Source organism: Euphorbia lathyris, chromosome 4 (genome assembly GCF_963576675.1).
Source record: "Euphorbia lathyris chromosome 4, ddEupLath1.1, whole genome shotgun sequence".
NCBI classification, from domain to species: Eukaryota; Viridiplantae; Streptophyta; class Magnoliopsida; order Malpighiales; family Euphorbiaceae; genus Euphorbia; species Euphorbia lathyris.
In genome coordinates this window covers 5,321,288-5,393,376 of record NC_088913.1, presented here as the reverse complement: position 1 = coordinate 5,393,376, position 72,089 = coordinate 5,321,288, and the positions used below count along the sequence as shown (strand labels likewise).

General features: G+C 36.5%; 1 protein-coding gene across 2 annotated transcripts; it reads right to left on the bottom strand.

Moving 5' to 3' along the window:
• Positions 1 to 46,402: 46,402 nt before the first annotated feature.
• On the bottom strand, positions 46,403 to 64,368 carry LOC136226647 (uncharacterized). 2 transcript variants are annotated; one of them, XM_066015256.1, is made up of 14 exons: positions 63,592 to 64,368; positions 60,297 to 60,845; positions 57,541 to 58,707; positions 57,130 to 57,457; positions 56,427 to 56,682; positions 55,045 to 55,261; positions 54,590 to 54,939; positions 53,979 to 54,482; positions 52,418 to 53,621; positions 51,013 to 51,366; positions 50,696 to 50,933; positions 47,350 to 49,865; positions 47,124 to 47,266; positions 46,403 to 47,033 (listed from the first exon to the last, which is right to left on the bottom strand). In XM_066015256.1, the coding sequence occupies exons 1-14, from the start codon at positions 63,697 to 63,699 to the stop codon at positions 46,610 to 46,612; spliced, it is 8,358 nt and encodes a 2,785-aa protein (XP_065871328.1). In that variant the 5' UTR covers positions 63,700 to 64,368; the 3' UTR covers positions 46,403 to 46,609. The 2 variants fall into 2 exon arrangements, with proteins under 2 accessions (XP_065871328.1, XP_065871329.1); XM_066015257.1 differs by lacking the exon at positions 63,592 to 64,368 and having other exon boundaries at positions 57,541 to 58,765; positions 60,297 to 60,386.
• Between the last annotated feature and the right edge of the window lie 7,721 nt (positions 64,369 to 72,089).

The following is a 72,089-nucleotide window of genomic DNA, read 5'->3' as shown; positions in this document are numbered from 1 at the left end:
TTAGACCTAAAATATCATATTATTTGATCAATTAGACCTTATGGGTATTAATATTATAACTAAATTTATAACAAAAATAATAGTATATATTCAATAAAATTAAAATTTTTGCGTCCCTTTTAGCCTTGGGCCCTGGGCGGCCGCACCCAAGTCCTATGCCCAGGGCCGGACCTGGTTGCTCGGGACTGTACCACTGTTCGTCAAGGGTGTTCCGGAGGGTCGGGAGACCCTCCCCTAGCCCCTGGCTCCGCCCCTGATTAGTATGGAATTATATGTTCTTAAACTAGAATGTAGAAGAATTTAAGATTATGTATATATATACATACATTGCTTTCAACCATAGCCGGTAATTGGCGCTCATCGCCAATAAGAACAGCATGCCGAATACCACAAAGTTGAAGGGGTATCAGTGATTCACATTCTTTTAACTGCACTGCTTCATCAATTACCAGAAAGCTCAACGGCTCTATATCCATATAATGCAGCTTATACGAACTAGATGCGGTGCAGAAAATCAAAGAAGCTGTTTCGAAACAGAACTTCACTATTGAAGACTTGTTCACTGAACTTGGAAGCTGAAGTTTGTTGAGGGACTTATGTAGAGTTTTTAACAAATTAAGGCATTCTCTTCTGCTCGAGCACAACTTGACTCGTATATCTCCAAAACCGGTAGAAGAATCAGACACTAACTCTGGATGTGAGAAAAGGTCCTCCAATGCTATAGAGGTTACATCATCACGAAATAGCAAACTTTCAAAATCATCAAGTAGGCGAATAAGTGACACGACATTGGCTACATTTTGTTTCTGGATGTAACTTTCAGGAATATGAGTGCATAAACTAATGACACGTTTTTTCAGTTGCACTGCCGAAGACATGAATCTTTCTCTTGCGAACTCAAGAAAAGATTTGCTTTCATTGTGTTTTTCCTTGATCAATTCGTTTTCCACGAAAATATGATAGTTTGAAGCACAATCTTCAAAGAATCCTATTGTTGAAATGAAACAATTCTGCCACCCAGTCATCGGTGCAAAGCACTCTATAAGCCTTTGAACACGATAATCCAAATGTATTTCTCTAAATTCCGGATTCACTTTGAGTCTTTCCATATTCCCAAATAAGAGAATATCTCCAACTGAATAAACTGATGCACCAGTCGTGCCCGAATCCATTTCATTAGATTCTCTGACCAACTTCAGAACTCTTGTGGCTACTTCTGTAATTGCTACATTGGTTGGAGCACAAATCAAAGTCCTGCACCGCTTTCTTAAAAGGCTATACAGTAGAACACTAACGGTCTTCGTCTTGCCCGTCCCTGGAGGACCCCAAATGAGTTCCACATAAGGTTTCTTGTTGGAGTGCATTTTATGAATGCAGGCCAATACAGCTTCACTCTGGGATTCATTCAATGTTGACAATAAGCTCGTTATGTTTTCATCCCATATTTGGTTCCTCTCCGTATAATCCCGGACATAATTTTCTGTTACCTGTTATGAAGCACAAACTTCCAATCAGAAGCATATAATCCTTCACCTAAATGTAGTTAACACCTAGAATTGTATTTATGCAAGAAATTTGGCTAAATGGTATATGCAGTATGCTATGTTGCACGGACACTTGTCTGTGTCTGTGTGTGTCCGTTTCATGTCCATGTCCCTTTTCGTTTGAAAGTTATTTTATGAAAGTTCAGATGATCAGCAGTTTCTGATATCAGGTGTGATAGAAAAATTATGGCAAGTTCAATTTTACTGCAACAAGTCAAGGAACCCGAGTTTTTTTTATTATTATCTCTAACATACCTCCACACAGACCTATCTTACAACGTGCTGAATTCCATTACAAATGGAGTTGTTAGAATTTGAACTCTCGACTATATGTTCTAAGTGACTTTGATACTATATCAAGGAACCATGTGACCCAAAAAGTTCAAGTTTTTAAGCCAAGGAAAGTTCAAGTTTTTAAGCCAATTGGTTCCTTGACATGGTATCGGAGACTTCTATTCAATGTTGGGTCACTTGTGAATATTTGCTTCATGTTCTAGATGGTTTTGCGCGTGAGTGGTGTGTTAGTTGTCCTGCGTTGTTTAATATGGGAGCTGTATGGCTCTTTATATTTGTGAGGCGTTTATTCTCTTTTTACATAGAATACATCATAGAATGCCAATAGTAGTGTTCATAGTTGTTAAAGGCGCAAGGTGCTCGCCTGATGAATATGAAGGCGCATAAAATAAAAATATGTATATATACAAAATCTACATATAAATATTTGATATTAATGTCACCATGAACCGAAAAACGCACTTAATAACCACATAAACAAGACAAAACCACATAAAAGCATAATATTAAATTTCAAAAATTAATCTTGTCCCCTCTTCAAGATTAATCTTGTCCTCTCCAAAATCTCCACTATCATATTTTGATCTCCAATTTCCGCCCCTTCGTATTCTTGTTTTGTTTTACACTTTTACTTAGATTAGATCAAGGGTTAAAATTAAATTTACTTAGATTAGATAAGTCGTTGAGATTAATCAACCTTTAAAAAAAACCCTAATCAAAACACTAAATGTTAATGAGGCCTGCCTTGATGAGAGCCTCCGACACACAGGCGAGAATCTTCGAAACTGCGCCTCTCCTAGGGGAATTAAGGTCACTACCTTGAGCCTTGTGTATGGCACGTCTAATGTGCGATTTTAACAACTATGGTAGTGTTGACTCCACAAATTACTAATCCACAACAAGTATAACATTCAAATCCCTTACCGCAAACATAGGCCTTTGGGCTTGAAGCGTGTACAACACACACCGATCTTACATGTGTTGAAATTTCATTAGCAAATGAAGTTGTTTGGATTTGAACTCTCGACTACATGGTCTAAGAGACTCTCCTACTATATCAAGGAACCGTTTGACCCAAAAAGTTTAATCTTTTAAATCACTCGATCCCTTGACATAGTACGAGAGACTTGTATTCAATGTTGGGTCACCTATGAACATTTGCTTCCCGTTCTAGATAGTTTTGGGCGTCAGCGTTTTTAGATGTCATGCATTGTTTAATAATACAAGAGCTATATGGCTTTTTATAAATGTAGACAGTTCTCCTATCTACCATTACATAGAATCTAAGTTGCACGGAGACTTCTCTTTAGTAACATTTCTACGTTTCGTGTCCATGTACATGTCTGTTTTTGTTTGAAAGCTATTTTATGAAGATTATGTTTTAAAAACAACATTTCAGGTGTACGTGTTCGTGTCTGTATCCATTTCCATGTAACATAGCATAGAATACATCATAGAATGCAATAGTAGTGTGGAATCCACAAATTCATAATCCACAACAAGTAATACATTCGAAAATCTCTTACCTCGTAATTAGGCGACAGAACTTCCTCGACGACACGCAGATTTCTTTGCATATGCAACGCATTCCATATTCTCTTGTTAGTCGTTACATTCGTCAAAAAAACAACAAACAAAGATCTCCCCGTTCCATCATTAACTTCTACTTTCATAGAAGCCTCAACTTTAAACTGAGAAGAACTGGTAGAATCTTCATTCTCATCATCTGAGATTCTGCTAACCACCGCAAACGCCCATGTTCTTCCCGTTCTTTGTAAATCAGAGACGGTTTCCGGCTTAGCATCCGCTAAAATGAAGATATCTCCAGGCAATGTTTTGTAAGGCTCCTTTCCATGAGAACTTTTCCTGTTTCTCCATTGATCTACCTTAACATTATACACCAATCGTCCATCAGACTCGGACCCCGAGAAGGCTGTTACTTCAGCAAATGGTGCTCTGGAAATCACTTCCATGCTTGAACATAGTTGTGCTCTTGTTTCTTCCAATAATGGATCCATATATGAACCAAGATATTGCTCAACTGATTCAAAGGATTCCGGAATCTTGTCCACCTGCAAAAGGATCAGATATCAGTTTTTACTTCCCGGATAGAAGCGAAATCCCATGAATCAATAGAAGGAGCTCCAAACTTCTTCAACTAACAACTTATTGGTTTTTGAGACGATTTAACTCGATAGGGGCTCTAAAATAATGTCATAATCGTGTTATATAGTGTATATATTCCACGGGATTATATATGACAAAACAATAAATATAGTAGTTGTATCAAACAGATCGTGTTAAGTGAGTTTTCTTTGTAAATCGTGTTATCATGCCCTAGCTCGATATGAGAGTGCCTATAAATAAAAATATATCAATGGTCAAATTTATGATAAACAAGCTTTTAGAGACCTTGTTTAAGGCGAACGAGCTCCTAACTACTTCAACTAACAACTTATGGTTTTTTAGACAATTTAACTCGATAGGGGCGCTAAAATAATGTCATAATCGTGTTATATAGTGTATATATTCCACAGGATTATATATGATAAAACAATAAAAATAGTAGTTGTATCAAACAATTCATGTTAGGTGAGTTTTCTTTGTAAATCGTGTTATCATATCATGAATCCACTGCCCTAGATCGATATGAAAGTGCCTATAAACAAAAACATATCAATGGTCAAATTTATGCTACACAAGCTTTTAGAGACCTTGTTTAAGGGGAATTTCAACTAACAACTTATTGCTCTTAGAGACGATGATTCAGTACTTCTCGGATATCAGTTTTTACTTCTCGGATAGAAGCGAAATCCCATGAATCAATAGACTCGGATAAGCATATTGATGAAACATATCAATGGTCAAATTTATGGTACACAATCTTTTAGGGGAAGGAGCTTATAACTACTTCAACTAACAATGGTAGTCGTATCAAGCGGGTGGTCTTTTGTGAATCGTGTTATCCACCTACAAAAGGATCAGATATCAAATTTTACATCTAGGATAAAAGCGAAATCCCGTGAATCAATAGAAACTCACATAAGCATATTGATGAAACAAATCAATAGTCAAATTTTTGGTACACAAGCTTTTAGAGACCGTTGTTTAAGGGGAAGGAGCTCCTAACTACTTGAACTAACTTATTGGTTTTCGAGACGATGATTCAGTACTTCTATCTTTTAACTCAATTAGCTAGATATAAGGGTACTAAAACGGGTTATAGTATCATAATCGTATACATTTCACATGATTATATAAGATACAACATAGTAACGGTCAAATTTATGCTACACAAGCTCTTAGAGACAAGAGGTAATCCCCATTCACAAGACTCGGAACTTGACACCTTGTTTAAGGGTAAGGAGCTCCTAACTACTTCAAAATGGGTTGTCGTGTCACGATCATGTTATGTGGTGTATATATCACATAATCATATATGATAAAGCAATATGTCATGGAACCGTTTTAACCAACAGCTCAAGCTCATAGTTAAAAGTCCAACAACAACAACAACAACAAAGCCTTAGTCCCGAAATGATTCGGGGTCGGCTAACATGAACCATCATATAAAACCGTGAAAATCAAGTCGTGTCAGCGACACAGATTCGCTCCCTCCACTCCGTCCTATCCACTACCATATTTTCCTCAATTCCCAATAAACTCATATCACTCTCGATCACCCTCCTCCAAGTTTGCTTAGGTCTTCCCCTACCCCTCACCACTACATCCCTTTGCCACTCTTCGGTTCTCCTAAGCGGCGCATCAAGCGCTCTACGTCTCACATGGCCAAACCACCTTAGTCGGTTTTCTCTCATTTTATTCTCAATAGATGTGACCCCTACTTTTGTCCTAATTATTTCATTACGCACCCGGTCCTTTCTCGTGTGACCACACATCCATCTCAACATACGCATCTCCGCCACCGACATCTTATGGATGTGGCAGTGTTTCACTGCCCAACACTCCGTACCATATAACAATGCTGGTCTAATTGCCGTCCGGTAGAATTTTCCCTTCAATCTATTAGGCATGCCGGGATCACAAAGGAAACCCGTAGCACTCTTCCACTTCGACCAACCAGCTTTAATCCTATGAGCAACATCTCCATCTACTTCTCCATCCGTTTGGATAATAGATCCTAAATACCGGAAGCAATCCGAGGCCTGAACAACTCTCCCATCTAGGGTGATTGTCCCTACCTCCCTACTCCTACGGCCGCTAAACTTACACTCCAAATATTCTGTCTTACTTCGACTCAACTTAAAGCCTCTAGATTCTAGAGTTTGCCTCCATAGTTCCAACTTCATCTCCACTCCTTCTTTCGTCTCATCAACCAACACAATATCATCTGCAAACAGCATGCACCATGGTATACCATCTTGAAGTGAACTTGTTAGTTCATCCATAACGATGGCAAAAAGAAATGGGCTTAGTGCGGAACCTTGATGCACTCCAATCGTACTAGGAAACTCTTCAGTCTTCCCAACACTAGTACGTACACTCGTGCATACTCCCTCATACATGTCCTTTATGATGTCAATATATTTCCGCGAAATGCCTTTCCTTGTCAAGGCCCACCAAAGTACTTCCCTTGGTACCTTATCATATGCTTTCTCCAAGTCAATGAAAACCATATGCAAGTATCATAGTTAAAATGGACTTTTCATAGTTAAAAGTCCATTTCATATTAATATCTGATATACCCCGACACACGAATGCCCACTCGGCTTGAAGCGTATACAACACAGGCTCATATTACCATGTCCTGCAATTATATCAACGAATGGGGCTCCCAGGAATCTAACCTCAGACCACTTGGTCAAACTGACTCTGATACCATGTCATTGAACCGTTTGAACAAAAATAATCTGAAGTGCTTGAGCTTTTAGTGCTTGAGCTTTTACTTCAATTGATTTTATTACATTAAGCGGTCTAGGATTCGATTCCTATCAGTCCAATATTAATATGAAGTGGACCTTTAATTATCAGTTCGAGCTTTTAATTCAAACAGTTCCATGGTACAATAAAAATAAGAGACGTGTCAAACAGATAGTGTCAAGCGGATTGTCTTTTGTGAAATCGTGTTACCGTGTAAGAAATAGATGAATTTGAGTATATAATCCCTAAATTGCCTACAAAGTCAAAACTACAAGCTTCACCCGCTAAGGATGGCAATGAGTTGGTTATCCGCACATAATATAATTCCCGTACACTTTTCCATTTATTATTGAAACTATTCATATCGTCCTGTCCCATTACCTTAACAAGTATACACTCCCATCCCATATAATTCACGGGTAACTATCTCCGTTAAAAACAGAAATTAGGCAACAATTGAACCACAACTATGCCTCCTAATTTCATCATGACAAATGATCACATAGTTATCCATTTCAATTGCACGGACAGGGATTTGGAAACCGACACAAACACAAGAAACATGATTTCTAAAACATAAACTTTATAAAATAGGATTCACATTAAAACAGACACGAAAAAGAAAAGCAGAAACGGACACGAGAAACGTAATTTCTAAACATATCCTTCACAAAATAATCTACACACTAAAAAAGACACAAACACAAAAGGCGGACAAAGACATAGACACGAGAAATGTGATTTTTAAAACATAAAACATAGCCTTCCTAAAATAGCATTCACACTAAAACAGACACGAATAAGAAAAGCAGAAACAGACACGAGAAACGTAATTTCTAAACATAACCTTCATGAGGTAGCCTTCACACTAAAAAAGACACAAACACAAAAGGCAGACACAGACACGAGAAATGTGATTTTTAAAACATAAAACATAACCTTCCTAAACTAGCATTCACATTAAAACAAACACAATCACAAAAAGCAGAAACCGACACGAAAACAAACACAGACACGAGAAACGTGATTCCTAAACATAACCTACATAAAATAGCCTTCACATTAAAAAAGACACGAACACAAACGCGAGAAACATTATTTCTAAAACATAACCTTCCAAAAATAGCATCCACAAGAGAAATGTGATTTCTAAAAATAAAAGGGCGACCCAGTGTACTACGCGTTTCTGCTAAGCGAGGGTCCGGGGAGGGGTCCCACCACAAGGGTGTATCGGGGACAAGCCTTCCCCTGCCAATTTTTTTTTTTTGTTCGAACGCTTGACTTCTTGGTCACACAACAACAACTAAAAAGGACACAAAAACAAAAGGCGAACACAGACACGGACACGAAAAATGTGATTTCCAAAACATAACCTTACTAAAGTAGCATTCGCACTAACACAGACACGAACACAAAACGCTGTTAAACAGAAGTGTATATGGGACATTGTCCCCAAAAAGTCAAAACCACAAACTTACGCCAAGAATGAGACTTTATAATGTACAAAAACAAATAGCAGAGCATATCAAAGCAAAATGAAAAGGGCCGGGCCGGGCCGGGTTGGGTTGGGTCAGCTGAAGCCCAGCCCAAATTTGCAAAATGGAAACTGCAACTAAGAAAAAAAAATCAAGCGAAAATTACATAGAAATTCATCTTTTAAAAACTATTTACAACTATGTTAAGTCATAATTTTGGATTATGTCAAACTAGTAAAATTAATACTTTTAATATATTTTAAGGATTAGAATCTATAAATTAGAAGTTTAGAATATATTTTCTAAGGTTTATCATGATTTATGAATTGGACTCTAGATTTTTTAAATTATAATGTAAAATCATAATATATGAAAAATAATGACATATTAAGAATTAAGTTTGATGATATGACTTAGTTGTAATTTTGTAGTAAATTATGATATTAATGTATTTGACCCTATTGAAATATATAATTATATATGATAAAGGAATAAAAACTGTAGTTGTATCAAGCGGGTTGTCTTTTATGAATCATGCTACCGTGTCAGAATAACATAGTTTTCCATTTCAGTTGTCAAATTTGCTCAACAAAGCAATAAATGGAATTGAATTTGAGTATATAATGCCTAAATTGCCCACAAAGTAAAAACTACAAACTTCACCCGCTAGGGATGGCAACGAGTGGGTTATCCGCATATAATGCCATTCCCATACACTTACATGTTTATTATTGAAACTACTTGTTCCGTCCCATTATCCTAACGGGTATAAATTCTCATCCCTTATAATTGGCGGGTAATCATATCCGTTAAAATTAGGAAATAAATAATATATATATATATATATATATATATATATATACATGAAATTCACCAGTATCCGCTGGTAATCGCGGGTTAAACCCCCCAAAAAGGAGCCTTTAAGGGAATTATTCCCAACTCGATAATGGTTGGAAATTTATTCAATTGAAGGGGATGTTTTTAATTAAAACTAGTCATTACAGAGGCGCCAAAATGGTATTATGGCAGGTCCACCACCGTAAAAACACTGTTTTTAACCACACGGTTAAAAAAAGCCCCCGCAATGGAATTATTTCCCAACCATTACCAAGTGTCGAAAGATTCACTTAAAATGTCCTTTTTTGGGTTTAACCCAGTATTCTAATCCCATATCCAGCATGGGTATTTTTTTAAAAACGGAACTTTTTATATAGAGTTCGAGTAGTCCGACACTATCAAGGCCTGAAATCCTTATCCGGTATCATCCCTTGTCAAGAAGGGAACTTTATAATGTACACAAACAAATAGAGAATAGTATCACGGAGCAAAATGAAAACGGGCCGGGTCAGCAGAAGCCCAGCCCAACATTGCAATATGGAAATTGCAACTATAGAAGGAATCAAGCAACAACTACAAGATACATAATGGGTTTCTAAAACAGAAAAAGACACAAACACAAAAGGCGGACATGGAAACAGATACAGGAAACAAAAAAAGACACAAACACAAAAAGCGGATACAGAAACAGATACGATAAACATGATTTCTAAAACAAAACCTTCACACTAAAAAGGACAAGAACACAAAAAGCGGAAACGGACATGAAAATAAACACATGGACGAGAAACGTGTACGAACACAAAATTACATTAAAGAAGAAAGAAAAATCCCCACCAGACCCGGATGTGATTCGAACCCATGACATCCCAAGCCATAGGTAAGCTCTCAACCACTAGGCTAAGATCTTCACCACTCTAAACATAACCTTCATAAAATAGCCTTCACACTAAAAAAGACACGAACACAAAAGGCGGACACAGATACAGACACAAAAACAGACGCGAGAAACGTGGTTTTTAAAACAAAACCTTCGTAAAATAGCCTTGACACTAAAACAGACACGAACATAAAAAGCAAAAACGGACACGAAAATAAACACAGACACAAGAAACATGATTTTTAAACATAACCTTCATAAAATAGCCTTCACTAAAACAGACACAAACGCAAAAAGCGAAAACGGACACGAAAATAAACAGACACAAGAAATGTGATTTTTAAACATAACCTTCGTAAAATAGCCTTCACATGGAAAAAGACACCAACACAAAAGGTGGACACGGAAACAGACGTGAGAAATGTGATTTTGTAAAACATAACCTTAATAAAATAGCCTGCACATTAAAGAAACACGAACACAAACGGCAGACATATACACGAAAACAAACACGAGAAACTTGATTTCTAAAACATAACCTTCCGAAAATAACATTTTTTCTAAAACAGACACGAACAATAATGGAACTTTGGCCCTGTTTGGTAAAGAGAGTTTTGGGATAAAAATAGCGGTTTTGACCAACTTTAGAAGTTTGACCACTGAAACCGCTAATTGGAGTGTTTGGTGGAGAGAGGTTTGGGATGAAAACGCTAATTTATAAAAAGCTTAGGAGCTTTTTCAATTAGCGTTTTGCAATATTAAAATTAATGGACTTCTTTAACCCTAATAGATAGACTCCCTCTTCTCCTGCGCCAAAATTAATGCCCTTATTCGTCTTTTTGCACAAACCGCTATTATCAATCAGCTAATTTTTACCAAACAGGTCTACACAAACAGCTAGTCAAATCAGCTAACAGCTAATATAATCAGCTAACCGCTAATTTCCAAACATGGCCTTTATAATGTACAGAAACAAAATAGAAGAACATATTTAAGCAAAATGAAAAATGGCCGGGCCGGGCCAGCAGAAGCCCAGCCCAAATTTTCAAAATGGAAACAGCAACTACATAAACAATCGAACAACAACTCCAAGATAGGGTAAATTACAGTCATGACTACTGAACTTTACTCATTTTAATATTGTAGCTACTGAACTTTAATTTTTAACAATATGGCCATTGAACTTTGTGTTTTAAAAATATAGCCACTAAATTTTATACTTTTTAACACTAACGTCCTCTTAATTTTAACTAACTTCTCAAAATGACCATTAAAGACCTCAAAATAAAAATATTCAAGAATTAAAGTTGTTTAGACCCACATTTACCATGAAAATGCATTTTACATTTTCAAAAATCGTTTTTTATAGCGCTCTTTCTCAAAATTCATACTCTCCTGTATCCAAACAGCATCTAAATAAAAATTTTAAAAATTAAAGTCATATTAAAAAATGTGTAAAGTTCAGTGGCAGGTGTAATTTACCCCAACAACTAACTACAGGGTAAATTACATCTATGACCACTCAACTTTATCATTTTAGTAATATAATCACTAAACTTTATATTTTTTTTAATGCTAATGATCATTTCTCAAAATAACTGTTAACGATCTCAAATGAAAATATTCAAGAATTGAAGTTGTTCAGAAAGAAATAACGGGTTTTTGGTTCCAAGAAAGAAATAAACTAATTTCTTATTCATAGATCAAGATAGATAATCCAAAACCCATATAATAATTTAACAATAATCTAATCAAGAATTCAAAAAGAAACAATAAAGTATAAACCTTTAAAAGATCTTCATTGAAAATGTCTTCCAGTGACCATTTAAACACAATGTCAGATAAACCATTTGGAACTGATTTCTTCTCGCTTGATGAACTCTTCCCTTCCATTCTCCTAATTTCACCTAATTTCACACACTTTCAGTTCTTCTTTTTTCCCCAATCTCCCTTACAGAATACCCATTTATGAACTCTTCCCTTCCATTCTCCTAATTTCTCCTAATTTCACACACTCTCAGCTCTTCTTTTTTCCCCCAATCTCCCTTACAGCATACCCACTTATGAACTCTTCAATTCCCTTATACTAATTTCTCCTAATTTCACTCAATTTCAGTCACTTTCAGTTCTTATTTTCCCCAATCTCACTTACAGAATACCCATTTCAGTTGATGAAAAGGACGAAGATTTCTTAGCAAGAAAGGAAAGGAAAGGCAACAATGGAGTCTGAACAGTAGAAATCAGTGGAAAGTAAAGAAAAAGAACGTCTTTTTGGGGGTTTTTATTTGATCAGAGAATAGCTAGAATATAGTAGGTCCGTCCTTTGGTGTTCCAGTTATTTAGAAGGAATTTAATTTCGACTCTCTTTTTTTTATTTTCTTGCTTGTTTCCAACATCATCCAAAGTTTAAACCTTTATTTTCTTTTAATTTCCGAGAAATTAGCCCTCTTTTTTAGGGCACTTTCTCTAATGCAAATTCTCATGAAATCGCTCCATATTCCCATATTCTTTTCTCAACTCTTCCTCTGTCTAGAGGTTGAATCGGTTCGGTTTTAACCGAATACCGAACCGATTAACTTTGGTCCTGTTTGGGAATTAGTTGTTAGCTGTTAGCTATTAGCTGATTAGATTAGTTTTTTTTTTTTAATTTTTACGCACAATACGCTTACATTAAAGAAGAAAGAAAAATCTCCACCAAACCCGGATGTGATTCGAACCCATGACCTCCCAAGGCATAGGTAAGCTCTCAACCACTAGGCTAAGAGGTTCACCACAGCTGATTACATTAGTTGTTAGCTGATTACATTAGCTGATTTGACTAGCTGTTTGTGTAGACCTGTTTGGTAAAAATTAGCTGATTGATAATAGCGGTTTGTGAAAAAAAAAAACGAATAAGGACATTAATTTTGGCGCAGGAGAAGAGGAAGTCTATCTATTAGGGTTAAAAAAGTCTATTAATTTTAATATTGCAAAACGCTAATTGAAAAAGCTCATTTTAATAGCTTTTTCTAAATTAGCGTTTTCATCCCAAAACTCTCTTCCAAACCTCTCTCCACCAAACACTCCAATTAGCGGTTTCAGTGGTCAAACCTCTAAAGTTGGTCAAAACCGCTCTTTTTATCCCAAAATGCTCTTTACCAAACAGGGCCTTTGTCTTGACTATTCGGCAGTCGGAACCAGTGATAAATACTAGGGGTGCACACAAAAATCCGTAAAACCGAAAAACCAAACCGAAATCGAACCGAAAATGAGGTTAACCGAAACCAATGGACTAGTGTACGGTTTTTAATTTTAAAAATAGTGGTTAATGGTTACGGTTACGGTTTTTGTATTTAAAAAACCGTGGTTAACCGAAACCGACCGAATATTAATTAAATATAAAAAATATAAAAATTTTATTTTTATTTATATATATAATTACATATTACCCCACTTAGGATAAATAAAAGGTCAATAACAAACATTTAATAAGAAACACTAATTATTTTGGGTGATTAAGACTCAACTCATAATACCAATTTATCAAAAATTAGATAATTAGTGAAATTAGTATACCTAAAAAGGGTTTCGTTGGTAAAGCACGTAGGATAATAAGTTTAGTCCAAAATACAAACACAGTAAGTTGATGTTGCAAATTATTTTCCATTACTAAGAATCAACTCATAGTACCAATTTTTCAAAAATTAGCTTGAACAGCTCTGTTGTACTTGAAAAATCACATATAATGTAATGAAATTCTTTTGTTGTTTGAATACATAATAGTATGAATTCCAATAATTGTTGACTTTGCCCATTGATTATTTATGTATGAGTTCCAATAATTGTTTATTTATTAATGGTTAAAAACCGAAATAAAAGGTTAACCGACCGAATAATTGGTTAACCGATTAGTGGTTAACCGAATTTAATGGACTAGTGTATGGTTAGTATATTTCAAAAACCGAAAAAATGGTTAACCGACCGAATTAACCTTAATGGACTGGTTAACCGACCACGTGCACCCCTAATAAATACATCTCAACTCTTCCTCTATCTAGAGGTTGAATCGGTTCGGTTTTAACCGAATACCGAATCGATTAAATTTTTCTTTGATTATTCGACAGTCGGAACCAGTGACAAATATATGTGTTGCGGATTTCGTGAAAACTAAATAAATGGAAAAGCGAAACACAGATTTTACGTGGTTTACCAATGTTATGTTGGCTAATTTACGGACAGAATGAGAATAGCTTTTATTAGGAGGCGGAAAACAATTACATATTAGGGTTTACATAATTGAGTATTTATAGTACTCAATCTAACCTAAACCGACTTGGACCCCACGATGTCCCACATTGCTTCCTGTCGTACTGTGTAATACATATCCAAGGCATTATGACAACATGATTGGTTGGTTGGGGGCCGATTTTACACGTGCTTGTGTAAAAAAATTACTAAATCGAACTTGTTCAAAAATAATTGTATATGTTATAATCTGAGTGGTTAAGAACAAATTTTTAAGTACTAATGTAAAACTTTTCAAAATTAAGCTACATTGTTTTTAAGATTTTGTGTCTAATAGAAAAAATCGCATTTAGAGAGGCTTAATAGGTTAAAAAAAATTACAAATTTGGATTTAAGAATGGCCCAAAAAAAAAGTTTTAGAAATTTGATTTAAGGAGGGCATAACATGTCAAAAAAAAATGAGAGGGCCTAATAGGACATGAGCCGATTTTGGGGGTACTAATTCAACATCCCATCAAAATTTCTTGGAGAAAAGGTCGGAACTACAGCCTCAAATTTATTGGAGACATGAGGACTAAAACTATCCTAGGTCATGGTGATTTCGGCGACCAGAGGGGCTCGGGGGGGTCGCCCCTGGTCGGAACTATTCCTTTCATGGATGGTTTTAGCTCTACGGTTGTTGTATTCAGTATAATTTAGGGATTAAAAAATCTTTGTAATTGTATTTATTGAAGTAAACTATATAATTTTTTCGGTCCTTAAAAAAACCGAATCGTTCAATCTGGTTGTAGATTTTTTTTTTCGGATCTTTGGTCCGGTTCTAGAATCTCTAATATACTTACTCAATAATACTAACAATTTGAAAATCTCCGGAATTGTAACTAATTAAGTCAACAGTACAATTCAGTTCGGTCCTAAAGAAAAAATCAATGATTCAATCCAATTCTGGATCTTTTTATTCAGGTATTCGGTCCGGTTTAAGAATCTCCAAGATCCACGGTCAGCCCTAGTACTACCCTTATTACGGATGGTTTTGGCCTTTTTGTTTCTGATAAATTAAGGTTCGGGTGGTTAATTAACTCCTTAATTTTGTATTTAATTACAAAATTCAACTTTATTAATATATGATAGGCATAAATTTTCCTAAGTTTATTTAAAATAACCGAATCTTACTTTTATAGTCCAAATCTAGTTTAATTTTGAATTTTTTTATAGTGGTACATAAAAATTGGCTCTAAAGTACTTATGATAACATGTGTATATACGAAAAAAAATTGAGCAAATTCGATTTAGTATATATATATATATATATATATATATATATATATATATATATATATGCACGCACGCAAGTGTAAAATTGGTAAGTGGTCTCCCAACAGACCAATCTACAGTAAAACTTTCATAAATTAATACTCGATAAATTAATAACTTCTTTAAAGTAATAATTTTTTCTGGTCCCGACTTGGGCCAGATCACTAATTTTATACTCGATAAATTAATATCTCTATAAATTAATAAAATTTTATGCTCACAACATTATTAATTTAGGGAGGTTTTACCGTATGTAAACAAAGGTAAAGAGTCGTTTAACTTATATTAATATGTAAATGATAAAATTGGGTGACTTTCATATCAAATTTAAAGGATTAATACATCATTTACCCTGAACTTGTCCAAAAGTTTGATCGGTCCCTTAAACTTTCAAAGTGTCTTAATAGCCTTTTGGAATTGTATAAAATATTCAGTTAGCCCCCAAAACTTACGTAAAATGTACTCAATTAATCACTCAATTGCAAAAATAAATAAATTAAATGTGAAATATGTATGTGCACGTCTTAGTTTGTCTTCTCTAATATTAAAACCGTGTACTCTGACCTTGATCGTTTTACTTTTTTAAAGACGTACGCAATACATCTTCCGTATTTAACTAACTTTCTTTTGCAACTGAGTGATTAATTGATTGTATTTTACGCAAGTTCATGGGGCTAACTGAATATTTTCTTCAAGTTCAGGGGGCTATCGAGACATTTTTATAATTTAGAGAGTCAATCAATCTTTTTGGACAAATTCAAGAGGCAAATGATGTATTAAGCCAATTTTAAAATTGTATGGTCATAAGGTTAATAAAAGTAAAATTGAGAGGGCATTACCCTTTAACTTTTGTGACGTTGACAAAGAAATGAAATTTATCCTTGACCTTTAAGACGTGGACAAAGAATGATCGATAACCAACTTTGGTTTATTTGCAGGTTCGTGTGATGTTTACTGTTACGGTTTATTGTTGGAAAATGCTAAATTTCTAAAAAGTAGTGATTTCATACTTTTATAAATAGCTACTTTTCGCTTATAAAAAAAATAAATAGCTACTTTTCAACTACAAAAGACAAGCATAATGTATCTAACCAAATACCTAAAATTCTGTCTTTTAGGCCCCATTTGTTTGAGGGAAACAAATAGGAAAATAAAATGGAGTAACCAAACACCCCCTTTAATTTAGACTCAAAAAATTTAATTTTATCAATTTAATTAATCAAATTAAATCATATGTATCAAAGTTTGGGTACATCCGGAATTAATAAAATTTATAAAAAAAATATATTTTATTTTCATATACCTCCTAACTTGAGGTACACGTAGTCAGTTAACCAGTCCATTAAAGTTAATTTGATCGGTTAATCATTTGATCGATTTTTTAAAAACACTGATCCAGTAAATTCAGTTAATCACTAATTGGTTAACCAAATATTTCAGTCGTTTAATATTTTATTTCGACTATAAATAAATAAAAATAATTTCTAATTTTTTATTGTTAGTGAGATGGTCAATAACGAGTTCAAGACATTAACAGCGGATATGGAGATTTGCGTGCCTTGTGTCTGTGTGGAGTATGGATTGGACAGTGAAGGAGATAAAGAAGGGACGTCAGAAACTCGAAAGGATAAACTAAGTAAAAATAGGATTCAAAACAAATAAATGAAAAAATAATCTGTTGATGGATTGTACAAATAAAAAGTATTTATTTTTATTTATGAGGACAATATTAGATATTCAACTTATGTTTTAATTCGTATAAACAAATTTTAACACGAACTAAATCTTGTTTTTAGTTACTCAACAAATATATTGCCTTCCTAGAGCCAAAAGTGAGAAGAAAAATAAAATTATGTCTTTCCTAAGTAGGTAACTAATTACTAATTAGTATAGTTCGATAATATATAATTATATATATATATAAATATAAATAAATATATTTTTATATTCTTTGAATATTTAATTGACATTCGGTCGGTTTCGGTTAACCGTGGGTTTTGGAATTCCAAAATTGTAACCACAACCATTACTGTTTTTAAAATAAAAAACCGTACACTAGTCCATCGGTTTCGGTTACCTTTATTAGATTTGGTTTCAGTTTGGTTTTTTAGTTTTTCGGTTTTCTGGATTTTTTTTGTACACTCGTACTCATAACCTTGTAAAATAATTATAATATTAATAAAAAAAAATGGAAAGTACACAAATAAACAATGTGATTTCGGTCATTTTCAAATATAAACTATGTGGTTTAAAAGTTTGTAAGGGGGACTTTGAGGTTCATTCTGTTAGCAAAGACAGTGCAAACTGACTATCAGTGGTAATTTTTTGTTAAATAGACAAAGGGTATTTTTGAAGATACAGATTAAGAAAGAATGATGACGTGAATAGAGACTAATAAAATTGAAAGAGAGACAAGCATAAAATGTGCGAAACGAGAGAAATTTAAGATTACAAAATTACCCATCTTACTTTTTGACCAAAGCTGTCACGTCAACTCTTTTTAACGTGTCAGGATTTTTTATTGATTTTGCTAACAAAATGAAATACATGGTTGGTTAAAAAAAAAGTGAAATACATGGTTGGCCCAATTTCGAAGAAGGAAGGAAAGTTCAGAAGGTGTGAAAACTATGGAGACTTGGACAAAGCTTTCATGAGAGGCAATTTCTCTATGCTCAATACAGGGGCGGTGATACACAATGCTTCCTTCAATATGATGCAACTCTAGCAGCAAAAAATTTTAGACTAAGATGGTTAAAGCAGACAAGCACATAATGGCTTTCATGACAAAATGGAGTACATACTACTATGAAGTCATGGTGAAGCCGCCCATCGGTAAACAGTAATGACATTACCCATGACTTGTTTCACAAACAAGTAAAAGCGTATGTGGCTTGTATGATAGATTGTTGACCAGAGTGTAGCACCTCATTGATGTAGATGAGTCCTTGCTAGAAGAGGGAGGTGTGATTTATGCTTGGGTGTCTTAAGTATAACTATTGAGGAGATTTTGAGTCCTGTAATCAGTTTGAAAGGGGTATAGCTCGAACCTAAAAGAAATCGAAATGAATCAACGGGTACCATCTCCCAAGGCAGAGAACGAGGCCAGAGGTTTCCTATGCAGAACACTATATGTCGAACTCATGATGATATGTGCGCCTTTTTTCAAACTATTCAGAAGGAATCAACTAGTGGAAGGGGAAGAACAATGTCAAAATTGGTAGGGAGTCCTTTATCCATTCTCCAGCATTGCAGCCGCCAAGGTCAAGGAATCCCTTATTACTATCCAGCCGTTAAGAAAGAGTTTGTGGGGGCAACATTGCCCTAAGAAATAGAAGGGGCATGAAATGTGCAAAGTACTACCTTGATGGTGCAGTAGAAGCAACAAAGAAGAACATCAAGAGCATCCTCAAAAGGACAGATAAGTCTTACTAGATTTGCGAGAGCAACTGCCACTTTATGGATGTACATAAAAACAACAAGAACTCTTTTTTAGGGGCAATTCTATTTCCCGAGTCTATTAAGCAGAATGATGGTTTCCTATCAAAATGAAGAAGAGATCTCTTGAAAGTAGAATCACTAAAAAAGCAGTGGCTTCTAAACCAGCATGATCAGTTAGCCTGGATTGATGAAAAGCAAGTGATGATGCTTTACCACACCGTATTGTACCAGAAGAGGGTGACAAGAGTTTCTTAGAATAAAGTGGAAAAGCCTTATGGAAGTTAGAGACTTTATGCTGAAACTGGAAGGACAAACACCTACATACAAAAGTTAGCAAGTTCAGACCAAATTGAAAAGCTCAACTATTTGTGAAGAAGATTCTGATCGGGGAGCAGTTGAGTTAGAAACCATGAACAGTAACAAGTTTACAAAACTGACGAACCTAGACAAGCCCAATAAATAATTCTCATAAAAAAAAGGTAAAAACAAAAAAGAAAAAAAAAGAAAAGAAAAATCCTGATAGGTTGAAAACCCGTAAAGGGTGGCCTATGCAACATTTAGGGCCTTCCCAATGAGTGAAAACCCTAAAAGGGCACTCATTTGAAAATTCCGGGAATAAAAGTGAGGAAATAAAATAGCTAGAACGTGAAAACCTGAAAGGACACGTTTTAGTAACAATGATTAGGAATCTGAGCAATAAACAATTCAATGTATATTTGCCAAGTGTTTTGTTTGAGTTGGATAGTTAGAAGCTGTATATGCGATGGAATGTTTGAAGCAATAAATATCATATACAAAAAATACGCATAAAAGAGACTACTCCTTTTTCCCATGTTCCCTAGAGCTTGGTCTCTCTGCTCCTCTATTGTCCTCTCTAGAGTCGACTTTGACTGAAGCATTTTGCCTTTGAAATCGTCAATAGTAGTGAACTCTGGTCCAAACTAAGGAATATATCGAGCTATTCGCTCCTTATCGGTGTACACAGACTAGCTAGTATGGTGTGCAACAAGGGTTCACTCCCGATGGTGGTGTTCTATAACATAAGTGCATCTAGAGGCTTCACCTCAAAACATTTCAGGAGCGACCACTCACATGAACCTTTGGTTATCACCCAAGCTGAAATCTCCGACAAAGACACATCCACATGATCTAATCATCTGCCATCTTGTTCAAGAGGTTTCTCTATTGGTCAAGAGACTGAGCATCAATTCACATTCGATGCCTAGTATGGAAATCAACAATGAAATGGTTATCGAGTCCATGCACTAAAAAATACCCAATTTCTCTCACATCCATGAAAAAAAGAAATAAAAAAAGAGTTGGATTGAAAACCTCAAAAGAGGTGGTCCAGACAAAAGGAGAGATAGAGAAAAAACTATGAGAAGTTTAAAAGCTGAATGGAAAACCCTTAGGGGCAGTTCAGGCAAAAGGAGAGATCGAGAAGAATAGAGAGATCCCGTTGAGTTGAAAACCTGAAAAAGGCAACTCAGGCAAAAATTAGAGGGAAATATGAACAAGTCGACACCTCCTGACAAAAGATATGAGCCTCATCAAGCTAAAACCTTACCCCCCTGAGCTTCTCATGCCAGGCATGTTGATGCGTCTCCGTAGAAGACTCACTAAGGGATAAGTGTACCCCGTCGTTATCAAGTAATAAAATCTGGACAAGTCCAGGTATCGAATCCACATGATTTATTTACTACAAGTATTGAGCTACTCGGTTTCAGGTGTTATCTAGGCTGTGTGGGTTTTGAGTTTGTTTTGATGAAGTTAACCTACTCCTAGTTGAATTATTCTACTTCTAAGTTATACTAATTCGAACTAAGTTATTCTACTCCTAATTAAGTTAAACTACTCCTAGGTGATCTTTTACCAATGTAATTACCCGAAGGAACATGAGGGGATACGATGATAATGAAAATAGATTGTTTAGACAACGGAATTAAAACCTAATCTAAGTCACTTGTGTCTGAGGCGATTAACCCTACCTATCCTCCTGAGGTCCCTAGTTCGTGATTCCCTTGTAAGGCCGAAACTAGCTCTAAGGCTCAACAATTTGGGCTTAATCTTCTATAGGGTCGTCAATCCTATAGGCACTGACTAGGTCAGATTCAGCTTGCAATATGTGCCAACTTAATTTTGGGATTATCGAATGAGTTAAACCAATCAGACAAAGCGTAAGACAAAGATTAAAGCAATAAAGCAATTGAACAAACAAAACTATAATATATATCAAAGATGAAAAGTATTGTCACGAAGATACAATGAGCCTATGATTCATAACATGGAGCAGAGGCTAGACAGAATATAAAAGAAGAAAAATCCCTTTTAGGGAACATGTCTACCAATGCAGGCGTCTTCCTAGGACTTAAGGATGGAACTTGAGCAATCCTCGGTGAAAGGAGCTTCGAAGCTGTCTTCAATGGAGGTTGAAGGAGACGGAGGAGGTGGAGAGGATTTCTCAAGGTGGGAGCTTAGGTTTTTACAAAGATAAAAGATAATAATTTACAATTGGAAATTCTTATTTATAGACGCGGTTCGGGCCCTCTTTCTGACCTAATTCGTGTCCTTTTGCAGGTGGGAAGACGTGGGGCCGATCATGACTTCGTGGCAGGTCAGCTCGTCGAGCTAGGCGAGCCAGCTCGGCGAGTTGGCCTACGAAGGCCAGCTCGTCGCGAGCTGGCCAACGAAGGCCAGCTCGCCCTGCTCGGCGATCTAACCTACGAAGGCCAGTTCGACGAGCGGTTTTGCCTAGCACACCTTTGCGCAGTTGCTGGATGTCCCAAAATGTAATTTTCGCCCGAACTCATTCCTGCACATGCACGAAAACTCCAAATAGCATTAGTCTCAGGGCTAAATTGACCCACCAATCGCTCATTCTGAGCAAACACTCCGTTTGGTGCGACTTTTGGCGGATCAATTAGCTATAAAAGATAATGGAAGTTTAACATACATGCTATTTTGGCCATATTTGCCTAAAATAACCAGAAAACGAGCCTAAACAACGAAAAGTAAATAAAACATTTCCAATTTCTAACTAACTCACACAAACGCATATAAATGCGAGAATTGCTCGCTTATTCATGAAATAACGCTAAAACCCGTCCTAAAACCGTACCCAAAGATAGGGGGTTTTGACCCCTATCACATGTCTATCCTCATCATTTGTAGACAGTCTAAGCTCTCACAAACTGGGCCTGTCACTGAAATATCATTCCTAGATCCTAAAGGCGTCACAACTCTCGAGTCTGAAAAGGAAAATCTATGATATCATTACATTCATTCATACATACACACACGTCTCCCAATGTATCCACTCAGAGTAAAATACCCGTGTAGCACATACATACATTCATACTCACACATTTATGCATACATGTATACACACATTTGCATATACCCATGGATTAGGACACACCCACCCGCATGCATCACTACACATAGTCATGTGTCATTTGATTCGATGTCAATAGGCCTATTGCTTTAATGCAGGGTATGCTTGAAATTCCAGTCTGATGAAAAGGAGAATTGCCACCAAAAGGAGAATTGTCTAAATTAGAAAATGGTTGATGGGGGGGTACTGGATAAATAGGGGCAACAATGTTCAACACATTTTTCAAGTTGTTTTGCAGATTATCCCGACCTGGAGGTACACCAAAGGAATATCTTCTAAAGCAAGAAACCCAAGGCCATTGAATGAGGTCATCAACTGAAGGTCGTTAAATGAGAACATCAACCCAAGGTCATTGAAGAGATGGATGGGGTTACTCCTTGAGGAAACAAATCCCAAATTCGAGAATGCTTGGATAAAGCACGAGCTATGATGAATTCAGAACAACCCTGAAACTCCATATAAGTATTCAGTTTTTCTTTATAATCCATTTTCATAACTTTTTCAGAAGCCGATAGCCATCCCAAAGGGAAGCTAGGCTAAAGATAATCTAACTCCCACGAAGTGGGGCATAGTTTGTTCTCTTTATGCAGAAAATTTTGGCCTAAGTGAAATGGCAAAAAATGTCAACATATAGACAGAATTTCCCAAATAGCAGCCTAGAGAAAAGTCGGCTAATATGAAGAGTTCCGATCAATTATTCAATAAATCCAGATGGCTCCCGAAGGGAGAGTAGGATTCTATAGCTCAATGTAGATTACTTGATGAGAGAAGTCAACTGATGAGATGGGCCGTTGAAGAGACCTACAATCTGGGATTGCTCAAGAGATCCAAAACTACAGGTCGTTGAAGAGACCTACAACATGAGATCGTTGAAGGGATCCACAACTATAGGTCGCTGAAGAGACCTACAATCTAGGATCATTCAAGAGATCCAAAAATACAGGTCGTTCAAGAGACATGCAAACTGAGATCGCTGAAGAGATCAACCACAACATGTCGTTCAAGAGACCTACAAACTAAGATCGTTGAAGAAATCAACCATAACAGGTCGTTCAAGAGACCTACAAACTGAGATTACTGAAGGGATCCATAAATACAGGTTGTTAAAGAGACCTATAATCCGAGATCACTGAAGGGATCCACAACTATAGGTCGTTGAAGAGACCTACAACCTCAGATCGCTGAAAAGATCAATCACTACAGGTCATTGAAGAGACCTACAACCCGAGGTCACTAAAGAGATCAATTACTACAGATCGTGGAAGACACCTACAATCTAGGATCGCTGAAGGGATCCACAACTATAGGTCGCTGAAGAGGCCTACATTCAACTCAATAAGCCAGGTAATGTTTTCAGAATGGGAAACAATACATCGGCAGTTCATGTCACTCTCGGAATGGGGAACGACATTCAACTCAGTAAGTTCGATAACGTTTTCGGAACGGAAAACAATACATTGGCAAATTAGTAAGCCTGGTAACGTTTTCGGAATGGAAAGCAATACATCGGCAATTCATGTCATTCTTGGAATGGGGAACGACATTCAACTCAGTAAGCCCGGTAACTTTTTCAGAATGGAAAACAATACATCGGCAACTCAGTAAGCCCGGTAACGTTTTTGGAATGGAAAACAATACATCGGCAATTCATGTCATTCTTGGAATGGGGAACAACATTCAACTCAGTAAGCCCGGTAACGTTTTCAGAATAGAAAACAATACATCGGCAATTTATGTCATTCTCGGAATGGGGAACGACAATTTTATCATGGAGTCAAGTAACGTTTTCAGAATGGGGAACGACATTCTCTCTCAGTAGATCTGGTAATGTTTTCAGAATGGGAAACAATACTCCAACAATCACATGGTCCGCAATTACTTCGACTCCAGGTTAGTATTTACTTTATCCTACTTTGTTCCATGCACACATTTTGCTTCAACCTCTTCAAAATAGGGGCAAACCACCGTTTTTTGAAAATATTTACTTTGAAATCAATTTTCTTTCAAAATGCACACAACTCACAATGCATGATAAAGTAGGGGCAGCTGTAGACACTGGAGCCGAAGCCCTATGATGAAAACTTTCAAAGATGATTGGAAAATACGATGGAAAATGGATCACGAAAAAATCCCCGTTAGGAAGTCCAAATCAACCTTTCCCCGTCCAAAACCAAAAATTTCAAGAGAGCTAAAATGAGTTGTAGGATATCTTAGTGGGCCGTGCCCTCCGAGAGTGTCGTAACGTACTTTTTCGGGCTCAATTCGAAGGTCTAACGAATAAGTTATGACTAAATGAAGTTTCGGGTGAAATCCGGGATGAAGATGTGCAATAACCTTAGTTCGGATAATTTTATCCTTAGGTTGTTGGATATTGAAATGTCCGTCTCTTTAAAACGAGTCCAACGCAACAAGAATCGTCGAAATGATAGCTCGTTAAGGACAATTTCGAAGCTAAAATACATTCAAGAGAAATGGACAAAACAAGATGCCATATGTCGGCGTGTGATTGGCAGTGCCGGACACGTGGCAGCGCGTCGTCAGCAGCTGTCCCTCCATTAAAAAAAAATTCAAATTAAAAGTTGTTTGAAAGTAGGCGGACGTAACCTTTGTGAAAAGGTTTAAAAATCCCATTTAGCCCCTTCCCATTTAATCAATTCCTAAAACAATCCTGAACCCTAATTAAACTCTATAAATAGCAGCTCTTAGACACAGTTAAGGGGGACGAAAATTACACCAAAAATCAGCGAAGCGCTGCCAAAACACTCCGAATAAAATATGTTTCAGAGAAACCAAAACCCGTGTTCCATTATTGTTCCATAATTCTTGATTTTCCAATCATCTCATAACTTATCTAAAGGTTTCTGAGGGATAAATCATGTCTATTAGCTTTATCTATGTTCATCCATTTTTCTCTTTTATTTTTCAATATTGATTTTTATTATCTATAGGGTGTCAAATATATTTTCCATATATATTTGATACCTAAATAGGTTTAAATCAACCTTAAAACAATGATTTACGAGTTAAATCACTTGTTTTGACCATTTTTATTTGTTCTAATTAACTTGTTCCATTTTCTCATACAAATCTGATATTAATAATATTACCCGTTAATATTATTGATTCAATTGTTTTATCTTTTTTTTTTGTTCATAACTATGATTTGGGGGTAAACGAACCAATCCGAGATAAATCTTATCTCACGGTCATTTTTACTACCAATAGTTATAAAAAATTCTTTTTTTCATCCCTTCCAATTCCTAATGTAAACAACTTTCTGATTTATTCACTTTAGTCCCTGATTAGAATTTTTCTGTTTTATTCACTTTAGTCTCTGATTAGGATCTTTCTGTTTTCTTCACTTTAGTCCCTGATTAGAATCTTTCTGATTTATTCACTTTAGTCCTTGCTTTAGGAACTTTTTGATTTGTTCACTTTAGTCCATGATTTAACACTTTTTGTTTTATTCACGTTGATCTCTGCAAGTATATTTTCTATTGTTAACATGTTTAAATCAATTAATTTTAGATTAATTATTTCTTAGCATTATTTCCATAAGTTAGTATTTTATTTAATTATTAGATGTTACTAATGAGTGTTTTGTGGAGTTTCGAGGCAAACGGAGTTGAAAAAGAATGAGAAATAAATCAAGTAAGGTAGCAGGTCCTTCTGACAGACATTCTGTCTGTCAATTCCGTCAGAAAACGGAAATAGGCCATTCCAAGCTCTCCGATACGAATCTGTGACAAAACCCTTCTGTCAGAAATGCTGCAAATCTCTTTTTCTCACTATTCTCTTAATTATTTGCTTCTAACCCGGATTTTGCAGGTTTTATTAAATAATTAAATATGGTTGAAGACCCGGGGATGCCCGGATGTATTTGTATTTTAATTAATTAATTTGTACCCGTTTTGTATAATTGTTTGACTTGATTTGAGGGTTTTCATTTATTCGTGCTATTTTTCATACAAAACAAAACAAGCTTTTCTTAAAAGAATTTTAAACCTAAAGGAATAGTGTGATTAGCCTGGTAAGACTCAGAATGTTAAGTAGGAGGCCGGTGGGTTCACCGGGCGTTTTGGGGGTGCCTAATATCGTCTTCCGAGAGGATATTAGCCTTTCCCAAAGTGTACCAAATTTTCCGAACCCGCTTGCTTCCGGCAAGGAATCTCGGTAACATTTTCCCGAACCTTGTTTGGGTGGCGACTCTCATTCTCCGGTGCCGACCCTGTCGAAAATGCATCGTGATCTCAATTGGGCCCCGAGCCCAAAATAGTTGTGTCGTCAACGGTTCTCCCCGTCGCTTGCGATGAGGCACTGAACCTACAGCTGTCATGTCTCTTGCTTCCCTGATTTAATATATTAACGTATCTTCTTACAAACAATTGTGTTACTTGTTTATCGCGTTATGCTTATCTCTTGTGTTGATCGAGATTCATAACCTTTCTCACATGTCTTCTTACTTAAATCTCATTGAACAAAGTAACTGAAACTTGTAAACATAAATACTAATGAAGTACCTAGCCACTGAGTAAAACTACTCAGCCTCAACTAAGTTACTCAGCCTACTTCCTTTCTGATAATAGAACTCAAGCTTCAATCCAACTAAGTATCAAAACTGAGTAAAGTTAAAATGTTCCAAGTGCTAACCTTAGACTTACTTGATTAAACCTTAAAATGTTTAGAGTAAAACTAAGTCAGCGGTTCAACCCTTACGGGGGAGAATCTTAAGAAAAGGTCAACTTATTGAATATTTTTGCCAACATCAAAATGGGGGAGTTTGTTGAAACACTTTTCCACATGATTTTGATTTGACAAAATTATTTAACAGATCTTAAATCTCCATGATAAAAATATTCCAACACATTAAAGTTAAATGCTTTGATTTATTTGTACTAATGTGTTTGTTCAATGATAAGTCATTTAACTTATAAGACATTAAGTTGTAAGGCCCAAAGGCCCACAAGAGAAAATCAGGCCCAAGTCAACGGATGAAAGCCTCACGGCCCAAGCAGATCAAAACGCAGTTCAAGCTGAACAAAACGCAAGCCCAGTAATGAGAAGGATCGAGAAGCCTTCGACCAGAAGCTTCAAGACGAAGCTGCTGAGTTGAGCGACAAAGAAGTCAGGTCAGCGGCTGACCTGAATGAACTTAAAGACAAAGTATTTCTACTTTGGGTAAAGTTCAGAAGACGCAGAAAGCTGTCTGGAAGACTTTGCTATAAATATGGAGACATTCTGTCTTGCCTGTTGAAAAGCTGCTGAGCATTGCCGAAGATAGAAGATACAAGAATTTGATTGGCCGATGACGCTGAGCACGTACTGAGTGAAAGCGACAGGAAGCTGTTTCCCTCCAACGGTTATTTCGAAATTCGAAATTACCGGTGCCTCAACTGTCACTATAAATAGGCCACTCAAATGCTTCATTCGATGCAGATCTTCAATTAAGTCGAAACGCTGACCAAATTGATATTCGAAGTTTTGTGAGAAAAGCAAAGCAAATCTTACACCAATTCCAATCTTATGTAAAAGTCTAGAGTGATCTTATTCATCTAAAGTGTCTTAGCAATTTTTTTTAGGACAAACAAACACTTATCATTTCTAGAAGTATAGAAAGGAGAAGCTGAGTACTCGGTCATAGTACTCAGCGGTAGAAATAGGAGTGAGTAGAGGAATAGAGGAAGGTACTCTTGTATACTCAGCTTTCTATTGTAAAAGGTTTGTGCTCTACCTTTAAAGAGCTCAGTAGAGGATTCTGAAAAGTTCGGAAGGAATTCCAGGGACTGGATGTAGGCGGAGAGGCCGAACCAGGATACGTCTGCTGAGTAATATCTTTTTAACCCTTATCTCCTTAAATTGTCGCTTGCTATAATACTGCCTAGTCAGAACGTTAAAAAGAACATAAGTTGAGTTGAGTGAACTGAGAAGCTGAGTTCATGAATAGACTCCAGTGCTATCTCTTGACTCAAGGACAGATTCAGACTTAGTCACTTGTTGACTAAGCTTGTATCTAAAACTTACTCAGTATCACTGTGCTAAAAGACTTTGAGAAAGTCTAAGTTAAAAATTAACAGTCAGTCAAACGTGAAAATTTTTAAATAGTTCCTAACCCCCCCCCTTGGAACTAATATTGTCACGTTACACGGGACCAACAAAAAGCTCATCGGGTCCGGTCCATGAACAGATCTAAAGTCAACATTTCAATCCGGGATTGGATCTTTTTTATATTCGGTCTGGTTCTAGAATCTCCAATATATTTACTCAGTAATATCAGGAATTTGAAAATCTCTAGCATTGTACTTAATTAAATCAGCGATATAATTCAATTCGGTTCTAAAAAAAGTCAATGGTTCAATCCAATTATAGATCTTTTTATTCGGGTATTAGGTCCAATTCAAAAATCTCTAAGATCCATGCTCAGTCATAGTACTAATCCATAATTTTTTTGGTCATTTTGTTTCTGATAATTTTGGCACGCCCAGTGGGACCTTTTGTTTTCAGCTTAGCCAAAAATTACAAAACCCATCACACACGTTTTTTTTCTCACACTCAGCTTTTCAATTTAGTTTATTATTATTTCATGCTCTTACTTTATGCAATTTTATTCGCTTTATTTTCATAATAAATTTGATTTAATCATTTTTTCTATTATCCACAGAGAATGCCTCTGAACATCAATAGGTGTAAAGCAATCAAACCATGACGATGACAACATACGAAGATGCAAGGGATGCTACAATACCGGTGTATTTTGGTGGTTTCAATCGAGATCGACATTTTACAATAAGTACAACCAGATTGTGGGTCCATTGGTACACCGTCTTTAGATGCTACGACGATGGCTATGTTCAGTTTATTCATAGCGATGAACATAATATTGATTGCAAGTGTTGTGCTTACGTTCAAACCGCGTCATTCTATGATGATCAATATGGTTGCTATGTGGAGCAAGTCCAGGAGTCCCATAAAAATCCACATGGTCCTGATTATATTGAGGTATGGGAGCACCTTCGAATGAGTAATCCTCATTGCCGAGGTAGTTATATTTGCAATTATAGGGATGAAAACCTCCATTTCCATCGTCCTTATCGGCAATCTTGCTTCGAAAGAAGTACGATCATGGCACCAGTCGAGCATAAGACCTATGAAAAGTTTGAGTGCTCCGATATGAGCTACGACCAAAATTCTTTCGAGGATTCTAGTCGTGTGGCAGAGATGGAAGCAGTCCAAGTGGTTGAGGATGATGGAGAAATCGAATCATTACTTATGGAGGAGAACCAACCAAAGGACGACGAATATCAACAAAGAATGGACCAACTCGAGAAACAGGCGGACATTACAGCGGCTAACATAGTGGCTTCTTTAAGAGCCTGCATTGAAAGCTATTGGGGGGCAATCCAAAAGGAAGAATTTCATCACAATACGAAGTTAGAAGCATCTCCCACACTCCCAACTCCTCCAAAAACAAAGATGCTTAATGATGAAACGATAATGGAAAGTCAAGAGCATGGAGATGATCCCTATGACTATGATTCTAGGTCCATGCAAGAGGATGACGCCGCTTCCAATGATCTTGATTCAGGGGGCATCCATGAAACTCCTGTAGAGATTCAAGAAGGAGAACGAGATGTTTCTAGGAGCTATGACTCAGAATCCAACGAAGTGGATGATGTAGCGTCTAGTGATCTTGATTCGGGGGGCAGCATAGAGGAAGCAACTCAACAAGAACCCACTCTAGAAGTACTGCCCATATATGCAAATCCCCAAAGGTCAATGGGATTTTTATGGAGCCTCGAACCCAAGACGAGGATGAAAATGTATCTCATGACAACAATTCAGGTTTCATCCAGGACGATGATGACCTATCAGATACTCCGAACTCGGGGGGCATCCATGAAACTCCTGTAGAGATTCAAGAAGGAGAACGAGATGTTTCTAGGAGCTATGACTCAGAATCCAACGAGGAAGACGATGTTGTGTCTAGTGATCTTGACTTGGGGGGCAGTAAAGAGGAAGCAATTCAACAAGAACCCACTCTAGAAGTATTGCCCATAGATGCAAATCCACCAAAGTCAATAGAATTTCCATGGAGTCCTGACATGAACAAAGAAATAGTTGTACAAGCCCAGGAAGAAGAGGAAAATATATCTCATAACCTCAATTCGGATTTCAGTCGGGAGGGTGACGACCCATCAAGCACTTCTAACTCGGGGGGCATCCACGAAGCACCTGTAGAAATTCAAGAAGACGAGGAAGACGTTTCTTGGAGCTATGATTCAGAATCTAGTCAAGAGGATGAGGTATCCAACCCCGGGGGCATCCAAATGGAAGAGGTTCAACAAGAATATATTCTAAAAGAATCTCTCATTCTTATGAAGTCTTCAAAATCAGAAGATTTTATGAAAAGTTATGATATCGAAGAAGAAGTGGCTTCAGAAACACATGAAGAAGTTTTCTATGATTGTAATGTGCAGCTCAGTCACGATGAAGACAACTTCTATGATCATGGTTTGGGGGGCAGTCAAGATCAAGAGATTAATCGAGAATCCACCCCAGAAATACCTCTAATGATTCTTCCAGCAACTCATGTTTTTCCAAAGCCTATGATCACTATGAAGTTGGTTAACTCGAGTAGAAGATCAAGTTTGCAATCCATGATTCTACTTGTCATCAGTCTACTCCAGTTGTCCTACCATCCAAACAAGTCACAAGGTTTTTACTTCTTAACCGTGTTTATTCATTTAGACTCTAGTTTACAAATACTTTTTATTATGCGGAAAGAGAGTCATGAAAATAAGAGTCTAGACATGGAAACTCATATCCCTCTGGTAGAGATGTTACTGAGCATTTTATTGTATGAGGCGATAACATAATGTTGTACTTACAACATAGCCCATAAGACCATTCATGGTCAAAATAAGTTGGTGTTTTTGCCAACACAAAAAAACAATGAAAAAATATTACAGTTTTCAAAATAAATTATTTATGTTCATACTTCCATTTGGTTCATATTTTCTACTTTTGTTTTCGCATCTTCTTCATTTGCTTCAAACTCTAACTCACAAACCGAAACACTCCGTTATTACCATTTCTAGATCGTATCTGCAATCTATTAGTTGATTCCGGTTAATTAAAATACCCAGAACCAAGCTTTTGGTAATTATTGATCTCAAAATCATAATTTCCATCAAACAACTGTTCCGGTTAGCCATTTTTTCCTAAAATTGATTTCATCCGTCATAAGCCCCCTCTTTCTTCAAAACGAATCTCAATTTCTTCGTTGATATCCAAATTATAACTCTCAGTTTTTGTTTTGTTCAAAACGATTTCCTATAACCTCAATCAAATCCACTCAACAATCAATCAAACACAATAAAAAATCAATCAAACACAGACAACTCAAATTTTTCTCTCAAATTCTCTGCCAAAATCGGCCACTTTATCAACTTTTAGGTTCTTAGAAATCATCTTTAGCATCCAATTAGTTTAAACAAAGTCTCAATTTCCAGAATTCGTTCTTCAATCTCTAGTTCTTCAGAAAAGCTTTCAATTTTTAGAAATTTCAAATCCGAAATTCTCTTAGTTTAATCAACCAATTCTCAAATCGTTTCTTGCAATCTCTTAGTTAAGTCAGCAAAATCATTACCCAATCCTCGGTTCAAGCTTTCTTAGTCTAAACCAAATTTCACCATTGTTATATTCTTCAAAGCTTCAAGCATTTTCTGTGAAACCAAGATCACCGAAACCCCATTTTCGAGTCATTCTTAGTTTACACACCTATTCCAAATCATGTTTAGAAACTTTTTATTGATCTCAATCAATTAAAAAGACCCAGAAACAAGCTTTTGAGTTTTTCATCATTGAAAAATTCATCAAACAACCTTTCTAGTGAGCCGTTTTCTAAATTTTATTTAGAGTTCGTTAGCTGATCGTTTTAGCCCAAATTAATTTTAATCTCTTTATTGACATCAATTCTAGAACTCTCAATTTTTATTTCGTAAAAAACGACATCCTATAGCCTTCTAAATCGCCCTAAAGTACCCTCCACGAAACAGAATCAAGCTTTTGGTTTTTTCAACCATCAAACAATTATTTTGTCGCCCAATTTTCAATAATTTACTCCGACTCATTTACTCGATCTTTTTCTGAAATTCCAGTTCTAAACCCTTCCTTCGCACACTAACTTTAAATATTAGCCTTCGTTTCGCTATAATCCGACCTCTACAGCTCCCGAAATTGAGCCCGAAAGTCCCACAAAAGCATCAATTTAGTCCCATTTTGTTGTTGACTTGGTGGTAAATTTTTGTTCAAGTCCCTGAACTCTCCAAACCACTTCAAATTCGCCCAGCATTACCCGGACGACGCAACAGCCCCCGAGCCGATTTTCTGGAGGTCCAATCCTCAATTTCACGCATCCCAACGACATCAAAGAGATCGGTTAATTTTATTTCATCCCGTACATATTTGTTTTTGTGACTTATTTACATTTCTAGCTTTAAAGTTATTATTTCTTTTTAAGTTGTAATTTTCATGCTTTATTATTATTTGTAATACAAAAAACATTGAAAAATATTTACAAAATCAATAAAAAAAAAAGAAAGAAAAAATCCTAAATACATTCTTTTGTGTACAAATTTTCAATCCTAGTCAATTTATACACAAAAGGGGGGCAATTGTTGGCCCAAAATAAAATAAATTTTATTTTTATGTATATAGAAAGCTTATGTTTAATTTAGGGTATAGTTTCTATTTTTGTCTAGAAAATAATGAAAAATACACTTGTAAACTAACCGCCAACCGATGAGAAAGTCCGGCACTACGCATGGCGTGTCTTCCAATACGCGGGGCGTAGCTCAAGCAACCAGAGAAGGTCTGCTTCAGAGGCTCCAATACGCGGGACGTAACCTCAGAGACACCACGCGTAAAACTTGGCAATAAGGCGTTTCGAGATCAGAAGCTCCAACACGTGGGGCGTCCATTCTCATACACAGGACATACTTCCTTACGCGGGACGTAATGCCAAGTACGCCACGCGTATGCACCATCAACAAAACGTGCCAACTCTAGAAGCTGCACTACGCGGGGCATAACCAAGAATACGCGGGGCGTATCGTCTCTTCCGGCAGCAGTTGGAAGGAGTCAACAGCAGTTTGTGGAAGTTGAGGTAGTGGGATGATGTGGCATTGGTGGTTAGTGGTAGTTGGAGGAAGTTGAGGAAGTTAAGTTAGTTGGTTAGAGTTAGTTGGAGTTAGTTGGTGAATAATTACCAAAATGCCACTGAATAATTACCAAAATGCCACTCCAAAATACTATAAATAGACCCCCTCCCCTTCATTAAAAATCACACTCAACACACAACAAAACCCCTCTCTATAGGTTACTCTCAATGCTCTCTTTTTAGTTCTTAGTTCTTAGCTCCTAGTTCTTCAAGTTCTTCAAAGTTCTTCATTTTTCTTAGTTTCAATCCCTCTTTTAGCTCTTCTTCAGCTTTAATCCAAGTTTCAATAGCCTCTTTCCAAGTCCTTTCCAATTCAATTTAGCATTCCAAGCCTTCAATTTGCTCAATTCCTAGCTATAATTCTGTTTTCAAATCAATTTTCCAGATTCGTCCAAGTATTTTCAAAGCCCGATTTGATCCATTTAAATTCATTTTTTGCTTTCAATCCCTTCGATAAAGTTGTTCCTAACGTCCTGAAGTTCGATCTAGTTTATTTATTTGCCCAATTCCGTACCCAGAAACTGTAGTTACAAGCCGATCTTTCCAGCCCAAATTCTTTTAGACATTCTGTTTCCAGAATTTTCCAGATTCGTCCAGTTATTTTCAACTCCCAATTTCGTCTACTTAGCATCCGTTTTAGCTTTCGATCCCTTATAGAAGTTTATTCCTGATCTCCTGAAGTTAAATTTAGCCTATTTACTCGTCCAATTCCGTGTTCTTAAGCATCCAAACGAGCCTCCCGAAGTTGAGGGTTAAATCTGCCCCATTTGCCTACCAACGTTTTGCCATTGCCAAGATCATATACCGTACGGGCCCGACCGGTTGCAGCTCTCCAAGGACCTCGCACCGACACCAAAATTCAACATCAATCCGAGATAGCTATTGTGGCTCCGAGTTTGTTGTTGAATTCCAATTTATTTTAATTGCATCTCAATTCTTTATATTGATTTGTCTTTTCTTAGTTCAAGTGATTGTCTATACGTTTAATATAGAAAATTTTCAATTGTAATTCATTTCCAATTTCATGTTCCAAACACTTATTCATCAATAAAATACCAATTTTCACTAAATCTTGTGTCAATTTCACATCTTTTAATTTCTTTATTTTTCACGTCTTCAATTTATTCACATTAGCTTAAATAAAATAATTTATCTAGCAAAGTATCTATAACGGCGCTAGAGACCCAAGAGGGACTTTTTCAATCCTTGCGTCCCTCGCCAATCGTTTCGTTTAGAATTCAAGTTTTGGCACGCAAATCCATAGACTTAACCAACTTTAATAATTGAGAAATAATTTCTCTGGCACGCCCGCACCCTAACCACACGTGACAAGGTTGAAATTAGCATATTCGCAAAATATCGCTAACAGATATCTTGTGAAAAGATTCTTGATCGGAACACTTCCCTGTGAGGCGCCGTTGGAATCTGCTGGGGGCACTCCGATGCCTAAGTCAGTAAACTTCTTAAGAGAATAAACTGTAATGACAAAGCAAAGCTAAGAAGAGTGTGCAAGTGTACCTTTGATACCAGGAAGCTGGGGTATTTATATGCAATTCTGTAACAATCGCATTAATCCCCTTTATTGTCCTTGAATGTGGTTTTGATGTTACTTTAGTTATACTTGAGGGTTTAAGTATTAATGGAGTTATTACTATCATCAATGTTTGAGGTTTCTCCTTGATAATGGTTTAGAGACCTTTGGATGGACCTGTTTCTAGAAACCTCCTTATATTCACATGGCGGATACTGATCTCTTTATTGATGGCTATTAATTGCTATTTAATTGAATTTATTTCCTTTGATGGATGGTTATAAGTGTGCCTTTTGGTATTCTTTAGAACTGTCAAGGCGTATGCATGTATGCTCTCCTTGAGAACTATAGCAGGTCTCCAATTACTTGCTCTCATTGGGTGTATCTTGCTATGGCATGTCTCGTCATGGTCCACGCAGCGTGGCATAATGCTAGAAACTCCTTCCTTTTTCTTTATTATTTGCATATTCATCCCTGGATTAATCCTGCATTAATTATCATTAATTCAACTTTTATAAGGAATAAATCGGGTTGTTATCAGAAGCCCCCCTAAAGGTATAAAAGCTCTTTAGGGCTGTCTAAAGCGTGTTTTATTTTTAATGTTTTTCCATTAAACATATTTCTCCGGACCAGTAGGAATGTGACACGTTATTTAAATTTTATAAGCATCAAATAAGCCAATGAAAGTGCTCGGGTGTGTAACTCAAAAAACACTCTTTTCTCGACTTATCAAAATATACCAATCATTTTGGCTTGGACTTGATAATTTCTTATTTTGTCAAGCTTCCTACGTACCCCATTAATTTTTTTTTTGGGAATCAAAGCCACGTAGTTCTACCATCATTCTAGTCATTCTGAATTTTCTCAAGTTTTCTGTTAGACAAACGATTACGTCTGTCTTAAAAATGTAGATGTGATTAACCAAAAAACAAAACGAACACAGAAAATATACAAATGATAAAAACAGAAAATTAGAAGGAAAGAGTTAGACAAATCTGAGGCCTGTATTAGCAGTTTCCTTAAGACAGATGTCGTCTCTATTGACGATCGTCTCCCAGGATACAACAGATTACGCAAGCGAACTCAAACCGTGTGTATTCTAGTTATCACCGGAGTAGGAAAACAAGAACAATGTGAACAGACAAAGAGTATTTTGAAAAACTTCAACAACAGCTTTTAGCCACTTGTGAATTTTGACAATCCATTCTATATAAATAGAACTCGAAAGGATATGTCATTTCACTAACAAACACAACTATACATGGACAGACATGACTGTTTACGTACGAATACGACTGTTCATGAATGACAAGACTGTTCATTAAAGGAGGTGTTTGTTGGTATTAAAATTAACAAATAATTTTATTCAAATTTTTCCAACAATCCCCCACATGAATAAAATTAGAAACGAGACGATTAGGATGTGGTACATATGTTAATTGAAGATGGATCCGGTTTGAAGAACACGGGCACTTCAAAGGTTTTAAGCCTACTTGTACCAGTGGCAATGTGTAAGCCACAACGGAAGTCTAGAAAATTCATTGGTTTGAATTTTAAGACTTCGCCATACAAGAAAATATGTTTTCTTTTGAGATGGTCATGATGATGATGATATGCGAAAATTCCATAGTTATAATATTCTCGCGCGTAAAGGTGGATTTACATTAGAAATGTGAAATGTCATAAATTGACAAATCTGAGCAGTGATGTTATCTAGCCGAGTTAGACGCTGGTAGATGAACGAACATTAGTTGGCTAGATTTAATTTATGAACGTCACTAAAAATGTAAAAATCAAATCACCTTAAAATAAGAACGTCATAATGATGGAATCGAAGAAAAATATCATATCAATTGGTGAATATCGGTATAAAAAGCTTCTGTATAATGAGTTACATGTAGAAAAGCTTAACACCGTTAGTCAATTGATCTCAACGAGTGTCATCCTTGTTGATTTTCTAGAATCAAAGGATAACACAACGGATCTGCTAACCTAAAGGTTAAACCGAGATCAAATTGAAAATCATCGAAAGGAATGTGACTAAAGCCCATAGAGAAGAGGCGTTATGTGAAGGAAAACCCTACCTAGTTGACTGGAGATCCCAAGATCTAGGTTCAAAGGGACAACCTAATTGCATAAACCTTGCGCGTTCACTGTGGGGGTTAAACTCTCGCCCATTCCTAGATGTAAACAGTGACACCAACGGGAAAAGGTTAAGCCATATGCTTTTAATGATACATTGTGCTTCAGTATGCTGAGCAAATAAATCACCTATGTTAGAGTGAAGTGGGGTCGCTTCGATGGAGACTAGTGGGGCCTAGTTATCTTAAACTCTCGCAGAACCAGGTGATGTTCATGACCATAACGAACATAACCATGAGAACCATACCGTGTTATGTTGGTATCTGTGTGGGGTATATCATCGTTTACACAAACGGCTGAATAGTTCAAAGACATCGCGTCTACTAGTCAGCCAGTAAAGTAAATATACTTTCACAAGGGAAGGTTTAAGGCACATCAGCTACCTATCCTATGCAGATATCTTCTGTAGAAAGTTATCACCATCTCCTAATCGTCTCGTTTCTAATTTTATTCATGTGGGGGATTGTTGGAAAATTTTGAATAAAATTATTTGTTAATTTTAATACCAACAAACACCTCCTTTTATGAACAGTTGTGTCCTTCGTGAACAGTCGTGTTCGTACGTAAATAGTCGTGTATAGTCGTGTTTATTTGTGAAATGACATATCCTTTCGAGTTCTATTTATATAGAATGGATTGTCAAATTCACAGTAAGTTGAAAGTTGTTAAAAACTGTTGGAGAAAATATTCTCTGGAATTCTTCCTGCTCTCTATCTATTCACATTGTTCTTGTTTTCCTACTCCGGTGATAACTAGGCTACACACGGTTTGAGTTCGCTTGCGTAATCTGTTGTATCCTGAGAGATGATCGTCAATAGCGACGACATCTGTCTTAAGGAAACTGCTAATACAGGCCTCAGATTTGTCTATCTCTTTCCTTTTAATTTCCAGTTTTACTGTTTATATATTTTTCTGTGTTCGTTTTATTTTTTGGTTAATCACATCTAACATTTTTAAGACAGACGTAATCGTTTGTCTAACATTTTCAAACTTCTTCTGTATTTTCTCAAGTTTTCAAACTTCTTCTGAATTTTCTCAAGTTTTCAAACTTCTTCTGAATTTTCTTAAGTTTTCAAACTTCTTCTGGATTTTCTCAAGTTTTCAAACTTCTTCTGAATTTTCTCAAGTTTTCAAACTTCTTCTGAATTTTCTCAAGTTTTTAAACTTCTTCTGAATTTTCTCAAGTTTTCAAACTTCTTCTGAATTTTCCAAGTTTTCAAACTTCTTCCATATATTCCGGGGTAGGTGGCCAGCCGTCCCCGGGTAAGCTTTTGCGCTAAGCTTTTAAAGATTTCCTTTGCGGAGGACAATCCGCCCATTAATAGGATATCTAAATGACCACTTTACAACAAAGAAGTGTCTATCCGTTGCGGAACATTTATAATTTTGGATCCGCCCTATGAAGGGACTTTTAAAAGATTCTTTCACGGGGAAGAGAATCTGCCCTAATATGGAGGGACTTTGTATACAATCCCCTCACGGGAGAAAACAATGAAGAACACAAATGGAGAATCTGTCCCGTTGCGGAGGGACTTGCATAAAATCTCATCTCATCATGAGAAAAATGGAGAATACAAATGGAGAATCTGCCCTATGTAGGGACTTTGCATAAAATCTCATCTCATCATGAGAAAAATAGAGAACACAAATGGAGAATCTGCCCTATGGAGGGACTTTGCATAAAATCTCATCTCATCATGAGAAAAATGGAGAACACAAATGAAGAATCTGCCCTATGGCTTTGCATAAAATCTCATCTCATCATGAGAAAAATGGAGAACACAAATGAAGAATCTGCCCTATGGAGAGACTTTGCATAAAATCTCATCTCATCATGAGAAAAATGGAGAACACAAATGGAGAATCTGCCATATGGAGGGACTTTGCATAAAATCTCATCTCATCATGAGAAAAATGGAGAACACAAATGGAGAATCTGTCCTATAGAGGGACTTGCATAAAATCTCATCTCATCATGAGAAAAATGGAGAACACAAATGGAGAATCTGTCCTATGGAGGGACTTTGCATAAAATCTCATCTCATCATGAGAAAAATGGAGAATCTATGTCTTCCCTCTTGGTTAGAAGACATTTATGTATTATACGCTAAAAAGAAACATGCAAGCAAAAAATCAATTATTCAATAGCAATTTATTCATTGAGCAAGAAATGGCTTGCCTTTATTTCAATGGATAGAGTAACCAATATGACACATTGGTAAAAAAATGTGACGCTTCTTGATGAGGACTTTGTCTGCCCTTTGGCGGGATTTTGACTCCTTAGATTTCCTCCGAATTACTAGGGTAGGTGGCCAGCCGTACCCTAGAAGTTTATGATGGATTTCTTTCACTAGGATCCCAATGTATGCAGAAATTTATGTTGTCTGTGAACTTTGCAAACAAAAGGATAAACACGTTTGATAACAAAGGTTAGTTTATTTAATGGGACAATGTCATTGCCTTTATTAGAACGGATACCGGTCTTTCTGAGAGCTTTGTTAAAACCCGCTCTTGATAGGGGATCACTTTGTCTTATCCTTGAGGTATGTGGACCCGCCCCAGATGGGGGATCAATTTGTCCTATTTTTGAGGTAGCTGATCCGCCTTTGGGATTTTCATTTGCTAGCCATTAGGCGTATATTACCTCTTTGATTGCTTCCGCCCTCTTCAGCTTTACTATTTCTTCTTTCGTAGAATTTGGAAAGAAATAGAACAAAACTAGGCAAATGAATATAAGAAATATGGCAAGAAAGAATAAGTTATAAAATATAGAATACTATAACAGTTTAATGCTCATATAAGAATACATAAAAATACTAATTTTTAGGCCCATGGTTCCGTCTTTTCTGAGCAACTGCAGTTGCATCTTCCACCATGTTTAGCCTATGTGTCAATAATGACCTGCTTCATGTCTCCTCCTTCAATCGCCATAGTTACTACCAATGCATCTACATATGGAATTGGACCTGTTCCTGCAAAAAGAGTGATTGAGGCATGTTTTATCCAGAGCGGATATTTTGACTTCTTCTTTTTTTTCACGGGTGGCTGATACCCTGGTCTATCTGCTTTGACATTAATGACACTTTTGGATTTCTTTCTAGGCTCTATCTTTTATTTGTCGTTGTCTTGTTATTTGTTATTCTAGACAAATCTATCTTCTACTTTTCCAGCTCCCAGCAAGCTTCTATGTCATGGCCATTTCTTCTACGGAACCTGCAATTCGCCTTGGCGTACATGCTCCCCTCCTTTGGGTTCGGGATATGTAATGTCCCGTTTATACTGACTCTTCTTCTTTATATTGTGGCAAATTGGGAGCTTTAAACCTTTTGTCCGCCTTGTACCCCAGGATCTGTGCTGTGGATGGAGAATTCCTGTTAACAAGGTATGAACCTTCCTAGTACGATGATCCGCATGTTCAACCTTTGGATCTTTCCTTTTTGGCTAATGACATAACCAATGAATTTTTTCTGAAGTAGCTATGAATGTACACTTCTCTGGATTGAGCTTTATTTTACATGCCAGTGTAGTTGTAGTATTAGTGATTCCTTTGTACTTGTGGATTAGTACTGAAAGAACTCCAGAAGTGGAGCATACCCTGTCCATTATTAAAAGATTGTGGTAAGGCATAAAAGCTATATCCACTTACTTTAGGGATCAATGGCTTGATCCATGGAACAGACTTCATAACGAAAGACAGTTTGCATTAGCCTCGTTGGCAAATATCATGTATGATACAATGTCTCCTTATGGAATTTTTAGTTCATCTTGGAATCAACTCAATAATTCCTTCACGTTAGTCACTGACTCTAAAATGAACTTAGTCAAAGTATAAAATCAAGTAAATATTATATGCCCAACAAATTCATAATAGAATTTTCAATCATGCTTTAATAATACCATATATAACGATCGTAACCATAAATGTTACTATTTTACATAATGAATTTTTAATAATAAATAACCATAATGACAAAGGTTAAAAACAATACCTTTTGCACATAACCATAAAGGTTACTATTGTACATAATGGATTTTTAATAATAAATAACCATAATGACAAAGGTTAAAAACAATACCTTTTGCACATAACTATAAATGTTACTATTGCACATTATCAATCAAGATAATAAATTTATTTTAAATATTATAAACATTATAACTTCCAATATTGGGTAAGATATATTTACTTTTCACTTGTAACTAATATTATGTTACCATGCAATAATGGCATTCAGAGCTCATTAAGGCATCGTTTGGATGAAATATAATTAAAGTAAGGGGAGTGGTGATTTAATAATATGTTTATATATAAAATTAATCTTATATCCTTCATGTAAGGAAAATTACCCAAAATTTATCCTCACATACCTTCAACTGCCATCATTCAAACAATCTCTAAAGAACTCTTATGTATATCTTAAGAACTTTGCATAAATTAATGTTCTTATTCGAAACTAACATTTATACTCTTTTGTAGTTATAGTTAAGGACATGAAAGTTTTGTCTGTCCAATTTGGTAATTCATCAGCACATAATGTCTTTAATAGTTAGGGATAATTATATGATAATTACAAATAGATTCAATATGTTCAAGTCTTTTACGTTGGTAAAAGAAATTATAACAATGTCAAATAAACAGTTTTTATATGAATAAACACCCCATTGTAAAAAAGGGGATGAAATAATATTTGACAAAACAATATTAAAAAATATGAATTTCTGATATTAAAAGTACTATATATGAGAAAAGTCATACATAGATGGTGAATTGTACAAGAAAAACCAAATATGATTTTTTTGTAATTTCTTCTAATAGTTATATGCATGTTCATCCAAAAGACTGGTCAGGCCTAAATCATCTATAATTACACGAACCTTTTATGAAAATTGATATCTTAATATTAAGTGATAAAATCACCTTAAGGATGAATTTTTTATAAAATTCCTATATTGCACGTCTTATACATGCATTTGTTCTACTTCAACGATAATGACATATTATACGTGAGCTGCTAAATACCGCTCTCAAATTTCTTTTCATCGCTTCTTTTTGACTTTTTTGTCCTTCTCATAATTTTGATCAAAAACTGAAAATTCTCTCTCCAAAATCATAAACCCGAACAACAATAATTGAAATTATGAAAATAATTGATGTGTGACAATCCGAACCCCGAAAATGGATGATTACGAGTCGGAAACATTAAGATTTACATCTTTTTATCAAAGTATTTTTCATGACGATTTTGCATTTTTCGTCACAAAAAATAGGAGAATTTTTAAGGATAAGGAATTTGGATACGAATATAGCAATACTTTAAATTTAAGGATCAAGTTCTCAAAAAAGTCGGTAAACAGATTCACCCCGCCGATTTGAGAAAATCAAGACAGTGCTGTAAAATCCCCGCCCAGACCGCGGATTTTAGAACACTACTACCAATCCACATTGATGAATCTCATCCTAAACAACCACCACCATTTTAGAACACTACTACCAATTCATTATGGCTCAGATTCAATTTTTGCAGAAGAATGTAGAGGAGGCTTTGAGTAGTTATCAAGAGCTATCTAAAGAGGATCCAGGTGATTTCAGGCCTTATTTTTGTAGAGGAATGATATATAGCTTGATTGATAGGAATGAAGAAGCTAGAGAGCAGTTTGCTAAGTACCGTGAACTTTCACCTAAGAAATTTGACGTTGAAGGATATCTGAGGACTCCATTGTCGAGAATGAAGCTTTTTGGGTCTAATGAAGAGAAATGAGGAAATTAGGGTTTGGGGATTTGGGGATTTAGGGTAATAATACATGATTGGAGAATAATGTTTTTCTCCATATAGTCAAAGGGGTTACTTACCCATTTAGGAATTTATGCTGAAACATAGTTTGAGTTTCACTAAAAGCACAATTTAGAGAAATAAGGAATAGAGAACTAAAGTTTTTATAGAGTCAATACACATATTCTTGATGTTGAGCAGGTTTTTATTGTTAATTCGGATATTGGTTTCGTGTTATGATAAAAAAAATTCTGTGTTTCATACAATTTTCTGATTTTTTACTGATCTGTGTTCTCTTGATGATGCTGTGTGCCTCCAGAATTTGTTACATTGCTCTGTTTCGACTTTCGATGTCCAAGGCTATGCGTTTCATGTCTAGAACACTTAGATTCAAGGTTGAGTTAATGAGTACATGTTAGCAAATGAAGTATTGCTTATACGTAGATTATTTCAGTTTTTTATGCTTGATTCAATGGGAGGTATTTTGCTTTGTTTCGACTTTAGCCGTTCTCTTTATTGTGTTCAGCAAGGCTTTAGATTCGAGGTTTGAGTTGATGAGTACATGTTAGCACATGAAGCCTTGCTTTATATTTAGATTATTTCAGTTTTGTTATGCTTGCTTCATTGGGAGGTATTTTGCTTTGTTTCGATTTTAACCGTCCTCTTTATTGTGTTCAACAAGGCTATGAGTTGATGATAAATGAAGGCTTGCTTATACTTAGATTATATCAGTTTTTCTTTTTTATGCTTGCTTCAATGGGAGGTATTTTGCTTCAGATGGAGCAGCATTAACCGAACCTTCGATATTTGAATATACGCCTAATTCCTAAATGCAGACAGTACAAAGTTTTACAAAACAGCATATTACTGATATTGAGTTATATACATGAATAGGTATAGTTAATTGTCAACTACACAACGAAGAAGAGATTCTCGAATTGCCTGAATCCTATGCCGAAATGTCTGCCATGTTTACCCTTTTCTTCCCCTTCCTTTTCCCTTTTGTTTCTTTTTGTTCTTGCTAGTTCCCTTCCCATTATTTCTTGCTTGAGAACTGCTGGCTTGTTTTCCAAGATTTGCTTAAGAAGAACTTCCACTTTTCGCCGCCTCGCCGGTTCCTTCTTCTTCATGGTGATGGCAGGTTTCTGACACTACTTCGAGGACTTCATCTTGTTCGAAGAATAACTCATACAACTATCCATTCTTGGCATTGTTGAATCAAGCTGGCTGAGAAGTTCTCGTATTCTTGGAATGTTATTCACAAGTTCCGGCTCCCTTGCACAAACAACATAGTTTTTGTAGAGGAATGATATATAAACTTGCTTGATAGGAACGAAGAAGCTAGACAGCAGTTTGACCGTGAACTTTCACCTAAGAAATTTGATGTTGAAGGATACCTGAGGACTCCATTTTCGAGAATGGAGCTTTTTGGGTCTAATGAAGAGAAATGAGCAGTTTAGGGTTTTGGGGATTTGGGGATTTAGGGGTAATAATAAATTGATTGGAGGATAATGTTTTTCTCCATATAGTCAAAGGGGTTACTTACCCTTTTAGTCAGCTCTCTCTTAGGAATTTATGTTGAAACATAGTTTGAGTTTCACTAAAAGCACAATTTAGAGAAATAAGGAATAGAGAACTAAAGCTTTTATAGAGTCAATACACATATTCTTGATGATGAGCAGGTTTTTACTGTTAATTCGGATATTTGTTTCGTGTTATGATAGAAAAAATTCTGTGTTTCATACAATTTTCTGCTCTTTTACTGATCTGTGTTCTCTTGATGATGCTTTGTGCCTCCATAATTTGTTACCATGTCACTCTTTATTGTGCTCATTGCTTCGTTTCGACTTTCGCCTTCCTCAGCAAGGTTATGAGTTTCATGTCTAGAACACTTAGATTCAAGGTTGAGTTGATGATAAATGAAGCCTTGCTTATACTTAGATTATGTGAGTTTTTCTTTTATGCTTGCTTCAGATGGATCAGTGTTAACCGAACCTCCGGTATTTGAATATGCACCTAATTTGCAAATGCAGGCGGTACAAAGTTTTACGAAACAGCATGTTACTGATATTGAGTTATATACATGAATAGCATAGTTAATTGTCAACTAGTCATCGATCCAAAACAACCAAGCCGTTGAAAAAGAAGAAGAGATTCTCGAATCTCCTGAATCCTATGCCGAAATGTCTGCCATGTTTACCCTTTTCTCCCCTTTTGTTTCTTTTTGTTCTTGCTAGTTCCCTTCCCGTTGTTTCTGGCTTGAGAACTGCTGGCTTGGTTTCCAAGATTTGTCTCAGAAGAACTTCCATTTTTTGCCACCTTCTTCATGGTGATGGAAGGTTTCCGACACGACTTTTTCGAGCATTTCATCTTGTTCGAAGAATAACTCATCCAAGAAACTATCCATTCCTAGTCAGTCTCTCTTAGGGATTTATGCTGAAACATAGTTTGAGTTTCACTAAAAGCACAATTTAGAGAAATAAGGAATAGAGAACTAAAGTTTTCATAGAGTCAATACACATATTCTTGATGTTGAGCAGGTTTTTACTGTTAATTCGGATATTTGTTTCGTGTTATGATAAAAAAAATTCTGAGTTTCATACAATTTTATGTTCTTTTACTGATCTTTGTTCTCTTGATGATGTTGTGTGCCTCCAGAAATTTGTTATCATGTCACGATTTATTGTGCTCATTGCTCTGTTTCGACTTTCGCCGTCCAAGGCTATGCGTTTCTTGTCTAGAACACTTAGATTCAAGGTGATGAGTACGTGTTAGCAAATGAAGTCCTGCTTAGCTTATTTCAGTTTTTTTATGCTTGCTTCAATGAGAGGTATTTTCCGTTGTTTCGACTTTGGCCGTCCTCTTTATTGTCCTCAGCAAGGCTACGAGTTTCGTGTCTAGAACACTTATTCAAGGTTGAGTTGATGAGTGCACGCTATCAAATGAAGCGTTGCTTATACTTAGATTATTTCAATTTCATTATGCTTGCTTCATTGGGAGGTGTTTTGCTTTGTTTCGACTTTAGCCGTCCTCTTTATTGTGTTCAGCAAGGCTATGAGTTTCATGTCTAGAACACTTAGATTCGAGATTGAGTTGATGAGTACATGTTAGCAAATCAAACATTGCTTTATACTTTGATTATTTCAGTTTCTTTATGCTTGCTTCAATGGGAGATATTTGCTTTGTTTCGACTTTAACCGTCCTCTTTATTGTGTTCAGCAAGGCTATGAGTTTCGTGTCTAGAACACTTAGATTTGAGATTGAATTGATGAGTACATGTTAGCAAGTGAAGCCTTGCTTATACTTAGATTATTGCATTTTCGTTATGCTTGCTTCATTGGGAGGTATTTTGCTTTGTTTTGATTTTAACAGTCCTCTTTATTATGTTCAGAAATGCTATGAGTTTTGTGTCTAGAACACTTAGATTCGAGATTTTTGCTTCAGATGGAGCAGCGTCAACCGAACCTCCGGTATTTGAATATACGCCTCATTCTCAAATGCAGACAGCGCAAACTTTTACAAAACAGCATATTACTGATATTGAGTTATATACATGAATAGCATAGTTAATTATCAACTAGTCATCGATCCAAAACAACCAAGCCGTTGAAAAAGAAGAAGAGATTCTCGGATCTCCTGAATCCTATGCCGAAATGTCTGAAATGTTTACGCTTTTCTCCCCTTTCCTTTTCCCTTTTGTTTCTTTTTGTTCTTGCGAGTTCCCTTCCCATTGTTTCTGGCTTGAGAACTGCTGGCTTGGTTTCCAAGATTCGCCTGAGAAGAACTTCCATTCTTTCCCGCCTCGCTGGTTCCTTCTTCTTCTTGGTGATGACAGGTTTCCGACACTACTTCGAGAATTTCATCTTGTTCTTGGTTTCCAAGATTTGCCTGAGAAGGACTTCCATTCTTTGCCGCCTCGCTGGTTCCTCCTTCTTCATAGTGATGGCAGGTTTCCGACACAACTTCTTCGAGGATTTCATCTTGTTTGAAGAATAACTCATCCAAGAAACTATTCGTTCTTGGCATTTTCGAATCAAGCTGGCTAAGAAGTTCTTCTATTCGTGGAAGGTTCTTCACAAGTTCCGGCTCCCTTGCACAAACAACATATTTACTTTTCAATTTACACATTTAAGATACAATACCAAACATAAGCTTATTAAATAACCATGCTTATACTGACCTCACATCTAATACGGAATATAGTTGCTTCATTTCGTCAAGGATCGCGGATGCTTCTCCATATGGTTTTTCATTTTTTCTGTCAGAATCACCGCATCCTTCCAACGCAGAACATAAAATGTAGATTCTCTCCTCTATGGTTGCCTGAAAAATAGAATCATAATATTGAATCGCATAACTGACGGTGTTCCTACGAACTGTAGAAACATAAACGAGTTTTAGATTACCTTAAGTGCTGGAACACTTGCTATAAAACTCCTTATGACTTCTTCATTATTCAATGTTTTCAGTGATTTCAGTACTTCCCTATAGTTGGAAGGAACTTGCAGATCAAGTTTTTTCTGATCTTGAGTAGCTTTATTGATATTCGGAAACAAGGCTGTCCACATGTCTTCTTTACTATGCTCGATCATATGCAGAAAAATCACGTCTGGGAAAAATTGTGGAACGTTTTCACCCAAACTCACGACTACCAGTGGATTCCCCATTTCCTTAAATACCTCAGAAAACATCTCTATATCTGAACCTACATTCCTAGACCGACGTTTCCGCCTTCTGTTAAGGGCAACAACGAAATCCGATGGCAGTTGATTCCTGATATAATTCCTACCCAGCCACTCAAAAAGAAATTCCTGAAAATAACCGAAGTTCAAATAAAGTAAACATGCTGTAACAACTAATCTCAAAGTCACAGCTCTGGAACGATCCATCACATTTCCACGAGACCTTTTAATCCACTCCGTTGTATCCTCGTTACATAAGAGAAACTGCTGAACTATGCGAGCTAAGAAATCCAGAATGGCTTTGATAGGATATGCATCAAGGTTTTTTAATCTGGAAATCGAGCTGCCATTGCGTTCCATGTGGACTAGTATTTCAGAAAAAGAAGACTTCGTCGTGAAGAAGTGTCCTCGCACGCAAGATACAAGAATCAGTTGACGCTCGATAAGGTAGAGAAAGCATTCAGGCGAGATATAATCATATGCTTTTCTCCAGTTAACAATGTAAATGTCTTCCAAAACTCTATGTAACTTCCCCATGATAGTTTCCTCACCCGGTACTTGGCTTTTCTTGTCTGCTAAACCGGTCTCTCTGCAGAGATCAACAATCAAAGCCATCCATGACTCGTTCCATTCGAAACCATCTTTAATTTTCTCAAACAACTGATTGTCTAGTTTACATGACCCGAGAATCGCAACTAATATCCTACCAAGCTGCCCATAGGATACAGTTTTCTTGAACCTGACCGCTTCACAAGTAAATTCCTTAACTAAATCCCCAAAATTCCCGGTTCTCCTTGCGGAAATCATGTTCTCTTTCAATGATTCTCTCCAGTCCAGAGGAAAGACACAGCTGAATAGATGTTTAGCGGGGAGTTCAACGAATCTCTGCAGTGCTCTGTTGTCATGGAATCGGCGTTCCAGGAATTTGGAAACTAGCAGGAACTTTGCGACGGTATAGATATGATAGAGATGTCTGCTTTGGCAGAAGAGGGATGAGGAATTCTTAACCGAAAGAGTATAAAGGCCTTCGAGTTTCGCCAAGATATCCATACCAACAGAGAGTAATTCGGAGCCCCAATAGCTCTGAGCAGCAGAAGCAAACTGGTGAGCATCTAATGAAATGAACTTTCCCTTGCTTCTTATCGATCGACTATCCAACCATTTCACCCAGTACGCATCAGGGATCATCAGATTGTAGACCGGATTCAGATTATCGAATTGCCTGCGCACCGCCAAGTAATTCAAGCAGAATTCGCCCATGATTTTCCCATCACCGACATTTTGTGTTTCAACACTTCTCAAGTACTCAAATATGTTCACAATCTTATTCTTCCAGAAATTCCAGAAGTGTACTAGTGTCTCAGCAGAAACCCGATTCTTCGAAATTTCACCTGCTGAAAACCTTGCTATATCATGAATCATGTGATCTTCCCACCCATATTTAGAGTCGTTCAATTTAAGATGTGCATCCAGAATCTTCCGTGCGGATATTATCTCGCCATGATAGATCTTGTGTGCCCGAGAAGCATCTAAATGTTGTTTCATAGTCGACAAGCTACTGTGATCATTCAACAATATTTCAGCCTCCATATGAACAAACTCATAAAACTGTTCCGAATCAGTCTTCGCGAAAGCTTTTGCTTTCGCTAAAAGATCGTCCTTCACCGCAAACTGCTTCAAGGGCCAACCTTTGCTACTACATGACCAAAGAGAGCAAGCAAATACATACCAAAGAATAAGCAATGATGCCTCCTTCAAATGCCCAGCCTTCCCGACCAAATCAGCCTCACGCAAGAGTTCCCCTTTCATCTTCGCAATTTTTGCTGCCTCGAGAAAGTTCCCCGACTCTTCTTCAAATGACATAAGCTCATCGAAACAACCTAACTTTTCCAAGAAATCACGGATAGAAGCTACACAATCGAAAGCTCTAACGTATTTCATCATGGCTCTATTGTCATTCCGCTCGTGATAGTGAAGTGCACACCTCTCCAGAAACTCTTGTTCTGTTCTATCAATCTCTTTGCTTCTTTTGACCGTAGAAGTATCTGCATTTTGTTTCCAGGACTGAATATAATTCAACCCCTTTTCAAAGAGGCTTCCTTCGCTGCAGGATTTAAGACATTTCGAGAAATTGCTGCCATTAGCATAAACTTCTGCTGCAAACTCGTAACATCCTGCGAGATATAAACATTCGCCAGCTCTTTCCATTGATGACTCCCCGCATTTCAAATAAATTTTTCCTACAAAAGAAACAATTGCAAGAAATGAGTACAGAAATTGTTGATTGAAGAAACTTATTCCTCACGATTGGAGTGGTAACTTTAACAAGGTTGCGTTGTTAACGATTCCATTAGGAACCGCAGACTTCATCCCCTATTGTGTGAACAGAGAGTATTCACTCACTGCACCTGCTATTTAGCTATGATATCCCGAATCATCCTTTGGACAAGCTCAGTTCGCTCATCCATCGGGAAAATGGGTTAATGACGGAATAACAGAAATACTCTAGCACGATTCTATACTTCTATTCGATAACCACAGTACAGTTGAGAGAAAGACATCTAGAAGTGTTCAAGATTAAAAGATTATCGAGCAATTTAATAGGTTATGAAGGCGTAACAAGAAGAATGGTCTGAAATAACCAATAGGTCTCTACTCTTTAGAAAGAATTCTGTACCTGCTCTTTCATATTCTTTCAACAGGAAAAAAACATTACAATTCTATTCGATTAAGCGAAGTACAGTCGAGAGAAAGACATCTAGAAGTGTTCAAGATTAAAAGATTATCGAGCAATTTAAGAGATTATGAAAGCGTAACAAGAAGAATGGTCTGAAATAACCAATAGGTCTCTACTCTTTAGAAAGAATTCTGTACCTGCTCTTTCATATTCTTTCAACAGGAAAAAACATTACAATTCTATTCGATTAAGCGAAGTACAGTCGAGAGAAAGACATCTAGTAGTGTTCAAGGTTAAAAGATTATCGTGCAATTTAAGAGATTACGAAGGCGTAACAAGAAGAATGTTCTGAAATAACTAATAGGTCTCTACTCATTAGAAAGAATTCTGTACCTGCTCTTTCATATTCTTTCAACAAGAAAAAACATTCTGCAGCGTACTCGTTTTTTCCAATGGATTCAAAAATTTCAGCAGCTTGCCTACGAGCAATAGAAGCCGTTTCAGGATTTGAAGCATGCATTTTATCAGCAGCTGCTCTAAGCCCTGCAGCCTTGGCCAATTTTTCTCCGTACTCATCTCCAGCTCTTTCGAAACACATTGTTGCCATCTCGTAATTACCCTCACGTAAAAGCTGCAGTATCAACACGAGCAATAAGAATATCGACTAAGGCTATTCGAGTTTTAATAAGTACTAAAAGAAGTTAACATACCTTATAACCCTGAGATTTCCATTCTTCCGGACTGCTAGCAACTTGCATTGCTGTTGCAAGTGAATCATCAAGCTTCCTGACTTGCACAAGTCCCTTTTTCCTCCAATAGTCAAACATGGGTTTAGAAAACTCCTCGGAATTCTCACAAATCCACAACCTCTGTCTCGTACGAGTAATCGCAACGTACAACTGCTTCAACTCAGAACACATGATGTTGTATTTTGATGGATTAAAGCTTGGGAAAGATTGTCCAGTGCTAGCATCAAGCAAACGTTGTTCGCTCATGTATTGATACATAACTCTCCATTTATTTCTCAATGGTGACGCACCAAAAAAATTGTACAACAGAACATCCTACGAGGAAACAAGTCGAAAGATTAAAATAAAACTGCAAACATGTAGGCAAGTGTTAAATGAGATATTTTCATAATCGTGTAATATATAGGGGAGTGTTGAATGAGATATTATAGTGCTAGTTCCTCCCGGAGGGACAAATAAACGTCGTCCCAAAGAGTTAGTCATTTAACATAATAAAGGGCGGCCCGGTCGCACTACGCGTCCCCGCTGAGCGAGGGTCCGGGGAGGGGTCCCACCACAAGGGTGTACTGGGGGCAAGCCTTCCCCAGCCAATTTATTTGGAAAGAGGCCGCTCCTAAGACTCGAACCCGTGACATCTTGGTCACACGACAACAACATTTACCGTTGCGCCAATAAATAGAGAAATTATAAACAAAATGAGCATGAGCATAGATGTCAAATCGAGATTCAATTTGTGAATCGAAATCCTCATTTTGTGAATCGTGACACATGAAATGAATCGTAAGATTCGATTTTAATTCTTAATATTATATATATATATATGACCATGTTAGAACTTAAAATATTATCAAATATTAGTTTGGCAATTAATTTTGATTTGTCAAAAAAAGTCATTTCAAGTGCTTAATATATATATATATATTACCGACTCGAGCTATTCGGCTGATTCAACACTGATTCGTCCGACTCACACCCGATTCTTAATCAATTTCGATTCTTCATACAGAATCGGCTCAAAATGGAGCCAACTCGACTGGAATACGATTCCAATCACGAATTGTTGGACTCGAACGACTCAGGAGATTCACCACCAATTCGTTCAATTCTTAATCAATTTAGATTCTGATGTCTACTCGCCTTAAATTGTAGGATTCGAATCGCGAATCGGTGGACTAGGACAACTCAGGCGATTCAACTGATTCACCACCAATTCATCTGATTCACATCCGATTCTTAATCAATTTAGATTCTGCCTATAGAGTCTGCTCGAAATGGAGCTGACTCGACTCCAATCGTACAATTCAAATCGAATAGTACGATTAAAACAACAGTAAGCAAGAGCAAGAAAAGGAAGGAATGAACAGACCTGAAACTCTAAGCCCTTGCACTCCACTATGGTCAAGACAAGAGCTTGTTTTCCAACATATTTAGAGATTTCTTTTCTAGCAGAATCATCCCTTACTAATATCACTTGTTCCGCTCCAAATCCGACAAACTTACTTCCAACATTCCCATTGTTTCCAAATATAGTGATAATTGCATTTTCATCACCGCATGATTCCAGCAAAATCGGGGCTTCCCCGAAAATGAAACTAGTTTCGTGACTCAAAATATCAACAAATTTTGGGAAGAACCGGTACAAAAGATCTATAACACTTTGAGCTAACTTAAGAACACCGCCATGAGTCCGGAAGTTTTGGCTCAAATGAAAGATTTTTGATATGTGACCTTTTTCCTTCCTTCTGTCATTCTCTTCAATTCTCGAACCCATAATGAAATGATCATAGAATAATGATCTTATATCTTCGAATCTGAAGTCGATTCCCCGCGCAATAGTCTGTGCAGTATCACCAGAAAACACAAAACCCTCATTCACATTGTTGCTGACGTGTTTGAAAAGTGCGACTTGCCTCATCGTAAGATCTTGGACTTCATCGATGTAGACAAAATCCATCATGTCTCCAACATATCTTTCATTCCTAAGCCGACGATGAAGATCAATGACGATATCAGCCATATCGAAATCACCATTCTCCATCTTCATCTTTTCATAATCTTCGAATGCATCATATATCAGTTCCCTCTCATGCCTACTCAAAGTGGAAACCCGACCCTCAGCCAATATAACATAATCTTCCCTACCGAGCCTACCATCACAAGAGTCACTTGATTGTAGGCCCCCTTTTATTCGAGACATTATCTCCGTAAACACTCTGGAAAAGTCGAGCTTCTTAGTCAGCTTTGAATTCAAATGTGGCCAGTAAACCAAACAAAAATTTTCAAAATTAACCTCCCTCGTTTTCAGAAAAGTTTGCATTAAAATAGATCCTGAAACATTACTCGTTTTATCACACAGAAGCTGCCTCACATCAGGAAATCTTGCAAAGTATGAAGTGCCAATTGTTCCATCAAGCATCATCAGAAACTTATTAAAAGTTATCACAAGAGGAAACGACTTTGGAGTAACACCAATAAACGAATCAGGAATATCCTCGAATCGTGCAGCTTTATCAACATCTTCCATATCTAATGAACTATTACAGCCAGAATATTTTCCACTGGAGACAAAGCTGTAAACATGTATGAGATATATTAGAATGCAACTTCATGCCACGAAAAATCAAGTCGAACCAAACCACAGTGAGCATGTATATTATATTCAAAAGTAGGGGTGTCAAAACAAGTTGTCGTATTATAATCAGGTTATGTAATCTAAATATTCCACATGATTATACATGGTAAAATTGCAACAAAAACGAAAATCATATCCAAAGGATCGTGCCATGTGGGTTATCTCTATAAATCGTGTTTTTATCGTAACCCGATTCAAAAGGCATGGAATATAATATTATGAAAAACAATGAGGTATAAATCTGACCGACTTTGTGACATTACATAATCAGTATATATTGAAGACTGATGCACACCTTTTCAGCCGAGCAACTTGTTGTTTGACAGCAAAACAAAGTTTAGGACTAACGGTCACAAAAAGCTGGCGCAGTACAGTATTTTCCGCGTCTCCAACAGGTTCATCCTTGGCATTATTTCTGCACGGCTCGTTATATCCTTCAATTGCCATATGAAAAAGTTGCTCTTTCTTGAACAATTTCATAGTCAAAACAGTCGTTTTTCCGGTGCCTGATCTTCCCAGAATAAATGTGCTTCTTTGGTGAAAAATTATTTCCCGTTCTTCGTCTGTTACTTCGAAAGGGAGTTCAAGCTCCCGACCATCCCCATCAGAAAGCAAGTGGCTAACAACTCCAGATGACAAGTTATAAAATTTCATTAGCAATAAGCTGTCACTCACTTTCGAATTCTCCACATAACATCCTTCATCAGAATTCAAATTGCTTCCTGATTCATTGTCCCCGAGACTCTTATATCGGACAATATCAGTAGAAACCGACCAAGTTGTAGGAATTTCCAAATCCCTGGACATGTTAAACCAACATCAGTTTTATACAAGAAAAAAGAAAATACTTTTCGCTTTTATACATGTTATGATTCACAAATGTTACTAGTAATCTGAAAGGCATACCCTTCTAAGAGTTTCTCATTGCAACGGCTGACAAAATCATCGGTATATCTTTCGAAAATGGCATTGAGACGCCTGGTTAATTTCGGAACATCTTCTAATGGTAATATATCCCAAACTTTCAAAACTTGGGTGTACCTATGCTCCTTCACTACGTCAATCGAGGATATTACGTACAAGCCTACAACCTTGAACTGCCTCAAGAAACGAAAAGATTCCGAAATAGCATCTGCATTCCTCTGCTTAGGACGCCAACCACTCGAAAGTCTAAGTATATAGTTCAAAGCAAATGTCTTTGCCTGAACTGATGCCAATTTCCCAAATGATCTTTTGAAGTTTTCACTAAACAGAACCTGAGGAAACCATAAAACAAACATAAATATTACTTAAGAACATATAAGACTAAAGGGCGGCCTGGTGGACTACGTGTCCGGGGATATAATTACTAAATTACGTACCTTCCATCTACAGTTTCTGAAATATACACTATCTCCACTGAGCAAATCATCAAGTTGATCAAACTCTTTCTTCACTTCTAAAATGGTTTTCGCCAATCCCTTGTCTTGATCGACATTAAAGAAGCAATTACGCTTCTTAGCATCATTGACAATATTTGTCCAAATGGATTCGCTATTAATTAACGTTCTCTCATTCCCCAAAATCCAGAGACAGTGCCTACAAGGACCAATAAATAAGCTCATGTTGCAACAATCAGAAGAAATATATGTTGCACGGAAATGGAAACAGACACCAGGACACATTATTTCTAAAAACATATAGCTAGAAAACAGTAATGAAAACTAGAAAAGAAACGGATACAGAAACAGACACAAAACGCAGAATCAGCTATCGCTATTAAGTAACATTCTCTCATTCCCCAAAATCCAGAGACAGTGCCTACAAAGACCAATAAATAAGCTCATGCTACAACAATTACAAGAAATCTGTTGCACGGAAATGGAAACGGACACCAGGAAACGTTATTTCTAAATAAATGCAGCTAGAAAATGGTAGTGAAAACTAGAAAAGAAACGGAAATAGAAATAGACATGAAACGCGGAATCGCTAGCTGTATTTGTCCAAATGGAATCGCTATTAAGTAACGTTCTCTCATTCCCCAAAATCCAGAGACAGTGCCTACAAGGACCAATAAATAAGCTCATGTTACAACAATCACAAGAAATCTATGCTCCACTGAAATGGAAACGGACACCGGGAAACATTATTTCTAAAAAAATATAGCTAGGAAACAGTAATGAAAACTAGAAAAGAAACGGAAACAGAAACAAACACAAAACGCAGAATCGCTAGCTGTATTTGTCCAAATGGAATCGCTATTAAGTAACATTCTCCCATTCCCCAAAAACCAGAGAAAGTGCCTACAAAGACCAATAAATAAGCTCATGCTACAACAACCACAAGAAATCTGTTGCACGGAAATGGAAACAGACACGAGGAAACGTTATTTCTAAATTAATACAGCTAGAAAACGGTAATGAAAACTAGAAAAGAAACAGATACAGAAACAGACACAAAACGCAGAATCAGCTATTGCTATTAAGTAACATTCTCTCATTCCCCAAAATCCAGAGACAGTGCTACAAAGACCAATAAACAAGCTCATGCTACAACAATCACAAGAAATCTGTTGCACGGAAATGGAAACGGACACCAGGAAACGTTATTTCTAAATAAATACAGCTAGAAAACCGTAATGAAAACTAGAAAAGAAATAGAAACAGAAACAGACACGAAACGCGGAATACTGAAGAAGAGTTTCCGTACAACATAGTGAGAAATAAATACAAGAGATAGTAAAAGAATCAATCTGAAGCAATACCTTGCCCTTGTTAGAGCAACATTGATTCTCTGATAATTAGACATGAAACCAATTGCTCCTCCTCTATTTGCTCTCACAGTTGACATTATTATGATATCTTCCTCCCCGCCTTGAAATCCATCAACTGACCTCACCTTAACCGAAAAGCCAGCATTAGTTTCAAATTGGCGGCCAAGTTTGTCTTGAATCGCAACCACTTGAGCTGCATAAGGAGAAATTACTCCAATGCTAATATTCTCCTTTGAGCCATTCCATGCTGCATACATCAGAAGCCAATACTTTGCTAAGTTTTGTTGTGCGGATTTAACGAAAGATAAATAAACAAACAATCAAAACACAGATTTACGTGGTTCACCAACGTTGTGTTGGCTAGTCCACGGGCAGAAGGAGAATAATATTTATTAGGAGTCGGAAAATCAGATTACAAATTAGGTTTACATAATGGAGTATTACAAATTAGGAGTTGGAACCCACGATGTCCCCACGATGTCTAATCCAAATAGAAAACCGAAACACAATACTAATCCAAATACCCCCGTTGCTTCCTGTCCTAGTGTGTTATACTGATTCAAGGCATTACGACAAGTTTCATTCGGAAATGGTGTTGAAATGTTCTAATGTATAAACTAATTACTTCGTTTTCCATGTTTTTCGACCCAAATTTATGTACCTTTAAACAGTAAATATGCGAAAAAAAGCATACCTTTGTACAGACTCCGTAGCAGTTTCGATACAATAGCAACCTCAACTGTATTTAGTCTGCTGTGCCCAACATCATCCATCACTTCTCGTCCACCAAACACATTTATAAATGAATAGGGACCGAACATTGGCCCCGGAAGATACTGCTTCGTATAACTTTTCGCCTTAACATTAGGTGCATCCAAGATGTTATTCGAATAGAAAGTTGAATTTGGAAAGTGACTGATCGCCGGATGCATTCTATATTGCATATTTAGAAGGTGTTTCGGATGGCCCAATGAACTTAACCTTTCAAATAAACTTCTTCCGAATCCAGCTTCACAAGAAACCTGTAAAAAAAGATACAATTAGTATGGAATTATATATTCTTAAACTAGAATGTAGAAGAATTTAAGATTATGTATATATATACATTGCTTTCAACCAGAGCCGGTAATTGGCGCTCATCGCCAATAAGAATAGCATGCCGAATACCACAAAGTTGAAGGGGTATCACTGATTCACATTCTTTTAACTGCACTGCTTCATCAATTACCAGAAAGTCCAACGGCTCTATATCCATATAATGCAGCTTATACGAACTAGATGCTGTGCAGAAAATTAAAGAAGCTTTTTCGAAACAGAACTCAACTATTGAAGACTTGTTCACTGAACTTGGAAGCTGAAGTTCATTGAGGGACGAATGTAGAGCTTTTAACAAATTAAGGCATTCTCTTCTGCTCGAGCACAACTTGACTCGTATATCTCCAAAACCTTGAGGAGAATCAGATACTAACTCTGGATGTGAGAAAAACTCCTCCAATGCTTCTGAAGTTACATCATCACAAAATAGCAAACTTTCGAAATCATCAAGTAGACGAACAAGTGACACGATATTGGCTATATTATATTTCTGGATGTAACTTTCAGGTATATGAGTGCATAAACTATGCACACATTTTTTCAGTTGCATTGCAGAAAACAGGAACCTTTCTCTTGCAAACTCAAGAAAAGACTTATTCTTCCCACTGATGCGTCCTTCGGTGTTTTCACTGTGTTTTTCCTTGATCAATTCGTTTTCCAAAAAAATATGATACTGTGAAACACAATCTTCAAAGAAACCTATTGTCGAAATAAAACAATTCCGCCACCCAGTCATCGGTGCAAAGCACTCTGTAAGCCTTTGAACACGATAATCCAAAAATATTTCTCTAAATTCTGGATTCACTTTGAGTCTTTCCGTATTCCCAAATAAGAGAATATCTCCAACTGAATAAACTGAAGCATCAGTAGATTCTCTCACCAGCTTCAGAACTCTTGTCGCTACTTCTGTAATTGCTACATTGGTTGGCGCACAAGTCAAAGTCCTGCACTGCATTCTTAAAAGGCTATAAAGCAGAACACTAATAATCCTCGTCTTCCCCGTCCCTGGTGGACCCCAAATGAGTTCAACATAAGGCTTGTCGTTGAACTGCATTTTATGAAGGCAGGCAAATACAGCCTCACTCTGGGATTCATTCAATGTTGACAATAAGCTCATTATGTTTTCATCCCAGATTTTGTCTGTCTTCATATAATGTCGGGCATAATTTTCTGTGACCTGTTATGAAGCACAAACTTCCAATCAGATACCAGCGACAAAGCATATAATCCTTCACCTAAATGCAATGTTGCATGGAAACGGAAACAGACAGAATATGTTATTTCTAAAAAAGTATAGCAAAGAAACGGAAAAGAAACTGAAATCAAACATAGAAACACTACTGAAGAAGAGTTTCAGTGCAACATAGCCTAAATGAGAAGTTGCAGACATTATTATAGTAATGAAATCTCTCCAGACTTCAGTTTTATCTTAGTTAAGTTAATATAATCTCTAGTTCAAAATATGTGTTACAATAAATTTTAGTCTCTGAAGTTAAGATGATCAGCATTTTCTAACATACCTCCGAATATGAATGCCTCTTTAGCTTGAAGCGTGTACAACACAGACCTATCTTAAAGATGTGTTGAAATTGAATTAACAAATGGAGTTGTCAGGATTTGAGCTCTCGACTACATGCTCTAAAGGGCCCTCATACTATATCAAGAAACCATTTGACATAAAAGTTCAAGTTTTTAGGTAAATTGGTTCCTCGACATCTTATCAGAGACTTGTCTTCAATGGTGGGTCACTTATATGAATATTTGCTTCACGTTCTAGATGGTTTTGGGCGTGACGGGTGTGTGTTAGATGGCCTGCATTGTTTAATACATGAGCTATATGGCTCTTCCTATATGTGAGACAGTTCTCATCCTTTTACGTATCTTTCAGTAAGAGTTACGTCATTACATAGAATACATCAAGAATATAGGGAAGATTCAAGTTTTTTATTAGTATCTTTATCTATGACATAATCTGCACGCGAATGCCCCTTGGACTTGAAGTGTCTACAACACATACCTATCTTACATGCATTGAAATTCCATTAACAAATGCAGTTGTTATGATTTGAACTCTCGACTACATGGTCTAACAGACCCTGATACTATATCAAGGAACCATTTGACCCAAAAAGTTTAAATTTTTTCACCTCAATTGGTTCCTTGATATGGTTTCAGAGACTTGTATTCAATTCTGGGTCACTTATGAAACTGCACCTCGCATAGGGGAATTAAAGCTCACTATCTTGAGCCTTGTTAAGGAGCATCTTAGGAGCGCTTTTAACAACTATGGTAGTGTTGACACCACAAATTCCTAATCCACAACAAGTATAACAGCAAATCACTTACCTCTAACATAGCTCAACAGACGAGTAGCTTGAAGCGTGCACAACAAAGACCTATCTTACATGTGTTGAAACTCCATTAACAAATGGAATTGTTAGGATTTGAACTCTTGACTACGTGGTCCAAGAGACTCTGGTACTATATCAAGAAACCGTTTGATCCAAAAAGTTGGTACAAGAGACTTGTATTCAATGTTGGGTCACTTATAAATATATTGGGTTCACGTTCTAGATGGTTTTGGACGTGAAGAGCTATATGGCTTTTATATATGTAGACAGTTCTCCTATCTACCATTACATAGAATCTATGTTGCATGGACACTTCTCTTTAGTAGCGTTTCTACATGTCCGTGTCCATGTGTAACATAGCATATAATACATCATAGAATGCCAACAACAAGTAAAACATTCAAAAATCCCTTACCGTGTAATCAGGAGACAGAACTTCCTCGACAATATGCAGATTTCTTCGCATATGCAATGCTTTCCATATTCTTTTATTAGTGGTTATATTTGTCAAGAAAGTAACAAACAAAGAGTTCCACATTCCATCATTAACTTCTACTTCTTTAGATGCCTTAACTTTAAACTGAGAAGAACTGGTAGTAGCATCTTCATTCTCATCATCTGAGATTCTGCTAACCATTGCAAATGTCCATGTCCTTCCTGTTCTTTGTAAATCAGAGACAGTTTCCGGCTTAGCATCCGCTAAAATGACGATATCTCCAGGCAATGTTTTGTAAGGCTCCTTTCCATGAGAACTTTTCCTGTTTTTCCATTGATCAACCTTAACATCATATACCAAACTTCCATCAGACTTGGACTGTGACAAGGATGTTACTTCAGCAAATGGTGCTCTGCAAATCACTTCCATGCTCGAACATAATCGTGCTCTTGTTTCTTCCAGTAACGGATCCATATATGAAACAAGATATTGTTCAACTGATTCAAAGGATTCTGGAATCTTGTCCACCTGCAAAAGGATCGGATATCAAATTTTACTTCTCAGATAGAAGCGAAATCCCGTGAATCAATAGAGACTCGCATAAGAATATTGATGAAACATATTGTCAGCTATTAATATGACACATATCGATGGTCAAATTGTGTCATAATGGGTTATGTGGTGCGCATAACCCATTATGACAAGGGGTTCTAAAATGGGTTGTCTTGTCATAATTGTGTTATATGGTACGCGTAGATTCCACATAATTGTATATGATAATGCAATAAAAATGGCAGTCGTATCAAACAGACTATGTCAAGCGGGTTGTCTTTTGTGAATCGTGTTATCCACCTACAAAAGGATCAGATATCAAATTTTACGTCTCGGATAGAAGGGAAATCCCATGAATCAATAGAAACTCACTTAAGCATATTGCTGACACATATCAATGGTCAAATTTATGATACACAAGCTTTCAGAGACGGTTGTTTAAGGGGAAGGAGATCCTAACTACTTCAAATAGCGACTGATTGGTTTTAGAGACGATGATTCAATATTCTATCTTTTTAACTCAATTAGCTCGATATAGGGGTGCTAAAATGGGGTGTGTTTGTCATAATCGTGTTATGTGGTGCCTATATTACACATGATTATATATGACAATGCAATAAAAGTGGCAGATTTTGTCAAGCGGGTTGTGTTTTGTGAATCGTGTTATCGTTTTATGATTCAGTACGTCTATCTTTTACCTCACTTAGCTCGATATAGGGGTGCTAAAAAGGGTTGTCGTGTTATGTGGTGCATATATTACACATAATTGTATATGATAATGCAATAAAAGTAGTAGTCATATCAAATGATCGTGTCAAGCAGGTTGTCTTTTGTGAATCGTGTTATTGTGTAAGAAATAGCTTGATATGAGAGTGTCTATCTTTTAACTCAATTAGCTCGATATAAGGGTGATAAAATGGGTTGTCATGTCATAATCGTGTTATGTGATGTATATATTTCACATGATTATATATGACAAAACATAGTAACGGTCAAACTTATGCTACACGAGCTTTTAGAGACAAGAGATAATCCCCATTCACGAGACTCGAAACTTGACACCATGTTTAAGGGGAATGAGCTCCTAACTACTTCAAAATGGATTATCGTGTCACAACCGTGTTATGTGGTGTATATATTACAAATAATATGCTAATGCAACAAAAAAAATGGTAGTCGTATCAAATGGATCTTGTCAAGTGGATTATCGTTATGAATCGTGTTCGAAATCAACTGCCCTAGCTCGATATAAGAGTGTCAATTAACTAAATAAGAGATTAAAAAAAAATGCATTTATCATCAGACAGGATTTACAATGCCTAGCTTGAAGTTGAATTCTTAATCAAATAAGATAATTTTGAATAAAAACAGCCCTAAACCCCAAACTTCACCCGCTAGGGATTGTAGCGGGTAGGTTATCCGCACATAATGTCATTCCAGTACACTTATTGGTTTATTATTGAAACTATTTGTCTCCGGGTATACACTCTCATCCCATATAATTCGTGGGTATCCATATCCATTAAAAATCAGCAATTACATGAAATTCCCGCCCATAATTCGCGGGTACCCACATGTATTCCCATCCCATATCAATTACGGATACTTTTAAAATCTCATTCTCATCCCGAACCTTTTTAAACAGAGTTCGAGTAGTTCTATTCTAAACTATCATGCCATGAAATCTGTAACCCTTATCATCAAGAATGAGACTTTATAATGTACACAAACAAGTAGAGAATAGCAAAATGAAAATGGGTCGGGTCGGGTCAGAAGAAGCCCAGCCCAACATTGCAAAATGGAAACTGAAACTGCAGTAGCAAGCAAGCCATTGAAACTATTTCTTATGTTAGCTGTTAAATAGCACCATCAAATTCCTTTTCACCGCATCTTTTGGACTTTTTTGCCTTTCTCATAATTTTGATCAAAAACTGAAAATTCTCTCTCCAAAATCATAAACCCGAACAACAATAATTGAAATTATGAAAATAATTGTTGTGTGACAATCCGAACCCCGAAAATGGATGATTACGAGTCGGAAACATTAAGATTTACATCTTTTTATCAAAGAACTCATGAAAATAATACATATTTTTCATGACGATTTTGCATTTTTCTTCACAAAAAACAGAAGAATATTTCATTTTTCGTCACAAAAAATTGAATGATTTAGTATTTTTCGTCACTAAAACTTTTACGATTTTGCATATTTCAAAATTTGGCCTAAACGGATGCGGCATACCACCCAACCCATGGTGGGAACAGATGCGGCATACCGTTCGACTCATGGCGGGAACGGATGCGGCATACCGCTCGACCCATGGTGGGAACGGATGCCGTTCCCACCATGAACGGTATGCCACATCCGTTTAGGCTAAATTTTGAATTTTCTTTCAAAAAAAAAAATTCCAATTTCGAAAAAAAATTTATACCAAGGGCAAAATTGTCCAATGGAGACGGTAATATCTAATTTGGAGGCAATTACCCAATTTTTATTTTGAAACATTGAGCGGCACCGATGTAAAAAGGTGTAAAGTTCAGTAGCTTGAAGTTTACTGGCCATGGGTCGAATTTACCCCCAACAACTAACTACAAGCTTCCTAATGGGTTTTTGGTTCCAAGAAATTCCTTATTCATCGATCAAGATAGATAATCCAAAACCCATATAATAGTTTAACAATAATCTAATCAAGAATTCAAAAAGAAACAATAAAGTATAAACCTTGAAAAGATCTTCATCGAAAATGTCTTCCAGAGACCATTTAAACACAATGTCTGGTAAACCCTTTGGAACTGATTTCTTCTGGCTCGATGAACTCTTCCCTCCCATTCTCCTAATTTCACCTAATTTCACACACTTTCAGTTCTTCCTTTTCCCCCAATCTCCCTTACAGCATACCCATTTATGAACTCTTCACTTCCACTGTACTAATTTCTCCTAATTTCACACACTTTCAGTTCTTCCTTTTCCCCCAATCTCCCTTACAGCATACCCATTTATGAACTCTTCACTTCCACTGTACTAATTTCTCCTAATTTCACACACTTTCAGTTCTTCCTTTTCCCCCAATCTCCCTTACAGCATACCCATTTATGAACTCTTCACTTCCACTGTACTAATTTCTCCTAATTTCACACACTTTCAGTTCTTCCTTTTCCCCCAATCTCCCTTACAGCATACCCATTTATGAACTCTTCACTTCCATTGTACTAATTTCTCCTAATTTCTCCTAATTTCAGGCACTTTCAGTTCTTCTTTTCCCCAATACCCATTTCAGTTGATGAAAAGGATGAAGATTTCTTAGCAAGAAAGGAAAGAAAAGGAAACAATGGAATCTGAGCACTTGAAATCAGTGGAAAGCAGTAGTAATAAAGAAAAAGAACATCTTTTTGGGGGTTTTGATTTGATCAGAGAATAATAGTAAGGTCCTTTCGTTTTCCAATTTCTACTCTCTTTTATTTTATTGCTTGTTTCCAACATCATCCAAAGTTCAAACCTTTATTTCCTTTTAATTTCCGAGAAATTAACCCTCTTTTTAAGGGCACTTATTCTGATGCAAATGCTCATTCACTCCCTAATCCTATATTCTTTCCTCAACTCTTCCTTTACGTAGAAGTTGTTGCATTGGTTGGGTTTTAATAGCATTGTTCAAAAGCCCACTGACCCGCTCAGCCCGTCAAGCCCGCTCTTTAAAACTTTGGCTTGAATGGATATGTTTCGTAATATATCCGGTCTGATCCAAACCCGCTTAAGCTTGTATATAGAGTAGATTGGGTTTGGGATTTGTCTCAAAACACAGATCCAGCCCAATCCGACCCGAAATCTTAATAATAATTTTAATTTAATAACTTTTATAGTTTAATAAACTTTATATTTCAAAAATAAAAAATTTAGTTATCATATATTGAATATGTGAAAGAGTTACCGGTTAGTGAGAGAAGGTTTCCCATCTCTCTACCTTTTTACATCTTCTTCTCTGGCCTTTTAGTATTCACCGCCTCTCACCTCCTCACCTCAATCATCTTCTCCCCTTTTATCAATTTTTTCCGCTACTACCACCGTCACTTTGCAGGTTTACTTAGAGGAGGAATAAGGAAGCTTGTTCCTTCTTCCTCCTCCCATTTATATTTTAGTTTTCGTTTTTAGCTTTAGATTTACATTTTCTTGTTAGTTTGAAGTCTATATTCCTTCTTGAACTTCTTTTTTCGTCAGATCTACACTTGTGAGCTATACTTCTTTCTTTTATTCTTTTTTCGGTCTTAGCAAGAGCGGAAAAGGTTTATCTTGTCCGTAGATCTATAGATCTGCGTGGATGCACAAACAGAAAGGACTCAGATCCGAACGTCCGGAAGAGCCTAAAGGATGGAGTATGGATTACAACGGTTTTTCAATGGGATTCGACTTACGAGAATGATATGATTTCTATGTTTGTTGTATTTGTATCTTTCCTGGTTTTTATTGCTCTTTGTAGTTTATGTATTGCTCTTTGTAGTCTATTTCTTCCCTTTGTGGGTCTTTGCCTGTATGGGATGGAGATTTTATTCCTCTGTGTTTCGTGTTGTATTTGTATTATTAAGTTAATGGAATGGTATGTGGCATTTTATCAAAAAAAATTAAATTAAATTTCTTCAACATAAAAATTTTCACACCATATATTTTTTTTAGAAGTGGTGAACATGTACATATTTTTGTTACTATTTTATTTGTTACTATATAAAAAAAGTATTTTTTTATTTAGGATTGCGTTAATTAATTTTTATTAAAATAATCCTCTAAAATTTAGTTTAAAATGTATTTTATTATTTATATTTATAGTATAATTTTTTAGTTTAATTTTAATTTTTAAAAATTACAAACATATTAGTTGGGTCAGGCCGGCTTGGGCTTGGGAATTAGTTCTTTTAGCTTGGCCCAGTCCGGCCCGAGCCCGATGTAAATATAGTGCGGGCTTGGTTGGGCTTGGACAAAGTAATTATGTGACAAGCCCGGTTAGACCCGGTCCAAGCCCAATCCGGCCCAACCCATGAACAGGTCTAGGTTTAACAGTAAACCGAATCGATTAAATTGGCCCTAGCTCTCTAACAACTACTCCTATTATGGATGGTTTTCGGTTTCCGGTTGTTGTACTACCTAGGGATGAGTATGGTTCGGTACAATTTTGGGGTTTAAAAAAATCTCCATAATTGTATCTACTAAAGAAAAAATGAACGGTTCAATCTGGTTTTGTATCTTTTTTTCGGATATTCGGTCTGGTTCCAGAATCTCCAATATATTTACTCGGTAATATTAGGAATTTAAAAATCTATAGAATTGTACTTAATTAAGTCAACAATACAATTCAGTTTGGTCCTAAAGAAAAAGTCAATGAAGCAATCCAATTCTGGATGTTTTTGTTTGGACAATAGCGTTCACCTGGAACCTGAATGATCAAATGACGTTGGTCATTCTTCGTTAGATCTAGGCTCATTATAATCCTACGGTAGATATACAAAGCATCCTAAGGTGTAAATTTGATGAGCTTAGATCGAACAGTGAATGACCAAATTCATTTGGTCATTCAAGGTCCAGATGAACGATATTGTTTATTTGGGTATTCGGTCTGGTTCAAGAATCTTCAAGATCCACGCTCAGCCCTAATACTACTCCTATTATGGATGGTTTTGACCTTTCAATTTCCGATAAGTTAAAGTTCGGAGTGATTATTTACCCATTAAGTTTATATTTAATTACAAACTCTAACTTGATTAATATATTATAGACGATAAATTCTTCTAATTTTGTTCAAAACGACTCAATCTTACTTTTGTAGTCCAAATATAATTTAATTTTGACAAGTTTTATAGTGTTGCGTAAAAATTGGTTTTGGACCACTCAATTGATAACATATATATACGCAAAAAAAAAATGAGCGGCTTTGATTTAGGAAACAATTTTTTTTTACGCATGTACATGTAAAATTGGTCCCCAACAGACCAATCTTGTATTCCCACCGGATGTGATACTATGTAAACAAATGTCTAACTCATCTAGACATTGCAATTTAGAGACTGGATTTTGGAAGTTCTTCGATCAGCTAGAATCTCTATTGCTTTGGGAGGCGGAATTAAGGGGTTTTTTGGCTGTTCTTGTGGTGTGCGACAGGGCGATCCTCTTTCCCCGATTCTTTTTGGCATTGCTGAAGACTTTTTTAGCCGGTGGCTGGCTAAGCTGGTCAGGAACAATCAGTTTCAGACTATGACATATAATAGGCAAGCTTCTTTTCCTTCGCACCTCCTCTATGCAGATGATATGTTGTTGTTTGCCAGGGCTACCCTAAAGAACATGAAGTGCATCAAGGATCTTTTTTATTTCTATGCAGCAATTTCGGGTCAGACGGTTAATTGGGAAAAATCTGAGGTGTTTTTTGGGAATCGGATCAACATTCAGCGCCGAAACAGACTTGTCGGCATATTGGGAATTCGGCGTGCGAGCTTACCTTTCAATTACCTTGGTGTTCCGCTTTTTCAGGGGGCTCCAAAGGCAAGGTTTTTGCAACCTTTAATGGATCGCTTTATTGCTAAATTCAATCTCTGGAAAGGGCAAGCGCTTTCTCTGGCGGACAGACTCACTCTAATTAAATTTGCTTTAACGGGAGCTTTGATCCACTCATTCATGGTTTACAGATGGCCTGTCTCGCTTATCAAAAAAATTGATAAAGCCCTCCGGAATTTTCTTTGGACGGGAAATAGGGATCAACGGAAACTTTGCACTGTTGCCTGGCGTATCTGTTGTCAACCTTTAGAGTGTGGTGGACTGGGAATTAAAAACATGAGTATGTTTAATTCAGCACTTCTTGGGAAGTTCAGTTGGGAACTTTTAAAGGGCGACGACTTCATCCCTAAGCTTCTGATTACTCGCTTTCACACGCATTCGTGCTTACCAAATCCATACATCTCAAACTCGTCGGTCTGGTCTTCCATGAGGAGGGTATATGAACAAGTTAGAGAGGACATTGTGTGGTGGTTCAGAGACAACTCCCGGCTAAATTTCTGGACCGACTCGTGGATATCCCCGTCTGTCGCTGATCAGTTTGGCATTCCACCTAAAAATCAACGCACACTTTTTGAGCCGGTGCGAAATTACAGGTTGGATAACTCGTGGAATAACTTGGATCGGCTTTTCGAACAAGTCCAGACTCGTATTCTTCGGGTTCAAGGTAATCGGGATGGAATCGACACCTGCATTTGGAAACATTCCATGTCGGGAGAACTTACGACAAAATCCCTGTACAGCTCGCTCCGCTCTGTTTCGCCGGCGGTTCCCTGGAATCGCTTTATCTGGAATGCATTTGTCCCTCCTCGACGTTCGTTTGCCTGTTGGCTGGTAATTCATGGGAAAATTTCGGTTCAGGTTAATCTTCAGGTATGCGGCTTCTCTCTTGCTTCGAGATGTGCCTTGTGTAATTGCAATATCAAGACTTTGGATCATCTTTTTGTTAGGTGTTGGATTGCGATACGTCTTTGGGCGATGGTCTTTAATAACTTTGCGGTTACTCTCTGCTTTGTGACTACTTTTGAGGCTTTATTTAGTGTTATTAGAGCGGTTGGCCTCCGATCGAAGAAACGCAGCTTGTGGAACTTGGCGACGGTTACTACGGTTTGGTATATTTGGCATATCATGAACCTGGTTGTGTTTGAAAATGAACTCCCTTCAATCCAAGTTCTTATGAACCGTCTCTTCTTTCCATGAGCCTAAATGGACCTCCTCTTCAACGTCTCGGGTCAGGCCACCTTCGGAACCGGACTTCATTACGGTGCGCTGGTGTCTGCCCCCGACAGGCTGGATTAAGGTTAACACCGACGGGGCTGCTGAGGGTGCTCCTGGCATCACTGGCACTGGGGGGATTTTCAGAAATGGAAGAGGTTTTGTAATGGGCTGTTTCGCCTTTCCCATTGCCGATTCTTATGCTCATACGGCTGAACTGATGGCGATCGTCTTTGCTATTGAAGCTACTTGGGAAGGAGGCTGGCACAATTTGTGGATTGAATCTGACTCGACATATGCGGTTAAGTTGCTAAGTGAAAAATCTACTGCAGTTCCATGGAGGATTAAGCAAGAATGGTTAAGCTACTTATCACATTGTTCGTCTATGAACTGCAAAATCACTCATATCTTCAGGGAAGGTAATCAAGCTGCGGATCGTCTTGCCTGTTTTGGCAAATCTGCGTCAGCGCTCCACTAGTGGCACTATGCGCCTTATTTTTGCCAATTTCATGTTTTTGATGACCTTTGTAATGTTGCTCATATTCGTTTCCTTTAATTTTCTTCCCCTTTTGTAATTTTCTTTTTTTTTATTAATAATATTCAGGGTTGGTTAAGTGCGTTAGGGGTGCCAACCTAGTTGGGATGTCTAACCTCTTAATCGCGTCCCAATCTTTCATTAAAAAATGTCTAACTCATCTAAAAAGTACTCCAAATGGTGAGAATTGCCTCACACGCATGGTTGTCAAAACCGGACCGGTTAAAGAACCGGAAAAGATAAAGGGTCAATGGTTTGAGGTTTAATCGGATCCAACCGAGATTCAACCGGTATTTAAAAATTATGTGCAAATTATATTTCTATTCATATTTAATCTTATAAAATAGTATAATATCAACTATATTCATAAAAGTTATACTAATATAATAACATTTATTTAATATCAAAATATGGTATTAAATTAATAAATTTAATATGACAAATAAATATAAAAATTAAAAAAAGATATACTTTTAAAATTAATAGTGATTATTTTTATTAATAACTAACATTTAAATATGCTAATAGGATATGTATTTTATAATTCAACTTAAATTTAAATTTATTAGATTTTTAAAATTTATTTATATATATTTAAAATATAAATGCTAATTAAATTTTATTAATATTGAGAAAATATAATAATTTTTTAATGATATTTATCTAAATAGAAAAAATAATACTAAATTATATTTTAATTATTTAACTTATAACATTATTATTTATTTGTAAATAGTTAACTATAGACATAAGTGAAATGGTAGTGTAATGGTGAGCACGGTTTAGATCACATGGACCTTAATGACCATGCAGTATTTGGTCATTCACTGTTAGATCTAGACTTATTAGAATCCTAAGGTGGAGATTCAAAGCATCCTACGGTTTAGATTTAATAAGCATAGATCTAACGGTGAATGACCAAATTCATTAAGGTCCATGTGAACATTCCCGATGGTGAGCATTGGAGTCTACAGACCAAATGTCCAAATTCAAATACTACCTTTGTCAAAAATTTATATTTTTTTAAGTAAACATGTCTAAAGGTAAACCGGACCAAACCGTTTAACCGACACTGGATCAACTGGTTCACGGTTGAACCGGCCAATTTTGAACTGTTCTAAACGGTTTTCAAAAATTTAACAACCGGACCATTTCTGGTCCGGAATTGTAACTGGTTCCAGTCGAACCGGATTGGACCGGCTGGATTGGTCCGAGTTTGATAACCTTGCTCACACGTGAAAGGAGCCATTTAGCTCATTGTTAAACACGTGAAATATTTAGTAGAGAGTTATCTTTAGCTCCATTGACAAGAACTTCCACTAAAAAAATTTAGGGTTAATTACGGATAGATTGCTCGTGGTTTTGTTGATTTGAAGATGGGTATTTGTGATTTTTTTTTTTTTTTTTTGCAAACGCAATCTTGTGGTTTACAAAATTTTGTATTTGGGTTCACTTTATCAGAATTTAGCTGATAACAATCTCGAAATGAATTTTTTTAAGAGTTAAATGATATTTTAAGCAACTTTAATTCTTCAATATTTTAGGTTTGAGGTCATTTAAGTGTTCTTTTATGAGAGAGGAAGTTGATGTTTAGAGAGAGAAAACTCCAAAAATGATGATTTTGAAAATTAAAAATATGGTTCCATAGTAAATATTATACTAAACGACTTTAATTCTTGATAATTTTCATTTTGATGTCGTTATCGGCCAAATTTCAATCATTTGACCACTGGCCTATCTCAATTAGTGAAATTTCAATTAATTTAGATGGATACTTAACACAAATATTATGCTATTAACACGTGATAATATTTTGATGCTATTAGATTTGCTAAATTTTAGTTTAGAGATTTGTTTTTATTATTTTATTTTATTTTTTAAATCTAACTACTTATGTTCCAATAAGAAAATCGATATGACAAATATATTTGAAGGCATGCGACGTATCAAGTCTATGTGTCAAAATATCGCCACATATCAGGGGGATAACGGTTTTGTTAAGTCTTCACCCAAATTAAGTGAAATTTCACCAATTGCAATAGTTTAAGGGTCAAATATGATCGAATAACAGATCAGGGATTAGGGCTGTACTGTAAATGAGTCGAGCCGCTCATTAGCGGCTCGGTGGTCGGCTCGATAAAATCTCGGCTTTATTTGTAAATAAGCTACTCATGAGCACGATTTATTGGCTCGGTTTATAAACGAAGAACATGTCAAAGCTCGCGGGCAGACTCGATTATAATATTTATGAACAAATTTTAGTTTTGTAGATAACTATATAGTTTTGTTTACGTTCACAAATATCTAAACTTAATATTTTTCATTTGCTATTAGATGAGTTCATTCACAAACATAATAAATGAGTAATACATGAACTATTTGTAACCATCTTGTTTATTTATTCACGAACTTTGCTTGTGAGCTTGTTTATATACACAATTAAAGAGCTATTTGCGAGTAAACTTCATAAATATAGTTAACAATTTACTCACAAACAATTCATAATTAGATAATTTTCTTAATGAACCAAGTTCAAAGAGGATTTTAGACTCGAAACAAGTTCGAAGTTTGGCTCGAGCTCATTTATTTTCTAATGAGCTGAGCCGAGCTTGAGCAAGCTAAAGCTCATCTCGGGTTCGAGCTCGTTAATTTTATAGTGAGCTGAGCTTAAGCAGGCTAAAACTCAGGTCAACTCGATTACATCCCTATCAAGATTAAATGACAAAATTTTAGATAACACAAAAACTAAATAATACTTTAGCCATAATTATAATATTAATAAAAAAGTTATACGTAATAATAATATTTAATACTAATTTATAATATTCAGAAATATTAAATTAAAGGTGCATTCTATCGTTACTTTGTTTTTGACAAAGTAACATTTACTTTGTGTTTTTCACCATTGGATGATGGGGTGTAAAATTCATCTAATGGTGAA

Coding starts and splice junctions, on each gene's coding strand:
- LOC136226647 (XM_066015256.1), bottom strand. CDS start 63,699: ATGGGAGGGAAGAGTTCATCGAGCCAGAAGAAATCAGTTCCAAAGGGT. Junction 60,846..63,591: donor TCGATGAAGATCTTTTCAAG/GTTTATACTTTA, acceptor ATCCTTTTGCAG/GTGGACAAGATTCCAGAATC. Junction 56,683..57,129: donor GCTACGGAGTCTGTACAAAG/GTATGCTTTTTT, acceptor TGATGTATGCAG/CATGGAATGGCTCAAAGGAG.